General features: G+C 31.9%; 4 protein-coding genes across 8 annotated transcripts in view; 1 reads left to right on the forward strand and 3 right to left on the reverse strand.

Annotated features, from left to right (window-relative positions):
- Positions 1 to 30,695: 30,695 nt before the first annotated feature.
- On the forward strand, positions 30,696 to 32,972 carry LOC124829982 (uncharacterized). The gene is made up of 5 exons (XM_088111865.1): positions 30,696 to 30,798; positions 32,115 to 32,331; positions 32,430 to 32,471; positions 32,562 to 32,672; positions 32,748 to 32,972. The coding sequence occupies exons 1-5, from the start codon at positions 30,761 to 30,763 to the stop codon at positions 32,799 to 32,801; spliced, it is 462 nt and encodes a 153-aa protein (XP_087967991.1). The 5' UTR covers positions 30,696 to 30,760; the 3' UTR covers positions 32,802 to 32,972.
- A 7,996-nt stretch (positions 32,973 to 40,968) lies between these two features.
- Positions 40,969 to 45,622, reverse strand: LOC124835279 (internal alternative NAD(P)H-ubiquinone oxidoreductase A2, mitochondrial-like). The gene is made up of 9 exons (XM_047310176.2): positions 45,484 to 45,622; positions 43,975 to 44,607; positions 43,621 to 43,834; positions 43,140 to 43,300; positions 42,976 to 43,041; positions 42,706 to 42,869; positions 42,503 to 42,617; positions 41,808 to 41,987; positions 40,969 to 41,676 (listed from the first exon to the last, which is right to left on the reverse strand). Exons 2-9 carry the CDS (start codon positions 44,569 to 44,571, stop codon positions 41,521 to 41,523), a joined length of 1,653 nt encoding a protein of 550 aa, XP_047166132.1. The 5' UTR covers positions 44,572 to 44,607; positions 45,484 to 45,622; the 3' UTR covers positions 40,969 to 41,520.
- A 12,228-nt stretch (positions 45,623 to 57,850) lies between these two features.
- On the reverse strand, positions 57,851 to 60,028 carry LOC124835281 (GDSL-like Lipase/Acylhydrolase superfamily protein). Its single transcript, XM_047310179.2, has 5 exons — positions 59,586 to 60,028; positions 59,218 to 59,427; positions 58,936 to 59,108; positions 58,475 to 58,748; positions 57,851 to 58,320 (listed from the first exon to the last, which is right to left on the reverse strand). The coding sequence occupies exons 1-5, from the start codon at positions 59,827 to 59,829 to the stop codon at positions 58,046 to 58,048; spliced, it is 1,176 nt and encodes a 391-aa protein (XP_047166135.2). The 5' UTR covers positions 59,830 to 60,028; the 3' UTR covers positions 57,851 to 58,045.
- An 8,319-nt stretch (positions 60,029 to 68,347) lies between these two features.
- The window catches only part of LOC124835283 (endonuclease 4-like), a 3,709-nt gene continuing 3,450 nt past the window's right edge, over positions 68,348 to 68,606 (reverse strand). For all 5 annotated transcript variants that reach the window (XM_088103744.1, XM_088103745.1, XM_047310183.2 and 2 more), the window contains one exon: positions 68,348 to 68,606. This exon is cut by the window's right edge and continues 95 nt beyond it. In XM_088103744.1, the coding sequence (XP_087959870.1) occupies positions 68,583 to 68,606 (24 nt within the window). In that variant the 3' untranslated portion in view covers positions 68,348 to 68,582.

Genomic DNA, 68,606 nt, shown 5'->3' on the forward strand with positions numbered 1-68,606 from the left:
CAATAATTCACTCTTGGAAGTAGTTACGCGTGTGGAGGCTGTTAGACCAAATTTTAGTGAGGAAATATATATACTTGTGTTGTGTTTAGTGGAAGTATTAACCTGAAGAAAAAGAAAAGGGAAGAAAACGTATTTTTGATAGAAGTGGTTACTGGTTTATGTGGATAAGGAGGTGTAGTAGAGAGTAAGGAGCTCTGTAAAAAAAAAATGGATTAAGAAAGAGAGAGTGGAAAGGGTCTCGGGTTAGAGAAAATAGGAAGAAAAATGGGTTCCTTTCTCCTAAGTAGAGGTTACGTAAATTTAGGTGAGAAGATTGGGTGGTACAATTGTAGAGTGAAGTTGAACCAGAGGAAGAAAAATCGGGTCACTGTGTTACGGTAGAAGAAAAGGAGAATGAAGTCTTAAGAAGAAGGGGATGAAAAAATGGGGTTTCTGGGTTTTCTGAAAGTCTGATGCGATTCTGCATAATTCTGCAGAATTCTGCAGAATGAGCGTTCGTCCTTTTGCTAGACCAAATTAGCGTTCGGCCAAAATGTCTTGAGCGTTCGGTCTTGTGCCCTGCGAGTAAGCGTCAGCGTTCGTCCTTGGGTGTGCGTCAGGGATCAGTTAGTGTTCGTCCTTTGGAAGGTGTTGGTCATGATTTATCGTTCGTCCTCGAGCCTGTGTTAGTGATCGGTTAGCGTTCGTCCTTGGCATGCGTTAGCGATAATTTAGCGTTCGCCCTTGAGCAGATGTCAGTGGTCAATTAGTGTTCGTCCGTGAGCATGGGTTAGTAACGATGACGTTCGTCCTCAGGTACTCTTCATAGTTAGCGTTCGGTCACGATTGGGCTTGATATTTGAGCGTTCGTCCAAAGAGTACGCGATCCCTAATGATGTTCGGTTTTGGCGTTCGTCCTAGCATGGTTGATCTCACAGAGTTCGTGCAAGTAGTGTTCGGTTCCAGGTTCCTTGCTCTTGGGTTGAGTTAAATGCGTAACATGTTTGGAATGCATACTTTAATTTGATTTATGTGACAGTATGTGAGTGCATGAGATATGTTTAAATTGTTGTGATAATATGCTTGTGAATGTAAATGTTGAATTTGAGTGTGAGTTGGACATCTCGGGGAGAGATGGATGAAAGTGATATGTGGGGTGTTGTTGATGTTCTGTATAACTGTATGGAGCTTTGAACTGGTATGTCTATCCCTACACTCGAAGCATTGTTCATACTCAGATAGAGGAGAGCAGTGTAAGTGGTGAGAGTAGAGGGAGGTCCTCGTCTATAGTCTTAGAGTTTAGACATAGACAGATTGGGGGATTTACCTTGCATAGTGTTGGGGAGTGCCAACTGAACTACGCAAGTGCAAAGACGACCAATAGTTCGACAGTTATACTAATCCGGATTGAGTCGTGTAAGTGTTGGAGTCATGGTTTACAGTGTTATGTATTAACTGTTTTATATGTACTAAGCATGATGATTACTAAGTGATTCAATAGTATGATTATTGCTTGTTTATTTAGCTCACCCTTGCTTCTGTGTTGTGTGTTGCTTGTGTATGTTTTCTTTGCGATGATCATCCGCTTGGATGGGAGCAGATGTTGTTGAGGAGATACCTTTGGAGCAAGAGCTAGAGGAGAATGATGCTGCTGCACAGTCTACTTAGGATTTAGATATTTAGACCGTTGGATATTAAATACTCTAAATTGTTTAAGTTTAACTATGTATTATGTTTTAGATGACTGTAATTTTCGTGTTCAAATTGCAAGTCATATTCTAACTGTTCTCTTTATTGGGGATGTTGACTCCTAAATTATATGATGTGGTTGTTATATTTTGGGGTGTCACACCAATAATTACTCTAACTTCAATTTCCTCAAAAAATAATTTTCTTTACCAAATTAATCAAATGTTCTTTATTCAAATAATCTAGAATTATTTATTCTCCTTGTTTCAGCAAATTTCTTTTTATTGATAACACATAATTGATAAAAAAGATTGCAACAAAAAAAAAAATACCGTAAAAAGAAGCTTGCTAACGTGATAGTTGAAGTGAAAGCTAAAGTTTAATCACAAATATAAATTAGTATCTTTAGCTACAATAACCTTATCATTCTCGTTTTGATTGAGCACTTGAAGCACTGTATCTTTGTAGAATAATTAATATGTCGCTTTTAATGAGGTGAGAATACTCAGTAGATTTTTCTTTTTTCTTTTTAGTTTTCCACTAAATAAACATAATTAAAATAAATAAAAATGTAATAATGTTAAGAAAAAAAACTATTAAATGGGGATAAATGGTATTGTTTGAGGTTAAATTTACTATATTTAACACTTATCTCAACTCAACAACAAACTATGAATTATTTAACAACGATTTACTAGGAAAAAAAAAGTCAACAACAACTGTGTCCTCTTTCATACATTATTTTAAGTTATAAGAGAATTAAAGAATATATTCTTTTAAGAAAAATCTTAAAATAAGTAAATAAATCCCAAATAAGATTCATTGTCAAAATCATAAAAAAGTCCAAAGAGAAAAAAATAAAATGTAAAATCTATTTTGTAATTAATGATACGACCTTGAATCTTTAGTATCCTTATCCTGAACACTTCAAAAAAGATACTCCAAAATTCATCAACAATGGGCCCATAATTCTGAAATGTGTGAGACGTAATAACCATGAAAGTAATGATGGTTATTTCAAGCTGCAACTTTTTCACAAAAATAAAATAAAAATAAATTATGTACTCTATTATTGGATTAAGAAATCATCACTTAATTAACCATTTTACTTTTTCAAAATTTGGTCACTTGAATTTATTTTTTTTCAATCAAAGTGCTTCTTTAAGAGATAATTTTATTTTAATTTTAATGAAGTCTTGATTTAAGTTGCAATTATTTTATTTTAAACCTTTTATTTATGTTATTAATTAAAAGGACTGCTTATACATTTTAATTATAATAGCATTTTTTTAAAAGATCAGATATTTAATTTTTCTAAAATGTCATTAGTTATAAAAAGATTTCATTTTTATAAAAAGAAAATAATTTAGTCTTATAACATTCCAATTTTAATAATTTACCTAATAAAATGAAATGTTATAAACAAACAAATATAAATTATTAATACAGCTATCAAGTTAAATAATTGTAATGACAAAATATATTTAAAATTATTATGAAAAACTATTAGATTTCCACAAAGGAAAACTCTATTGCATCATCGTTTTGATTCAAAGACACTTTAACACTTATCTCTCATTTGTTTATGTTAATAAGATGATTATCACAAAAAAAAACACAAAAAATACAAGAAAACACTAAAAAGAAAATGACAGAATAAGCTAATGTACAAAAAGATTTTCTAAAACAATTAAACCATATCAAATATAAGTTAAACATTTATAAAAATACAATAACTCATATCAACACACAAAAATATTGCCACGAGACTCAATTATTCATATTCATACTTTTGACAAGTATTCAATGTAAATGTGTACTCGTAGTAGTATTTATATTTTATAGAGTCCTAAACACAAGGGTTATCACCCTACTACTCACGAGGTTAATCTCTTCATGCCTAAACCAAAGTCTAGAGAAACGACTTCTTGTTATTCTCTCTCCCACCTGATTCATCTCTGAGTTGAATGACAGGTAGAATATTAAGATACCACTTTTAGAACGCTCATATGTCAAAGCATACACAAACAAAACTACAATCAATTCCTCCTTGGATCGATTCTAACAATTCTCAAATGAACATAACAAACTAATTATTACATTAGCATTAACAGAATCACACACATTAAACACATCATAAGAAACATATGAAAATTTAGTTAAAATCTTGATATTTTCACTCAGTCATAAGATATGCTCGCTTAACTAGTAGTTTTTGACAACATACTTGCTCAACCACCAAATTTGTTCACTCAACAAGTAGTGTTTGGTGTCAACACCCAATTTTGTTCGGATAAATAAAATTCATCACAAAAATAAATAAATAAAAGAACAAATGAATAAAAAAAATTATTTGTTTTACTATTTGCACCCCTAAATTAAATTGTTATTCCTTAATTCAGTGGCCCAAAATAATCTCACACTTTTTTACTTTCTCACCACCCCTTTTCTCTTATCACACCCCACTCTCCACATCACCATCCACATCACCATCCACATCACTCTCCATATCGCATTCCACATCATCTACCTTTTTCATTTACTTTTTCCACCTTATTTCCATATTAATTTTTATATACCAACTTTTCTAATTATTCCACTTACATTTTTTAATTATATCTTCTCATCAACATTTTTTATTATTTCCTTTATTCATTTTTCTCCATCTACTTTTTCGCCAACATTTATATTATTTTTTTCACTTATTTTCCACATTAATTTTTACTATTTACTATATTTTATTTCACCTACCTTTCCACAAACTTTTTATATTATTTCTTTCATTTATTTTCCACGTTAACTTTTACTATTTACTATATTTTATTTCACCTACTTTTTCCACCCACTTTTTATATTATTTCTTTCACTTATTTTCCACATTAACTTTGACTATTTCCTATATTTTATTTCTCCTACTTTCTCCACCAACTTTTTATATTATTTCTTTCACTTATTTTCCACATTAACTTTTACTATTTACTATATTTTATTTCACCTACTTTCTCCACCCACTTTTTATATTATTTCTTTCACTTATTTTTCACATTAACTTTTACTATTCACTATATTTTATTTCATATATTTTCTTCACCCACTTTTTATATTATTTCTTTAACTTAATTTTCACATTAATTTTTACTATTTACTATATTTTATTTCACCTAATTTCTCCACCAACTTTTTATATTATTTCTTTTACTTATTTTCCACCTTAACTTTTTTTTATTTTTCCACTCATTTTTAAAAAAAATTATATTTTATTTAACACTTTTTTCGTCCTTAACTCTATAAATATCCACATTCTCTTCATTCCATTTTACACACAAACAATTACACAATATTCATCTCTTCTCTCTCACACCAAACCTCTTCATTTCCATCCCAAAACTCTACTTCATTTTTCTCTTACACAATACATATCTTCTCCATACTCAACCATTATCCAACACTTCAACACAACATCTTCTCCTCCTTATCATCATTTTCATCTCATAAAGTTTCCATTCTCACCTACATCTCAATTGAACTATTTTTATTCTCTCATCCAGGTTCTTGTCCCTTCACATCTTCTTTTTATTTTTAATTATCTTGTTAAATTTTGTTTTATTGTTCCATAATTATTTTTGTTGTTTTCTTTTATTATAAGTTTTCATTTATAAACCATTTTGTTTTTTTATCTCTAATAAAAAAATCACAAAAATATCAATTATCATGTCAAGTCTCGGACTTTCTTGATAATTCAATTTTTCATAATAATAATTATTGTCATGTCAAGTCTCGGACTTGCTTGATAATTACATTTTTCATAATCACTTTGATTGTCATGTCAAGTCTCGGATTTGCTTGATAATTAAAGTTAAAAAATAGTTTTCTTTGAATTAAATATAAACATTCACATGATTGGTTTCTTTTTGTTATCTTAAATTTTCATAATCAAGTCAAAAATCATAAAAAGTATATAACTTCTCAAAATCGCAAAAATAATTTTATCTTTTCTCATTGTTTCTTATCTAGTTCATTGTCCATGTCATGACACTTTTCTAATAATACAAAAATAAAAAAAAATCATAAAATCTTCAAATAAAAATTATCAATCTCTTTCAAATCATCCTTATTAGTCTCATTCTCCAAAAAAACTCCAAAATTACCATGATCATTCTCAAACAGATTTCCAAACCATTTTTCAAATAATTTCTCAACTTTCTAAACCAAATTTTCAAAAAGAACTACGTACCCTTGATTTCTCACATAAGAATACGTAGGAGTAAGGTTAATCCTTGTCGGGCTTCCTAAAAATTAAAAAATAATATTTTTCTTTTATTTGTGTTGTCTTGCATTGTTATTTTCGGGAAAAAAAATGACATTTTGAAAACCACATCATCTTTGCACATTTAATTAAAGGTACTGCTTTTGGGCAAGTGCTGTAGGGTGCTAATACCTTCCTTACGCGTAACCGACTCCCGAATCCATAATCTCTTGTTTCGTAGGCCATGTCTTTATTTTACGGTTTTTCCGTAGCTTTTCAGAATAAACTATGGTGGCGACTCAAAACTCTGATTTTCAAATAACCTTTAATTATTTTTTAAAGAGTCTCGCCGGTCACCTCGTCGCGATCCTGGTTGCGACATTTGGAAATACACTCGGTCAACCACTAGATATTCTCGCTCAACCACCAGATCTGCTTACTCAGTGAGTAGTGCCTAACTGCACACTCGCTCAACCACCAGATTTGCTTGCTCAGTGAATAGTGTTTAACAACATAGTCATTCAATGATCAAATAGCTCGCCAAGAGAGAATACCACTGGAACTTATAGATTTAAAGTCTCCTAAAAGTTGCCTAGCGAGTATATTCTCGTCTAGTGATTGTCAAGTCAATGAACTTTCTGATTTTGACCTCACCTAGCGACTATCAAGCCAGTAACTCTCTGACTTTGACTTCGCCTAGCGAGTATATACTCGCCTAGCGAATTATGCCACTAGCACTGCAAAATTAATATAACACTAACCCTATATACCAAATCAACCAACTATTAAATTATACACAATTCAAGGACTTAATTCACCTCAAATACAATCTCAAACACACAAAATATCAACATTTCAACATATAATCACTAAAGACGATTCAAAACCCCTAACTCAACTCAACAAATCATATCTCATCAGATTACTCAATTATATAAACTAATTATCATACAAACATACAATCAACTATTATAAATTGTCTATTAGTTAAAATCAATGTAATTAGTTTCTCCTGATAGATGACCAAAGGCATAGGAAGTCCTATATGCTACTACTAAAAATAAAAACATGATTAGGGAATACCATTAAGACCACTAATCAACAAAGAGTTTTATATAAGACTCAAACGCCACATGTAACCCCATATAACTCGCATGCAAAGAAAGACAAAACAGACCAAAAAGAAAAGTAGAAAACCAACTTACTTTATTTGAGAAACTGATCGGTCTAAATTGAAGAACTCACTGCTACGATCAGTCCTACGGTCTGGTTCTTCAACTAGACGAATAAATGATAAGAAATCCTAGAGAATAGTCTAGAAAACTCTTGAAAAGTGGTTTCTAGAGATGATGTGTTTTAAAATAATAAAAATCGTTCATAACAAAACTATTTATATTAAAAAAGTTTAATATTAAATTAGTTGAGTCTCACTATTTTTAAATCACTGTCACTTCTAAAATATCATTTATAGGTCTTTATAAGTCTTAAATTGATTATGTGATTGAAGTAAATATTGTCATATAATTTAAAGAGTAAAATAAATTTGAAATAAAATTATTGTAATATTTTAAATTAAGTAGAAATATTATTAAGTATATAAGTAATATTTTTAATGAAACAGTAAATACATTTTGTTTTGTAAATTAATTTCTATTTTAGTGTCTAGATATTTATGATTATTATCTAAAATGCTGATATAGGTGATTTTATAGTTTACATGGCGAAACAGTAAATATATATATACATTTCAATCAATTTTAAATAAATAACTAAGTTAATAAATTTTAGTTAATTACATGAACAATTTTAATCTCACTAATTATCATATACGTTATTTTTTAAAATTAGAATATGTTTTAAAATAAGCTCATACTTTTAAAAATATATATTTTAAAATATTTGTCATAATTGATTTCAATTTTCTCTGTCTATTAAATTAAATGATAAAAATTCACCTTATTCACGTAATCAATTTATCATCTTCAAAAAACTAATTACATCTTAAGAAAATTAGACGCCTAAATATTCTTTTAACCAGCACTACTATAATTAAAAAATATAAATTTCAAGATTTTAATTAATTATAATTTATATGTATGTATATATATATATATATATATATATATATATATATATATATATATATATATATATATATAATAATTACTCTAATATGTATATACCATTGTGTTGTGTAAGATTTGAGTCATAATGAGGTCATAGTATAAAATAAACATATATTCCCAATCTACTTTTATAATTCGTAACTTCAATCATAACTCCGTCTTATTAATCAACCTATCTTTAGCCGCAACCAGAAGCATGACTAATCAGTGAGCCCATTGGGTCAATATTTGTGGCCCATGGCCCATCACAAATTGACAAAAGATAGAAGCTTTATAAAGGCTTCTCTATCTAAAATCAATATTTATGTTTACTTATAAAGCCTAATTAAGCTTTTGTTTTAATTAATTAATCCTAAAACAAACAATGATCAGTACTAAATATGTTTGTCCTAGGTTTTGATTTAACAGCATTGTCATTCGTTATTGCGTGCAGGAATAAGAGTCTGATGCAGCCATGCATAAGCATAATGACATTATGAGTCTGAACACAGAAAAAAGGTGAAAAAAATAACCCAAAAAGACGCATAACTCGAAGATTAGGAAGTGGTGGTCCTCGGGGCTTATAGTAACGTTGATGTGAAAAGCTTCTTATTTTTCATGACGTTAAGCATATGGAAGGATGATATAATATTATTATCATCGAATCCAGATGGAATATCTTTTCATGCAAGTTCTTCTTCCTTTTTGCCTTGCAAAAGTACTTTTTCTTTTCTAAAGAAGTTATCGTAAAGGTACATACGGGGTATGTAACACTTAAAAATAACTTCCATTCATTAGGTTTTGGAAAAATATATCTAGAAAAAGATGTATTTCTATTTATGGAATCGTGGTTAAGATTGATTTCTAAGTTTAGTTCAATGTTTTATTTTTAATATTTTCTTCACTGTTTGGTTGAACTGGATCCTACATACAAAAGGTATTCTGATATTAAAGTTAGTGTTTGTCCAAAAGTATTAGCAATAAATGCACAGTAAAAAGTAACCAACGTTTGAATATCAAACATGTATTTATAAATTTTTCGATGAACTTTTGATTAGTGATGGCCTAATTCCGACCCAGAATTGATGTAATTATTTTTAGCGCTATCTTTGTTTATAATCCAACCTACCAGTTCATGGGCGATCGAAAGACTTGTTGACAGAATATTAGTCCCAAGTATATTTATATTTTATTTGCTTATGCTCTTTGATTAATTTGATTTCTTAATTTTTTTTTAAATAAGCTTATTTCTTTAAGCTTTTAAAATAGTTTAAAATGATCTTTTGTCGATTGATGATCAACTAACTTTTTTCCAGAAGTTTTCTAAAATACAACTTGATCAAATAATTAAAAAAATAAAATGAATAAAATATGAAAACTAATATATATATATATATATATATATATATATATATATATATATATATATATATATATATATATAAATGAGGAATAAGAAACAATACACGTATATTCAATCTTAAATTTATTTGTTATAATTAAGTACAAATAGGGGTAGCAAAAGGTCGGGTCGGACACGAAGGTGTAGAAACATAATATAAGTGTAAGATAGAAACCAAAGACTGAATGTCATCAACCAGGAAGTATGCTAGTATAGCTAGATATTCTGGTGTTATAGTTACATAATATTTTCATGAACTTTTGCAACCACTTTCCACTATGATAGTTAAGTGTGGTTGATAATATATTAGTATGAAATTTCATAAGTATGTATGGAAGAGCTTGTCTATAAAATGAGAAAGGAATTGGAGTGACTTTGATATTATTATGGTAAAAGAATTTTTTGGATTTGTGCGATTGGATGTTTTTAGTGTGGTGTAATAATTTTCTTTACAAGCCTTAAAGTAATTGAACACTTTAGTTTAAAGAGAATAAAAACATGTGAATTTGGATTATTGTTGCATAAGTTGTGAGTATGTTTGACTGGATGTTTGTATTACAATAATGTAGTATTAAATGTGGCATGGTATTTATATGATTAAATTTGTGGTATGCCTATATAATTGTTATAAAGTGTGAATTAGAAGTAATTTATAGCGTTGCTAAATAGTTTCTTTGTATGTTACTTAAGATAATTATGATTGTATGAATTTATGTTTCCTAATGTATGTATATATATGTAAAGTTTTAATGTGTGGTGGTCAAATTAGTATTTTTACAAGAAAATGCCAATTTAGGTTGAGCCCAAGTGTATCGAAGGGGACTTTAAGGGTAGTTTATATGTTTTTAGTTGTTTTAGCCTTTAGGCTAGAAGTTGTTTAATTCATTGTCTAGAAATATATGGGTTGATACCTAATATTTGATTTGATGAATATGAATTGTATGTGTTTTTGGACAGTTCATGTACTGAAATTTTATTGTTAAATTAGTTATTAAGCTAAAGTAATGGATTGGTTTAAATGATAAAAGGAGAATGACTAAGTTAAAGATTGAGTTCCATCATAATTTTATTTTTATAATCTTTATTATAAGTTATTATTGCTTTTTTTATATTAAGCTTCTTCTATAAATGCATTAGGTGAGTTTTTTTCTTTTCTTTTTTTTAATGTTGGCTTTTAAAGATAATGTTCATTGAGTGGATAATTAAGTTGTGGTATATGGAGAAATGAGACAAGAACTTATTTTTTTCTCTCAAATATATTTTCATATTCTTCATATTAATTTTGATGGGTTAATATTGTTAGTATTTTATTTCTCATCATTTTTTTTAAATGCATTAGCTTATCTTTGTGTCTTTTTAATTTTATTCTATTTCAAAGTTTTAGTTCGACGACTCTCTTTTTTTTATATAAAATATGATCTCTTTTTAATTGTGTTTATTCTTTTGAAAAATTTGTTTCTTTTCTTATGCAATAATCATATATATTTTATATGACCAACAAAGATTGAAGCTGGTAGTGATATTAGCACGGGAACTAGAACAAGAAACTAAAGTATTAGATTAGGAATATCTTAGAAAATTTGTTTAACTTTTTTTAAAAATTATATTAAGTTCCTATTTTATGTTTTAGTACTTATGATTTATTTTGAATGTATTTTGAAGCATAATGTTGTCTAGCTTTAAGAACTGGAAGATTAATCAGATTATCTCCAATTATTATCACAAAGACCTTACGATTATTCTGTATTTAATGAATGCAAATATTAGAAGAAATTTCGGTTGTTACAACTTCCAACATAAATTACCATCAATAATAAAAGTAGAAAAATATTTCTTTCTAGAATTATATACTAAAACAAGTCCCCAAACATAATATGAAATGAGTCAAATTGAAGATTACAAGACATGATGCACGATGACACTTTGAGATTTGACAAACAACACATTGAAAATATTCAATGAACTCTTTAGTAAAAAAAAAGTGAAAGAACAAATATTTAATAAGGTTGAATGAGTGATATTAAAGTCTTACGATGAACGTCATATTTTAAAAATTTTACATGTTTATAATGCTACTTGTTCATGAAAAAAAAATCATAATAAAAAAGATCAACATCTTTATTCCCGATAAGTACCGTACTTATAAGTACAGTACTTGTTGCTCCCTCCACCTCCACAGCTTTCTCCCTCCACCTCTCCAATTATCTTTAATTCCAATTATATCCTTAAAGTTAAAATTTTTTATTTTTATTATTTTATTATTTTAATATTTTAATATTTAAATATAAACTAATATAAATATACATTATTAAAATACATTAAAAAAATATTCAAAAATAATAAATCAAAATATTAAAATATCTAATAAAATAATAACAGAAACATAAAATTAAAACAAAGCTTAAACGGATGACATCCTTCAACGGATGTCAACATCCGTTTAAGGCGAAACGGATGTCGACATCCGTTTTGCCTTAAACGGATGTTGACATCCGTTGAAGGATGTCATCCGTTTAGGTTTCATTTTCATTTTACGTTTTAGGGTTAAAGGATTATTGGAAAGATTATTGGAAGGATTATTGGAAAGATTATTGGAAGGATTATTGGAAAGATTATTGGAAGGATTATTGGAAAGATTATTGGAAGGATTATTGGAAGGGTTTAGGGTTTAGGGTTTAGGATTATTGGAAGGATTATGACTACGTACCTGGAGAGGAACCACGACAAGCACATTACACCACAAACGCACTGCACCACGTACTGCACCGAAAGCAAGAGGAAGATTGCTTGATAATTCTTTTCACGATCACTGAGCTTTGCAGAAAAATATTTTACTCATACAAGGAACTACGTAGGTTATCAGTGAAATATGTTATAAATGAGTAAAATTAAAAAACAATAATTCTAAAAATAAAATTTTACTGAGGGGCAAAATAGTAAAGGGGAGGTGGAGGGAGAAGGCTGTGGTGGTGGAGGGAGCAACACCCAAAGTAAGATTAACACAAAAATCAAAACTTCACAGTCGAAAAAAATTACAATGATTATGTGTTAACAATCAAATAATAACAATATGTGAAAATATTTATAACACATAAACAATTTTCTTATACATATCCTTTAATTCCTAGTACACACTCTTCAAAATAAGAATTTAACTCTATCTTGTCTTTAACTTTTCATGTCTTTTGACTCCAAATATACACTCTTCCAGAATAAGAACATACTCTTCAAAACAAGAATTTAATCAAAACATCACAATATTCTATTATAAAAATATAAGAAAAGTTAGATAAAAATCTTTAATAAATAATTATCACAAATAATAACAATAACATAAATTAAGAATTTTATACCAACATAAATTATGTGTAAGTAAATACAAATTATTTTATTAATAATAGTTATACGAATTACATTCTTATCACCTCCGTATTATTCATCAAAGTATTATGAAACAGAAATATATGTTTTATCTTAAAAATCTATTATTCACAGAATTTTTTATTCTTTTCTGTCATTAAATTTATTGGAACTACAAAATATTAAAATAGTACGTATAAGAATTTAAAGGAATGATTTCTACGTCTAAAATTTCAGGATAAAGTTTGTAGAATTACAAAAGTTAAATGAGATATTAGATCTCATATATTGATCCTCAAATCTCATAATGGACAGTATTGGTGTCAAATTGGTAAAGATAATTTTAATAAAATTGATTTTAAAAATTAAGCGTAAACAGAGTATTATCAAATTAATCTCAATACATTACAACATAGAAAGAATTGAATTTTGGTCTAAAGCAAAAGGTTATTTTCTTTTATCCAAAACTCTGCAATCACATAAAACTATTGGAAGATGAGATTATTCTTTTCTACGTAATAATGAATTTATAATTCCAGTAAAAATATTCTGAGAAAGAACAACACAAGTAGTTATCTTTTTTTGTTGAAGAATAGAATAACGGGATTTGCGTATTTTTATTTCATGAGAGTTACTTACTCCACCGTCCCAACGGCTCCATGTATCTTTCCAAATCTTTTTTTATTTCAAAAATATTTAAATTAAATTTTTTAACTTTTATCATTTAATTTTATTTTTTTTAAAACCCTAATTTTGTAACCTCCACCACTTCACTTTTCTCTTTATCTAATTACACACAAATCTCAGCCCCTCACTTTTTCTCTTCCTTTCTTCTTCACATAAAGAGAGTCTCACTCCCACCTTTTTTCTCTTCGTTTATTTTTTTTTTATACATTTTTGTGGTTAAAGTTTCCTTTTTTTTCTTTTTGTATACGAGCTGTGTAAGAGAAAGAAAAAGAGAAACACGAAAGCTTGAATGGATGTGAGAAATCTATTCCGCCTTCAACGGATCTTAAGATCCATCTACGGATGTCGAGATCCGTTGAAGGGTGAACGGATTTTCCACATCCCTTCAAGCCTTCACATTTCAACTCTTTTAATTTTTATTTTTGTTTTTATTTTATTAATTTTTTTTTTGATTTTAATTTCTGAACATTTTAAATGTTTATTTGTGTAAATTTTACATAATTTAATCATTTTTGTAATATTTTATATGTATAAAGAAAATTGTTAAAAGGTAAAACAAATCGTTGAAAGAGAAAAGTGAAGGGATGGATGCTGCAGAATTAAGATTTTAAAAAAGTGAGAGGTGGGAGATACGTTATTCAACGGATCTTGATTTAAGTCAATTCTCGTAAGAAAAACTTTGAATTACAGGATAAAATAGGAATAGAGAGGTGCAGGGAGCAACCCGGGACAGTGGAGTGAGTAACCCTCTTATTTCATTTATAGCAAACCCAAAAGTTAAACAGAACTGACAAAGCCCGCTACAATTTGGGCCTTCATCTACATGATCATGTTAATATGAACAACGGGCCGTTTCTCTCTGCACATTTTTTTTCTGGACCTCATAAAACTCATAAAGCCCCAAATTATAATAAAAAGATAAAAAATCATCTCTACACCTTCATATTTTTTTAATGTATTCCGGATTGTAGAATCTAAAAAGTATTTCTAAACTTAAATATACTTTTTAGATTGTATAATCTACAATATATTCAAAATATACATTTTAAAATATACAATTTGAAAGATATTTTCAAATTTCAAATTATATATTAAAAAAATACATTTTGAAATAGGTATTATGAAAGATATTTCAAAATTTAAAAATTTCTTTTAAAATGTATAATTCAAAATACATTCCGAATTTGAAAACCATTTCTAAATTTGAAAATACCTTTCAAATTATATAATTTAGAATATATTTTAATTCTGAAAGTACTTTGAAAACTATATATTTTATAATATATTTTTTAAAAATATATTTTAGATTGTATATATAAATACTTTCCATTTGATGATTGAAAAAAAAAAATTTGGGATTGGTGAATTGGAAACTTTGTTTTCTTTGATAATTTTCTTAATCCAAAAGTGTTTTATAATCCGGATTATTGGTCATGGAGGCTTCTCATTCATCACTCAGTGAATATGTGAGGTAGATTTTATTAAAAGGAAATGAAGGAAGTGTTGAGGGTTAATGAGTGGAGATGAAAGTGAAAGAGGCGCAGATATATTTTTACTTTTTTTTTGGATAATTTATGGTTTATGGATATTACATGATGGAGGAAGAAAAACAAAAATGGAGATGCTAGAAGAAATAGCCTTAACAAAGTTACAACAATTATTATTAAATAAAATTAGGTTTATTACGAAGAAAATTCCCCTGAAAATTATAGTCAATTTTTAATTGATGAAATGAAGTTACAAAAATTTTCACAAAGTTTTACATGCATTCCATGTTTAAATTTTTATACTTGAAGGGTATTCATAATTTTTTTGATTAAATATATAATGTAGTTTCTATACGTATCCCTGTCAAAATATATATACTTTGTGTTAGAAAACTTTTACCTAATCTTAGTCAACCATCGAGTCCAAAATTATTTAAAAATTAAATTTTATACTAATTTCAATCAACCCAGAAAGTATTTTCATTCTATATTCATCCATTTCATTGATTATATAACTCCAAACCAATTTAGAAATTCAGAAATAATAAAAAGGATATTATTAAACACAAACTAATATTATTTTAAAGTTATTAAACATATAAGCATACAATTTTCTTTGAAAAATATAAAATAAAAGAGTAAATGAAAAACAAAATCATCCAATAAGATGACTGTGTATGGCTGCAAAAGAAACATGTCTATATGCAATGTTTTCGTAAAAGCATGTAAGACAATGTATTAATTAATCGAGGCAGTTTTCGCATTTATTCAGGTAGTTCCTTAGCCTAACAAAAGGGTCATAGGTATTTTTTTATAAAGTTTTCTAAGACATAAAAATATGAAAAATAAAATAAAATAAAATATTCCAAAAAATAAAACTTCAAGAAATATAAAGAGAATTTTTACAAGAAAAGTTAATTTTGACTTTTATTTATTTTTCTATTTTTTCACATGTCCTTATAAAAAAAGCTTGTTGAAAGAAAAATTGAATGTAGAGCACTGAACTTGTAGCCTTTGGGTCGCTATCTTTGGTTGTCACATCAAAGAGAAGGCTTTCAGAAGAAAAAGAAAGCATGAATTAGCAATTAATTGAGATAAGAATAAGACAGTGGAAATAAGCACTAAAAATGAGATTCTGCACGTGAATAATATGCACCAACTTAGTATATAAAACAATAAGAGTGTTGGATTTTCTATGAAAAATATTTAAAATGTTATAAGTTATGATGCATTATGATAGATTTTATGACTACCAAACTTGTTCCCCAAGATCTTTATCCTGAAGTGGTGAGCTGTATTATATTTTACTTTCATCACTGTCATCACTCCCACATTACTTTTTCCCTGTCATCAGTTTACTCCTTCACACCTTTTTCTAACTTAGCTTTTTGCCTGAAATGTTGAATTTTTGGCCAAATGTATTGCACTCTGTCTATTACTGTACAAAACACTGTTTTCCTCGGTGAAATATGATGAAGTGACTATTACCAATCCTTGAAGCCATATCAATTCTTTGCTAGCTTTTGTTATTGTTAGATACTCATCCTTTGTAGTAGATAGAGCAATGATCTTTTGTATCCGTGACATCCAACTATTAGTTGTAGTTCCGACCATAAATATGTAACACTTCTTCGATGATTAATTTCTCTTGCAAAATTTACATCTACATAGCCTTGTACTTTTAATTAACCTTTACTAAAGCACAAACACTTCTCCTTAGTGCCTCGTAGATATCTCAAAATTCATTTCACAACTTTACAATGAGCTTTATCTAGATTTGACATAAACCTGCTAACAATTCTCACTACATGGCCAATGTTTGGCATTATGCATACCATCACAGACATCAAACTACCAATGGCCGAAACATACAAAATCTTAGCCATTAATCTCTTTTGCCTCAGTCTTAGGGGATTGGTCCATTGATAGGCTAAAATGACTAGCCAAAAGTGTGCTAACTGGTTTGACATTGTTCATGTTGAATATTGAAAAACACAGTTGATGTACACCACCTAAGATAACTACAAAGTTTCCTTTTGCTTATCTCTCATGATTTGCATTTCAAGGATCTTCTTCGCTGGTCCCAAATCTTTCATGTCAAATTCTTTTGACAACTGCTCCTTCAAGTTTCTGATCTTGATCATATATGAATTTGTAAGTAGCATATCATTGACATAAAGTGGCAAAATTACATAATTGGAGTTGTGCCCCTTGAAGAAACAATAGTAGTCAACATTGCACTTCTTAAAACCTTCCTTGTGCATGAAGCTCTCAAACTTCATATACCACTGTCGTGGAACTTGTTTCAAGCCACACAAGCTCTTTTGTAATCTGCACACCATATTTTCCTTCCCTTTCTCTAAGAAACCTTGAGGTTGATGCATGTAGATTTCTTCATCCAAATCTCCGTGAAGAAATGTGGTCTTCACATCCAATTGCTCTAGGTAGAGCATTTAACTAGCAACAATACTTAACACAGACTTGATAGTATTGAGCTTCACAACTAAAGCAAATATCTCGGTGTAATCAACTTCATCCTTTTGTTAAAATCCTTTTACAACTAGTTAGGATTTATATCTCTTAGAGCCATTATGTTCGTCCTTGATACACCCATTTGTTGTGAAGTTCCTTCTTCCTCATAGGTAACTTTGTTAGCTCTCATGTTTGATTGGAGATCAAAGACTTCATTTGGTCTTACATGGCAAGTTCCCAATTGTTCACATATGTAGTTTAACATGCTTCTGAATTGTCTTCAGGATCTCCTCCATCTGTTAACAACTTGAGTCTCTCCTTCTTTGGGGTTCTTCCATTTTTCTAAAAGTTGACTCTCTTCTGCTTTCCAAATATATAGTCTTCACACATGTCAATTTCTACTAACTGAAGACCTGGAAGTTTGCCCTTTGAGTTCATAAACTTCATCCCCTTCTCACTCATATGACCAAGTCTTTGGTGTCATAGATTGGGAGTTTCATTTACTGCAACTATAATAAAATTATATGATCCTTCTGTCTTGTAAAGAGTACCACTTTTTTTGTCGCGAGTTATCATCATTACACCCTTCGAAACTTTCCACTGATCTCCATGAAAGATTGTTGTGTAGCTAAACACATCCATTCAATTTGATCTTCACTACACATTTCCCACAATCTCACAAGACTGTTCATTTCCAAGGTAAACTTTATCGAGATTTTCAAAGACATAATTTTCGAAGAGTTCTTTTTGTGAGGTTGTATGAAAGGATGCTCCAGAATCTAACACCCAAGACTTTTCCTTGTTTTCCAAAGAATGTATCAACGCATCTCCTCCACTTGAGGTCAAAGAAATGTTTGCCTCATCTCTCACCTTATGTTTCTTCAGGGAACTCCCACAATTTTAACATTCAATAGTCTTCGATTTGTTAGAACTATAACAATTTCTAGATTTGGAAAATTTCTCCTTTGATTTACTGTGTCCGCTTCCTCTAGTTGAACTCCTACCTCTTGACTTTGTATGCAACATTGAAGAGGTTGATGATTAACCCATCTCTCTTCGGTGGAGTTCTTCACTAAGGACCAAGTCACAAACATCATCAAATTTTAACTTGTTGCTTCCTGATGAACTACTCACAATTGTGAGAGTAGCATTCCAACTTTCTAGTATGAAAGAAAGAAATATCAAAGCTAGTACTTCTTCATCGGAATTGATTCCAACTAAATTCAACTGGATTGTAACTGTGTTGAGTTCATTTAGATGTTGCGTTGTTGATGCACCTTTTTGTCATTCGTAAGTTGAACAATCGCCTCATCAAATGAACTTTGTGAGACAAATGGCTTTTCATACATAATGGAAAGAGTCATCATAAGACTATCTGTAGTATTTTCTTTTGCAATGTTGAAAGCAACATTACGAGATAACGTCAATGAGATGACTCCAAGATCACTTTTGAAGAAAGCTCCCACTGCTTCTCTAAAGTGAGATTCCCAAGAACAAAAGAAAAAAAAATCTTATTTGATGTGGAAGATCAGACACAGTTGCAACCACAGAGCATACTAAGAAATTGACTCTGACCAAATATTTTTTTTTATGTGGAAGATCACATACAAATGCAACCACAAAGCATAGTAAGAAATTGACTCTTGATACCAACTGTTAGGAATAAAACAATAAAGGAGAGGAAGAAAAGAAATAAACAACACAAGCGTTTAAAGTGGTTTGACTACAATGTGTATTCCTACGTCCACACTACACAAGAAAGTATGTTTATTTGGTGCATTTGTAAACTTTACATAAGGTTGCTTATATAGAAAAATGAAGAGTTCCATCTCACAATACTAAGCAATGTGGGACTAAATCAAAACACTAACATCACTGGCTTGCAAATTGTTTAAAGTGAATAGCATAAAGTATCACAAATTCATCTGCTAAAATAATAATTCATTGGATGTGAAGAGAGTCTAACACTTTTCACTTAAATCATGGGTTGAGTGACAAAAGATTTTTCAAATGATAAAATAAAGGGTTAAATATGTTTTTAGTCCCTAAACTATTGGCCGTTTCTGGTTTTCGTCCCTCTTTCAAAGTAAGGTACAATTTAGTCCTCATTCTTTTTGAAACGTTCGTTTTAGTCTTCGGAATTTTGGTTTTAGTCCTCATTTGTTGCTAAATGAGGACCAAATTTTTAAACAGTGTTTAGTTTTCGAGGACTAAAACGAACGTTTCGAAAAGAATGAGGACCAAATTGTACCTTACTTTGAAAGAGGGACGAAAACCAGAAACGACCAATAGTTTAAGGACTAAAAACATATTTAACCATAAAATAAATGAGTATATATATCATAAGTATTAGCATGGTGTACCGTTTAAACAATGTTCATGTCCCTTAAATTATGTGTTATATCAGTCCAATAAATTACTTGTATTTCAAATGAAGATGAAAGTGGATAAAGTCTTTTTAGTTCCTAAAAAATTAATACAATGCTTAAGCTATCTGAAATATTATTCAAGAGATTACATTGTATGATACTCTCCTATTTTATATGATAGAGATTGATCAAGTTCTACATGTAACCAAATTAATGAAGTTGATGTATATTTTTATTCACTTAGTTGTATTATTATAATTTTTTTTACAATTTCTTGATTAATATACTTGATCTTGTATAAGAATAATTATCTGAAAATGTGTTTAATTATTGTATACTATAATTATTGAATTATTTGAGATTACATATTGTTTTCACTGTTTAATAATATAAACTTATTGCTAAAAGGAGATATCCTTATTTCACCGATAATATACATCATATAGATTAAAATATCAAGTGATAAGAAATTCAATAAAAGTTCTTTTATAAAAAAAAAAAAATACATTTTTGGGTATACGATTATTTGTGCAATGAACTATAAATAGTTTATGAAAATGAGAAAAGGTGAGTGGGACAAGGCATCATTGCAAGAACATATAAAAAAAAGAGCATGGTATTAAAATAAGTTATTTAAAAATAGCTTTAAATGAGAAATATGTTATTTATAATCCATGAATGAAGTAAAGAAAGGAAATGGTAGAAAAGATAGTGAGTGGATGAAGCAAATGCAATTGAAAATGATGTATTGAATGAGGGCAAACGTGCTTTTAATGCCCTCATTTCCCAATCTGTTTTTGGAGAGTGGAAGAATTGATTTGAAGATTTATGTTGGAGCAGCCTTTGGAATGTCCAGAAGCAATGTATCTAATCCGTGGGACCCATCGATCCTTATCTAAGGGACACCGTGGGCTCCCCAAACACTCTCTTGCTTCTCATGGCATCAACATCGCATCTATCTTCTACTGTATCTATAAAACTAAATTAAGTACTATCAAATTTCCCATTTTCAGACTTATCCTTTTTACACTTATATTATAATTATTATTCTTATTATTTTTATTGCCATTAGAATTAGAATTAACATTATTGCTATTAGTATTATTACTATTACTATTAGCATTATTTATAATTAGTGTTATTATTTATATTAATAATAGTATTAGTATTAGTAATATTAGTATAAGCATATGTATTTATTGTTATTATAATGATTATTGGTATTATTATTATTAGTATTATTAGTATTAGTATTAGTATGATTGTTTTTTAGTAATGTTAGTGTTAGTATTTTTAGCATTAGTATTATTGTTGGTGTTAACTTAGTATCAGTGTTAGTATCATTATTTGAATTAATATTAGTATTATTAATATTGGTATTCGGTTGTATGAGTATTAGATTTTTTATTATTATTTATTATTATTTATTATTATTTAGTATTATTTTATTATTAGTACAATTATTGTTATAGGTGTTATTATTATTAGGGTTAAATATGTTTTTGGTCCCTTAACTTTCAGCGAAAATTGGAATTAGTCCCTCTTCAAAACTTTGGACTAATTTAGTCCCCAAACTTTAAAAATGTGTGAATTTAGTCCTTTTAACCAAATTTTGTTAACTTTTTTTGATGTTTCAAACGCATTTCTCAGTGAACATTGAAGCAAAAATGTGTCAAACGGTGTAAACAACTCAAATGCTATCATGAAACGCACTTGAAACATCAAATAAACTTAACAAAATTTAGTTAAAAGGACTAAATTCACACATTTCTAAAGTTTGGGGACTAAATTAGGCCAAAGTTTTGAAGAGGGACTAATTCCAATTTTCGCTGAAAGTTAAGGGACCAAAAACATATTTAACCCTTATTATTATTATTATTATTATTATTATTATTATTATTATTATTATTATTATTATTATTATTAGTAGTAATTGTCATTGTTGTAGTATTGTGTTATTATTATTAGGTTCAAACCCTTGGTTAGTCCTCAATTTTGTATGGTAATCTCAGTTGGGTCTTTATTTTTGCAACTGTCTCAATTGGGTCATATTTTTTTGTAAAAATGAGCCAATTTTACCCTAACCGTTAAGTACTCTCAAACGGCGTTAAATTTAGCTTAGCTGTATTTTATGTTTTGATGATGTGGCATTGTGCATTAAATTGAACGGGTGATGTGTTTTATAATCATCAAATCCGCGTGGCGATGGTGCTTCTTCTTCCCTCCAACCACTGATCACCTTTCACCTCTTCCGCTCCTCCGTCCAAACTGCTTCCTTCCAACTTCCACCCTCAAACCCTCACTCTACATACACACACCCTTTCTCCCTCAACCGAGGGTAAAATTCTTCATATTAAAATATTTTTACTGAAATAAGATTAGAGAAAGAGAATTAGGGATTTGGTCAATGGGAGAAGAGGAATTGGAATCCTAGAGAAGACGAAGACAATCAACTGCATTCTACCAATTCGAAACCCATTAGGGTTTTTCGCCTCTCCCACCAGACCAATTGGTGTCTGCATCCTCCACTTGAAACCAAAAGGGAACTAGAGGAACCCCATAAGCGCTCATCTCCTTCGCTCATGCGCGTCCGCCTCAACCTCCACCCAATCGGCCGTCGCGAGTCGTGGTCCAAGGCATCGCCAGCACCGTTGTTGACCATCGGAGGCATCGTCGGCCATGGCGTCAGGTCCTCCCTTCTCCTTCTTCTCTTTGCGCATGAGAGAGAAGCTCTCTCATTCCTCTGTCAATCCCCTCTTGTGCGAGCTCGGCCGCCGCGAGGCATGAGCCAAGGTGCCACCAGCGCCACCGGTCACCACCAAGCTCACCGCCGGTCACCGCGTCAACGTCACCAACGCTGACTCCTCCTACTCACTCGCAAACAGGGAAACCCTTTCCCTCTTCTTCGAGTTCGAGACTACCGTCACCAACGATTACGAGTTTGACACTTGGGTGATGCACAATTTGTTGATATGGAAAAGCCCTAATAGAGAAAGCGTTTGGCGTGGACAACAGAACTGTATCATTTTGTAGCAGTCTGAGAAGAGGTTCGAAAGGAGAGACAGAGCGAGATTTTTGGGATTTTCCTTTCCTTTTTTTATTTATGCCACCTCTAATGGTGTCTCAAATTAAAAGCAATTTGCTCTAAAGTACAGGATTGGCCTATGACTTCCATGGGAGATGTTTTTTTCTCAATGCAATTAGTCATGTTTGATGTGGTGCCCGCGAAACCGAAAGAGATACTGTCATTCTTCTGATATGTCTACGATGAATGATATACCACTAACATTTGTTAGTTTGATCTTGTCTTACTTTCTGACATACTATTGCATCTGCTATATTTGAATTTGGATTTTGGAAATCTTCAAAATAACTCATTGACTCCTTTCTTTTACAATTTCCGTGACAGTATTTTGGTTTGAGAATTATGTTTTACTCCAATATTTTAACTTGGTCAGTGATTGAAAGGTCAATTAATGACATTTTAAATACTAACAGAACAAAACTGCCTCTGAAATAATCTGCTCAACTTTAGACATGAAAGTATATCATTGATGTTATTTCGAATGAATTCCTTGGTTCATTAAAATCTGAAGTTAAGATTATTTGACTATGGCAAATTCTATTTGGTTTTAATGGATTATATATTATCATTTGACTGGTGATGATGATTTTGGTGATGTGTGAGGTGTGGGAACAGCGGTAGGGCATACCCATCACTCAGAACACCAACAACGATGGGAGATACCCAATTCCAACAGAGAGCGAAAGAGAGAATCTGAACTTCAGAGAGAGACAGAGAGACAGAGAAAGATTGCCGCTGGTGAAGCTCCAACAGTGACTGGCGGCCGGCAGGGAGGCACATGGCTTAACTTGATGAAGAACGCTCGGTGGTTATAATCCAGATCCCTAATTCCCTTTTCAATTCACTCTTTCCTTTTCTGACCCTTTCAATCCCTAACATATTATTTTAACATAAACCAATTCAATTTTGCCACCTCATAATTTTTTAATTTAAATAAATATTCTATCTAATCAAACAATGCACATAAGCATAAACACATCAGCTAAATTTAACACCGTTTGAGAGCACTTAACTTTTAGGTTTAAATTGGCTTATTTTTACAAAAAAATATGACCCAATTGAGACAGTTGCAAAATGAGGACTCAACTGAGATTACCATACAAAAGTGAGGACCAACCAAAGGTTTAAACCTTATTATTATTATTATAATTATTAGGGTTAAATATGTTTTTGGTCCCTTAACTTTCATTGAAAATTGGAATTAGTCCATCTTTGAAACTTTGGACCAATTTAGTCCCCAAACTTTAGAAATGTGTGAATTTAGTTCTTTTAACTAAATTTTGTTAACTTTATTTGATGTTTTAAACGCATTTCTTAGTTAACATTGAAATAAAAATGCGTCAAACGATGTAAACAACTTAAATACTATCATGAAACGCACTTAGAAACATCAAATAAACCTAACAAAATTTAGTTAAAAAAACTAAATTCACACATTTCTAAAATTTGGAGACTAAATTAGGTCAAAGTTTTGAAGAAAGACTAATTCTAATTTTCACTGAAAGTTAAGAGACAAAAAAATATTTAACCCTTATTATTATTAATATTAAGGATAATATTATTAATATTAGTATTAATAGTATTAGTATTAATATTATTATTATTATTATTTTTACTACTATTATTTATATTATTATAATTATCATTGTTGGTGTAGTATTAGTATTAGTTTCATAATTAGCATAATTATTATTATTGGTGATATTATTATTTTACTATTATCATTTATATTGTTATAATTATTATTTGTATTATTACTATTACTATTAGTATTAATATGATTGTTAGTATCATTAGTAATATTATAGTGTTATTATTATTAGCATCAGTATTATTTCTGGTGTTAGTATTAGTATTATTATTTGAATGTATTAGTAGTATTAATAGTATTGGTATTAGTAGTATGAGTATTAGAAGTTTTGTTATTATTATTATTTAGTATTATTTTTATTGTTATTAGTTTAATTATTTTTATAATTGTAATTATAAATATTAAATATAGTATTATTAATATTATTGGCTTATTTTTATTTGTATTGGTATTAATAGTATTAGTATTAGTATTTATATTATTATTGTTATTATTATTATTAATTTTTTTTACTATTGTTATTTATATGATTATATTTATCAATTGGCAGTATTAGTATTAATTTTAGTATTATTATTTGGATTAATATAAGTTTTAGCAGTATTAATATTTGTAGAATGAATATTACAAGTTTTTATTATTATACTGTATTATGTTTATTATTAGTATAATTATGATTATTGGTGATATTAGTTTTTTTTACTATTATTCTTTATATTATTATAATTATCATTGGTATTATTACTATTAGTATTAGTATTAATAGGATTGTTAGTATTATTAATTAGAAATATTAGTGTTAATATTATTAGCATTGATATTATTGTTGGTGTTAGTATTAGTATTAGTTTTAGTATTATTATTTGAATTAATATTGGTATTAGTAACAATAGTATTGGTATTAGTAGTATCAGAAGTCTTATTATTATTATTTGGTATTATTTTGATTATTATTAGTATAATTAGTATTATAAAGACATAATACACTACAAAAATATTGAATTTTAGAAGGGGTTATTTTCCGGCGGTTTTGAAAACCCAGGAAATTTTCGGCGGTTTAGAATAAAAACCGCCCCTAAATTGTTTTTTTTTTATTTTTTAAATAATTTTTCAAAAATATCTACCTGACTCCCTTTTCCTAAAATACTTCGTGACACATTTATGCTTCTAATTTTCCCTGGACCCTAATTCTCTCTCTCAATTCATTTCTGCCTTCGTACATTTTCCTCCAAAAAGTTCACCATAATCATTTTCCTCCAAGCCCCGCACCATCTTCTTGTTGGTCTTCCCTTGCGTTGTGTTCGTCGTCGAGGCGTCGAGACGTTGTGATTGCGTAGGTTGTGTTCGCTCTCGGAATTCCTCGCAGCTGCGTAGGTTACTTTATTTTTAGTTCATTCATTGATTCGTTTTTCTTTCTGTTCATTTTCACTCTGCGTTTGAACTTATGATTACTTTCGGAATTGAAACAGTAGAAAAGCACGTTTTAGGTTTATGATTAGTCTTGTGTTTTCTATATTAATGTATGAGAAGGGTGTGAAGTATGAGGAGGTGAGAGGCGAGGCAAGGCAAGGGGTGAGAATGATGAATCTCTTGAGCTCTGTTCCAACACAGACAGCGAGGAAGCCTTTTGGAACCATGTCTGCACTGTTGGAAGCAGAGGAAGATTTTCTTCACGGATCTTGTTACACTTCAGAAATTTTAAGAAAACCCAATTAATTTGTTTTGGTTCTAAGGGATTTTCTCATTTTGCTTTATTTTGTTTTGTTTTTTGTTTTTCTTTATACCACCCTGTTTTGGTTTGAACATGACCGTAATGTGTGACACAGGAGTGTCTCCATTAACGTCAGGGAGACTGTCTCACAGCAGTGAACCTTTGAACGGTGGTGCTTCTTTAACTGGAACGGACAGTCCACCAATCTCTCCTTCTGACGAGTTTGACGATGTTTTCAAGGTATCTCTATGTTCCTTTCCACTTTCTTTTCTGCCTAGGTGGAACCCTCACCTACCCCATTGCTTACTTTCTCATAAGTACAATAATATTTTTGTAACTATTCTCTCACTTTTGTTCTTGTTCCTCTTCCCAATCTCACTTTTGAATGTTGTTGTATCTTGCTTCCTAGAACTAATGCTACGTGTGTAATAGTATATTTCAGCAGTTAATTTTGAAATGCTGGATGTGCTTTAAATTAGCCTTAAACATGTTGAATTGATTTCGATAATATTCATGTTAAATTAGCCTTAAACTATGCTACGTCTGTAATGCTTTTTTCTTTGTCATATAATCATGAAAAACTTAATTGAATCAAATATAATGACTTTTAACTTTTACTACAGATCAAAATAGGTCAAGACGCAAAACAGATTCAGTAATCAACAACTAAATGGTTCAAGGAGAAAGAAAATGCACATAGATTTGTGGTTTTGAAAGTGACTTCTAATTTGATAAACAATTAGCCAATTCTGACCATAACAGGGCCTTAAGTAGGAAAATTAAACTTTGTTAGGCTCACTGAAGTGACAAAACTAAAAGGATAGAACAATTTTTGGAATATTCATACTCAAACCAGTAAAAGTGTAGAAAACTAACCACAACTAAACTACTAATTTTGTGAAAGCAAGATTAAAGGAGCAAAACAGTATTGCAATTGACTCTAGAATATGTTAACAAAGTGAACTCAACATTGATTTAAGGCTGAGCATGAGTGGCTCTCAAATTTGAATTTCAAAACACATTCGGTCTCGGTGAAAAACTAATTTTAAAGAGATTTTCCTACTGTGTATAATCCCATCTTCTCAACCACAATTCAATAGTATAACTTATCTCTAGATGGTCATGTGTATAATTGAAGCTGCTTTCTATTTGAATTAGTTTTGCACTTTATGTCTTTCTTCAAAGTATAAGTGAGTGGTGGATTTAAATAATGGTGGCTAGCACAAACAATGCTGAGTTATAGCCAAAAACATCCTTCATTAGCCTGGAATCTAGGCTAGCATTAAGATGTTGCTATAATTTGTAGAATACATTATATTTTCTAAGGCACCTTTGTAAGATCCTTGAAAATATTTGTATGTTAAAATGTAAGATCCATGAAAAAAAAAATATTTATAATAGTAAATTTTAACATTTTATTAGTAATAATAATTTTAATGGATAGAAAAATGTAAATTTTTGGATATAAAGTTATAGTAATTTTGGAGGGAGAGCTTCAAATTTTTGATAACTTATTTAGGATTTTTTTAGAAATGTGAATAGTGAATAGTGAATAGTAAATAGTAAATAGTGAATAGTGAATAGTGAATAGTTAAAAAAAAAATATTAAAATAAATTATGGAAGAGAACACTCCACGTAGAATTAATCATTCAGAGATAAGAATGGTGAATAAAAAATAATTTTTGAATAGTAAAAATGAATAGTAAAAGTGAATAGTAAAAATGAATAGTAAAAATGAATAGTAAAATTTTTGGCTATAAATAGCCAAGGGGGGGAGGCTGAAGATTTACACCAAAATTCTAGAGAAATTGTGAGAGAAGAGAGTTAGAGGAAATTCTAGTTAAAGAGGGGAAATTCTGGAAGTTTCCGGAGAACGGTTTGAGAAGAGGAAACTAAGTCTGGAATAGAGGTAAGGGAAGCTAACTTTGAGTATTTCTTTTTGTATTATCTTGAGTCTTGAATATGCTATATTTTTCTTTTGTCTGATTTTAAATCTTAAATATGGAGTATTTTGTTTCTGTATGATTTTGAATTTTAAATGAGAATATGTTTTTTTTGTGTGTTAATATCCAAGTGTGATAATTGTAAAATGTGATACTGATTATGTTATGTCAATTGTATGTTATTAGTGGTTTATATTTTTATTTTGGAAGGATTAGAAATTGTCTAACCGGCTCTGCCAGATTCAATTTCTTGTTTTCCCAAACATTTTATTGTTTTCCTTATTTATTTTTATTGTATTTTGGAAGGATTAGAAATTGTCTAACCGGCTCTGCCAGATTCAATTTCTTGATTCCCCAAACTTTTTTTTATTTCCTTCCGTATTTATTTTATTACATTTTTGGAAGGATTAGAAGTTGTCTAACCGGCTCTGCCAGATTCAACTTCTTGTTTCCCCAAACTATTTATTTCTTTACTTATTTATTTTATTGCATTTTTGGAAGGATTAGAAGTTGTCTAACCGGCTCTGCCAGATTCAACTTCTTATTTCCCCAGACATGTATTGTTCTTGTTATTTAATTATATTGTATTGATGGATGGATTAGAAGTTGTCTAACCGGCTCTGCCAGATTCAACTTCTTGTTTCCCCATGAATTTTTATATTAAGATTATTTTTATGATTGTCAAATATTGTATTCTTCTATGACCATTTATAGTAATGTTTTATTATTGTTAATTGTTTATAATTATCTTGTATGAATTCTATTATGGATGTTTATTGTGATGATTTTATTGAATGAGTTTGTTGGCTGAAATTAATCTTGTTGGAAGGTTTGGAATAAGGGTTCTATAATAGCTTGTATATGGGTATTAAATATATATACAGTGTTTGAGGTTGTTGTGAGAGGAAGTAAAAATAGGCATTTTAAGATTTAGAGCATAAGAAAACAAGGTAGATAAATTAAATAAATAAATTGTTAATTATTGAAGGCCTCCCTTTGTTGGTAGGATAGAGGAACCTTAAAAACCTGAGTTGGCACATCCCTGATCATAGAGCAGCCCTGGCCTGGTCCAGTCAGTTGTGACTAGTCATATGTGCTGGCGTCGAAGGTGAGTTTGATGCGTTCAGACATCTGGGTCCTCTCCGGTGACCAATTGGGGTAAAGAAAAATCTCTACTAGGATGAAAATAAAATAAAACAAGTTGATTGTAGATGCATAATATTATCATGGTAAAAATTTCATATATATTTTATTTATCATTACATTGAGCCCAGACTTTAATATGTAGTTCCTAAGATATGTTGATGTATTTTGGCTGATCCATGATCTTTGTTTGGTGAAAATATGTTGAGTTATACTCGTTATGGGCAAAATGAGTTTATAATATGAAGCATGATATCTGTCAATGTGTTTAATTTATCGATACCAAAACGGGTTATTATGAATTCATGATTAAAGAATGAACATGATTGAGTTAGGTGGATAAGAGGGTATGAATTGTTGGTTTTTATGAAATGTTGGAGTGGATATGAGAAATCATTACTTATGAAATGATGTTTACTACCGGGAGTAGTATGTTCGAGTTATACCATGAGAGTTTGGTATGAGCAAAGTAACACCTGAGATTTATGGAAGCAGGCAGAGAGGGGTCTGACCATAAGGCTTCAGAAAGTAAGACATAGTATGTAAGTGAGGCTTAAGGAAGCAGGCAGAGAGCGGTCTGACCATAAGGCTTCATGAGTAAGCATGGTACACTTGTAAGATTTATGGAAATGAGAAAGATGATTTTGATAATGATGAATTAATGACATCGGAATAATGATATTTTATCAATTGCAGAAATACCTGATTTTAATATTTTTGTTACAAGTTTAATGATTTTATGATATGGTTGGCTTACCCTTATTTGTTTGTACTATGATCATATAACTCATGTTATATGTGATTAGATAATGTTGCAGATGCGGTTGAAAAAGCTTAGAGATGAGAGAGATGCGGGGAAAAACTTTCAGGGATTTTTGTAAAAAGAATAAATTTGTATTGGGAAGATTATGTTGTGTAAAATTTATAAGTTGAAATTTCAATGGTGAAGACTATATTGTTTAAAGTTTGTAAGTTTGGTATTGTACTTTGGAGTAATTGAAATAAAGTTTGATTGTTTATATGAGATATCAAATTAATTTAGTCTCTACTATCAGTAATACCCTTTAAAATATTCGGGTGTTACAACCTTCTCATCTCATAAGAAACTTAAACAGTCTAATAAGGAGAAGGAGAGTCCAGGGGCACGTCCATAATAATGGCAACACATTAAATGATTTCAGAACCACGATGGAAACAATAAGAAAGGAACATATCCATGAATATAAGTATAACCTGTAATCAAGTATAGAGTCTATAAGACAGCAAACTTTGGAGGTCAAAAGCCCCATCTCCAAGTCGAATTTAATATTGTCACCAATAGACCACTTAGCATCTGAGTAAGAAAAGAACATTGTTATTTATCTTCAATTTTCTATTTCTCATAATATTTATAACATACCTAATAAGCATTTGTTATTTTTCATAGGAAAAAGAGTGTGGGCACAAAGTTAGCAGAGGAGAAGTTTGGATAGCTACTCATAAGACGACCAATGGAGCTTTTGTCAGTGATGAGGCAAGGGAAATTGGTGTAAGTTCCAATCTTTTTAGTATTTCCTATAATTGTTGTATTTCGGCATATTGTTTCATAAGGTGACTTTGTGATGAACACACCTCTTGCAAAAATTGGTGTTATTTTAGTTGTTGTTATTTTAGTGCTTACTATTTTAGTACTTCTAATCTTTCGACTTCAGCTCCTTCGACTTCTACAACAATATAACAACTATATATGTCAACAACCAAAAAAAATGAAACCCTCTTGATTGTGATGTGATGTGATGTGTACCTATTAAAATGAAGAAGAAGAAGAGAAGGAGCAGAGTGGTCACTGATGGAATTTGCTTCGCCATTGATGATATGTTGGCTGCCACGGACATGGCAAAGTATAAATGTTTACTCTGCAAAGATAACACCATAAATATATATAGTTGCATACATTCATATGGATTGCAGATTTATGAGATACTAACTTGAATCAGATTAATTAGGTGCCACCTCTATACTTTTGGTGCAAAAAGTGATTTGAGGCCTAGCTAGCTAGTCAATGTAATTTTACCCACAACTTACCATTTTTTGAAAAAGAAAGGAGTGGCAGATGAGGGAAAATTTATTGATCACTCTGAATACAAGTGCTTTTATACAAAATGTCAAATATCAAAGAACCCTTGCACCCTCAATCTTACTAAAAAAATTAGGTTTTACTATAGTTCAAATGGTTGTTGAAACAAACTGGTCGGCCACCAGTACTCAACAATCTCAATCCACCATGTGCAGTAGCACTGGACAAGACCAAAGCTTCATGGACTAATGACTAACTGGTTTTGTATGTTCATCAACAACTGCTAATTTGTCAAGAACAGTGGGGATTCTTGGATCTTCAAAAGAGTAGTTTGGAGATGAAAAATAGATGTGCAACAATTTTTTAGGGGCGAATAAAAATAGATGCCATTTGGGATCTTCTTTATATTTAATTTTTGTTAATACTATTTGGGAATTTTTATTGTTGCTAACACCTTGTAACCCCTAGAAATATTTTTAAAATTAAAAATAAAGCTATAACTCTTTCATTGTTTATTCTTAAAACAATACTTTATTACAATCCACCAACGTACATTATTGGTATAGCTTTTTATGTACTTAAAAGACAATTGGAAGAAAAAATAATTACATCAATCATACGTTATGAGTTGTTTGATCTGATTTAGTGATATGATTGGCAATTCTTGCTACTGTTTTTGCAAACATCTTAAGTTTAAATATAAGTATATTGTTGCCAACTCAATAGTTTGTCTCTTTATACAAATGCAATGTTTTTAATGTTGGCATCATTGATTACGTTGTATGTAGGAAAAAAATTCAAACGTATGAATCTACAACATCGTCTCAATCAAAAGAAATATCAAGTTTAGATTCATTGGCTCATGTTTTAGGAAGCCAAGAGCATTGTGGACGTGTTCGCGGTCTAGGTTTGGGTCCTTGCCCATCTAAAGTCTTTGGAGTCCATGCTCGTTCTCATATTGGATCATCTTCATCTACTCCTTCTAATGTTGAATTACAATCTCAGGTTAATGAATATTTAAATATTTATTTGGTTTGTTCCTTTTAAAATTAACATGTTAGGTATCATATTTCTCACTTTTTAAATAAATTTTTCTGTTATAGGTATCTTCATTGACTTCTTCTAATGTTAAATTAGAATCTCAGGTTAATGAATACTTACTTGGTTTGTTTCTATTAAGATTAACATGTTAGGTATCATATTTCTAACTTTTTAAATAAATTTTTCTGTTATAGGTATCTTCATTGACATCACAAGTCAATGAAATGAAGGCAATCATGACACTTTTGTTGCAAAATCATCAAGGTCCATTGCCTTCACAATTTGCAGTATTTCAAAGATCATCGGTAATAATTGTTAAATTTATTTGTATGATTTTTTTATTAAATATATTATCGACTAACTATTATGTTATATTGTAGGTATCTGATCAAGGGAGTGGGCCAAACAATGGATGTAATGAAGAAAAAAATTAGATATTGTTATTGAATACTTTTATGAGTCATACTTTTAGTATTGAACATCTATATTGAACATATGTAATGAACCTCTTTCTTTTTAATTTTTATGTATGAACAGTTAGTTGTATGAATGATATTAGGTTGAACAATGTAGTTTATTTTATACAATATTATTAAATTTTAGTTCATATTAATTTATTGTTTGTTTTGTCAATAAAACAATTTTTATTATAATCTAATTTTATTATAATAAAAAAAAATGAACTATACAAATTCCCAGCGGTTTTAAAACCCCGGTAAACTAAACCATCAAAAGTAGGGGCGGTTTTGAGATAACCCCGGCTAGTTCCGGCGGTTTTTGAGTAGCCCCGCTATTCCCGGCGGTTTCGACAAAACCCCTGAAATTCCGGCGGTTTCTACAAAACCCCTGGAAATTCCGGCGGTTTCTACAAAACCCCTGGAAATTCCGGCAGTTTCTGGGAACCCCCGCTAATACCGGCGGTTTTTTTCAGAACCGCCGGTACTTGCTTGGCGACGGACATTTTCCCACCGTTTTTTCCAACCACGGGAAATATGATTTGCGGGGGTTAAAACCGCCGATAATATTTTAAAATCCCCCGGTAAAAATACAGATTTTTGTAGTGATAATTTTCGTGTTATTACTATTATTATAATAAAATATTAGAAGTCTGTGTAAGGAACAACACCAATAAAAAAGCAAGCTAAAACATTTGATTTAATATGTCTAATTTGAAATTTTAGTCCTATCATTACATGTATTAATCAATTATTATATTAATTTTATAATTGGGCACAAATAAATTCACATCAAATGTTAATTTTTAATCTTAATATTTATGATAAATAAACAACAAAATATCTATTATTTCACATGCTAATATATTTTAATATTTGCACGTGTTTCTATTTACAAATTTTAATAATAACTTTGTGTTGTATTTGTTTTATTAGAAGGATCATATTTCATAATATATCTACATTTTACTTTAACAATTACCTTTACATACACATATCATTTTAATATAATATATAACTAAAAACTTTGATTATAAATTTTAATCATAAAACCATATTATTTTATTACACATCACTAACCAATTATTATATTAATTTTATAATTTAACACAATCAAATCCGTATTCAAATATTGTTTTTTAATATTATTATTATTAGTATAATAATAATAATAATAATTTATTTATTATTATTAACAGTGTTATCTTTTTATTATTATAATTATTAACATTCTAGATATTATCAATATTATTGTCATTATGATTAACATTAGCATTTAAATTAACTTATTAGCATTACTATTATTATTATTATTATTATTATTATTATTATTATTATTATTATTATTAATAACAAATCATTCCTATACCATAAATTTAGGAACAACGCTGAAAGATAAGTTAAAATATTTAATTTAATATATTATTTAATTAAAAAATATAATTCAAAATTTTTGTCATATCATTATGTCACTAATAATTTATTATATCAATTTAGCACCAAAAGATTCACATCTATATTTTTAATCTTAATATTAACAATTAAAAAAGTAACCATATCTATAATTCCACGTGTTAATATATTTCAATATATATTTGTATGACTTTTTATTTTCAAATTTTAACATGAAAATACGATTATACTCTAAAGTATAATTACTCATAAATTTTGAATTATTTAAGGTAAAAGAATATTATTATTTGTAGTTGTTGCTTTATTTAACTATCGGTTGAAGTTGTGTTTGATTAATTTGTTTGTGTTGTAGCTTTTAGTTAGTTTTTAGGTATATATCTTTAAATCTTTTCTAGAAGGAAATGATGTTTTAGTTTCTTATAATCGTTTTACTTTATATATTTTTTTTCTTAATACCATTTTGGTCTTTAGTTTCATCAGTTTTGTTTGATGTCAGATTTATTTTTTTCGAAGGTTCAATGTAGTCTCTTATATCATAATTTATGTTCAATTTTGTCCTTTTGACTAACAATGTTTAAATCGTTAACGACACATCACCAATCAGTGAATTACATGGTAGTTATGGGCTAACGTGGCTAGGACCAGAGTTGATTGGTCGCGCTAATGAGGGCTTGACATGTGGCAACCCTTTTCTTCACCCAAAACTTAGGGTTTTAGATTTGCATCTGCAAATTGGGGAAAAGTTTGCTCTAGTGTCGTCACGCGAGAAGACGTAGTGAGAAGCTTGCGGAGAGGCACTGAGGCGATAATTAAAGATGATTGTGTGATTCGGTTTTGCGTTTCTACGATTTGGGTTTTGGTTGCGAGAGGTTGGTGATGATGTTGGTGGCTCTTCATCATTGTGGCGTGAATAACGCTTTTGGTTTGAAGGAGATTTCTGGTTTTGTGGGTTTTGATCTTCTGTGTTTTAGGTTGATGGTGGTTGATGGAGAATGAAGAAGCTTCATGACAATGTTACTCAAAGGCGCGAGAAACTCGCGATTCGGTTTTGCGATGCTTGTGGCAGAGCGTTTGGAACAGCGACGCGGGTATTGCCTGATATGTTCATGAAAGTTTTCTGGTTAGGGTTTCGAAATGTCTGATGATGGAGGTGCGAAGATGGTGGTTAGCCTTGAGCGTGGCGGTAGCGGTTAAGGTTAGGTGATGGTTAGGGTTTCTGCATAAGGGGAAATTAATGTTTATGGAGGTAAGAGATGATGATGACGTGTCAAGGGTGATGTGTCACTGATTGTTGCTGTTGACATTTTGCCATTAACGATTTAAACATTGTTAGTCAAAAGGACAAAATTGAACATAAATTACGATATAAGGGACTACATTAAACATTAGAAAAAAATGAGTCTCACATCGAACAAAGTTGACGAAAATAGGGACCAAAAGTGGTATTAAGTGTTTTTTGTTTACTTAAATGTAACATTCCACTTTAGTAGTATAAAACTACTAAAATAAAAACATTTTATAACAATGATAACTTGCAAGAAACTATAAACTACTACCGATGAAGAAGATTTTACACTTGGAGAAAAAAAACTCTATCTATGTTGTTGTTGCACCCTCAATTCATGTTGAAACGACTGAAAAGACATCCTCCCTAAGCTCACGCCATTTTAAGGTGATCATCGCAAAAGAAAAAATGCAGACAGATAAACAAAGAAAAAAGAAAGGGCAAGTTAGATACAAGACAAGTTAAATAACGTTTATAAATGTCGAGCTAATGTAACTTCGGTCATTCATACAAACAATACTTGAAATCACCACCAAGAAGTTCCTCCTTGGAACTCATTTTTACAACTTTAAAACCATTGATATCACTTCACCTTTACATTGAATCCATTTGAAATCATATACATATATCCCTTAACTTTCACATTGCATCATATACCAATCACACCTTAAAGTATCAAGGTAATTATCCTTCATTAAGAAAATAAGAGAAGAGAACACAAAATTCATCATCATCATATATCATACATGATCTTATACATAATATTGTTTCTAATTCATATTATAAATCAAGGCATACTTCACAATAAGTATTATAAACCAATCATTCAAACAATCACATACACTGAATACACCTTAAGAAGTATATAAAAACTTAGTTGAAAATATAATATTTTCACTCAGCCACCAAGTCTGCTCGCTCATCTAAAAGTGTATGCTAGCTCACTTGCTCTGGGAATACAGAAATGATGTCTTCTGCTCGCTCAGCGACTACACTCATTCAGCTAGAAGTGTTATGCTCACTCAGCGGATACACTCGCTCAGCTAGACTGCATAATTCTACAGCACCAAAATTGTAGAATTTGCACCTTCAACCACTCATGACCTATCTTATGCATCTTTCTCAACTTCTAATACTCCTAGATTGTATTATAAACTAAAATCGACCTAAAAAAATGTGTATCATCCAACTTAAACTAGCTCTTAACATATCAAACATCTAATTTCATCATATCAAACATAGATCATACAATACAATAACATACACATCTAATTGAATTAACATATCATAATTACTCAAATTAATACTCAATCCAGTTAATAAGTAAACAATCATTAAACTTGCAAGACAATTATAGTTAATTATAAGACATCTAGTTTCCCTTACCTTATACTAGAGCAACATAGCTCTATAAACATCGAACCCTTTCTTAGAGTTCAAGGAACTCTAGAAACACCTATAAAAACACCAAACATATATCAGAGAGAGTTCTTAGGACCTCTGATCAACAAAAAATTAGGAACAAACATTACAACTCACATGCAACAAGAGATCATCAAGAATGATCTCAATTAAGAACGTAAAGAGAAAAATGATCTGAAATTTACTTGTTCTATTAAAGAGACTAATCGTGTAGAAATGTAGACATCGTTGTCATGATCGTTTAAATACTTCCTAATCGTCAAATAAATGACTCAAGAGTTAAAACTCTGAGGTAAAGAACCTTAAAAATGTATTTTAAAATAATGAAACTTGTTTATAACAAAAACATTTATAAATAAATCATTTAATATTAAAATAATCGAATTTTGTTATTTTTAAACTACCACTATCTCAAAAATATTATTTTATGGGATTTTACATTAAACATATAACAATGAGATTAAATGTGAATTGTTGTTGTATTAAAAAAACTCATTACATAGAATTCTTCTATGTGGACACTCGTTATCTTTATTAAATTAATCATAATTATGTATGCACTTAAAAGAAATTCGGATTTAACTTCATATAGAATTTTACTTTTAAAACCTAGAGGAATCCATGCCCTTCAAGAGTTTCTTTTTTACTAATTCCTTTAAAAAGAAATAAAAAATGTATAATTACAAGATAAATAATTTTTTATATATAATTTAACTTCGTAAAGCTAATTTTATTTTCTTCACATTTAAAAATATTATTCGTATATTTTATTTATTTTTCCTTAAAGAAACATGGTTGGACTGTGCACGGATCACTGTTTTTGTGTCGTGTCCATCCCTTGGGCAGCAAGAAAAGACCGCACCAAGACAGGGTCAAAACGGTCAAAATCAGTGGTACTCCTGTAAATCTTTTCCAAAACAAGGATCATTTTCACAACATAGTACTATATAATCCAATCCTTCGTCAGAAACTCACACAACACAAACCAAACCACAAGCACATTTTGTCTTGGGATCTAGGAGTTTCTCTGCTCTCACTTCTCACTCTTCTCTTCTTCACCAAACAGAGAAAACAGAAATGGCAGGTGCAAGAGCTGGTAGCATGATCAATGGAAGAAGCATCCCCAGAAGGTTCTCTGGGCGTCCAATTCCAAAGCGTGGACAAGTCAAGGTTGGAATTGTTCTGGGCCTCGCAAGCTCTGTTGCTTCAATCTTCTCTCGCAACAGAATCAGAGCCTCTGCTACACTTTCTCACCTCGCACACTAGGATTCAACCCTTTCACACCAATCGATGAGCTACCAAAATTTTGATCCTTTTTTATGTACAAATTGGGGTCTTTTTATTCCCTTCTACCATATGTTCATATGTAAATCTCTTGTTTTCTTTCATGCTAATGAAATCAACCCATCGTTTCTTGCTTATCTCCTGCTCAGTATAATTCTCTTCTTGGATCTGCAACAATGGATGAATCTTAGATTCTCGAAAGCAAGCAAAAGGAATTTACTTTATAAACACCCAGATTAATTTATTGATCACTACTACAAAAATAATAATTAATAGTTTAGAATACATTAACTTCAATCACCATGCTCTGGTCTCTGAGACGAGAGTTTATTTTTCTGAGAAATAAAATCTAAAACTGGAAGAATAACTTAAAAGAAGAAGATAAAAATAGAAATACAAGTACTGCGTCATACAGAATGGTATCTAAATAAATTATTTAATTTTCTTACAAATAGTTGAGGAAATCTGAATTATCAAAGTACAACAAGCTGTACTGCATAGGGTTGGTTTCTGAACTGTAGGCAATGGAACTCTTAATCTTAGATAATTATATGCATGATTACCACAAATTACAGAGTGATTTGAAAATCAGCAGACGAAAAACAGGGTACTGTAATATTGACTCATCCGCACGTGCCCTCCAATTTTTTTGTCTTCTGAACTAATTTTCATCCATTATTTAGTAAATGTGCACTTTTCAGATTTTCTAGAGGTAGGAGAAAGGTCATGTCAAAACGTGGTCATGTTGAAGATGAAGTGTTCTGATTTCAGTGAAAATTAAGGGTATGTATGACTAGGCAGAGCAAAGCGACAAAGCACAAGTGGTGTTAACTATGCTATCAGTCAATAATTGCGATTAACGATGGATTAACAACTGTCATTTATACTGTTATATCTTACTACTAGTAGTATTTTTTTATTCTACGAATCTATTGTTCCCTCAACACAATCCAACACGATCTAAAACCTACCTATTTGAATATTAATGCTTTCAGTGCATTGTATCAAGGGCTTTCGCTTTGCAAGATTCAGAGCACCGAAATTAACCTCTGAATACAAATCAATAAATCCACGCATCCTTTTTAAGTCCACTTAGTACCCACCTTCTCTTTCATTCTCATTTTTTTAATACCTTTCGTTCACTAACTTTCAGACACTAAAAAAAATCATCGTATAATGTCTTTTTGAGTTTAATTATGAGTGACGAGAGTTGAAATTAGTGAGGTGGGTTGCATATGGAGCATTATGTTTGGTTTGGATGAGGAAGTGATGAAAATAATGGTAGCTAAGCGACAAAGTGACACCTAAAAGTGTTTGGATTCTGCAATATCATTATCGTTTTTCTTTCTTTTCTAATTGAAGGGATCGGGCACGTGATTTTAATGCGTGGAAAAAAGCTTCATGTTTTTTTTTAATACATAGGTTTATTATTAATGCTTATCTTATTCTTAACCTTCTCAGATTAAATTACATTTTTTATACCGCAGCATGGAGTGGGCTTTTAAAATATAGCCGGCGCGTGGGACCATCTTTATCTTGTCGTCTTCCCTAAACCATATCTTCTCCTCCAAGTTTTTTCTTAATCAGATTCTTTGAACAATGACAACGTTATTTTTTGTCAAATTTCTTGTCACGCACGGTCATAGTAAACGGTACAGAATTAAAACCAAATAATTAGCAAAATTATTATAACAAAAATGTTAATTTCTTCCAACTATTCTTCATTTAAATCACGACAAATCTAGTGCACTTTTTTTTTATGTGAAACTGTGTATCTGTTTAAGCTTCAATCTAAAAGATAGTTTTTTTTTTTTCTTTCAGTGATTTACTAATTGAAGAAACACTTTTTAAATCTTACATGAAGTGAAGAATTTTGTTTACTTGGTGATGAGTACATATTAGCATTTTGACTATTTGCCGATTTCCCTTTTCTATGTTGGCTTTTATAAAACATTCAAAGTCCAGAGGCATTTGCTCCTGGTAACTACTGTTGACCATTCACTTTCTTTGTTACTTTGTTCTCTTGTATACGATTCAAAGCTTTGGTAATGATGATATTTGACTGTTGACCCTGTTATAATATGAACAAGCAAACTCAATTTATTTTATTACATTCATCACTTACACACAGTTTTATACGTATTATTTTTATGTATTTCCAGTATGAGAGGACAAATAGTACTAGTGTTCTTGTACTTCTTCTGCAATCCTTATAAATAACACGTTATAGATATTAAATATTGCTTAAGAAAATATCAAATGTTGTTTGATTCATTTTAGTTTTTTAATTGATGCATTATATGGAGAGGAATAATGAAAGTTACAAACTTTATCAGCAAAAATTAACAATTGAAATGAACGTTAAAGTCTAAAAATAAGGCGAAGAAGGAGATGTTGAATAACACAAAACGACAAGGAGTGGTTTGACTAACACGTTCATGGGTCAAAATCAAACAAAGGAAAAGAGGTGCTCTACGACCCCACGTAATGAAGAAAAGGAAGGTCAAAATTGTCAATAAATGATCGATTATTTTATACCCACAAGAGTATAGAGAGAGGGAGTATCACGAATTGAAATCAAACAACCCAAAAGAAATATATGGAAAAAAAGTGGTAGTTTAGTAGAAAAGAAGGGGCTTTTTTGTAACTAAACTTCACTTCATCCTCTATATAAGTGGAAACTCTTAGAATCACTTGTACAACTGTGCTACTAAGCTTTGTGTTGTGTTGTGTTGTGTTGAGTGTTTATTGTTGTGGGCAAAGAGGCTAAACAAGAAAGAAAAAGAAAGTGATGGGTGTGCAAGTGGTGGTGATTAAGAGAAGGGATTTGATGAACAAGAATTATTTGTCCAAGAGCAATATTTCTGGCCGTTTGATTCCCAAGAGGGGCCAAGTGAAGTTGGGAATTATGGTGGGCTTGTTTCATACTGTTTCTTCTGTCTTCTCCGCCATTACTACACGATGTGTTGTTCATTTAACTTGAGTTTTTCCTTCAATGATTTTTTGACCATTTTGAGGAACTGTTAAAAGAGAGGATTGTGATCAAGGATTGCTTCTATTTTGTGAAAAAATCAATTGTACAAAGCTCATAATTACTTAATTCTATAGAGATAGATTGGTGTTTTTTTTCAATACCATCCAATCATTTCATTGTTGCTGTATTTTTTTTTTAATTTGTCAATAATGATAATTTTGTGAAGAAATTGTAATTTTCCCAAAAAGCAATGCATGGACCAAAGACTAAGCCAAAATAACGAGGAAAAAATAACATCTGGTTTTGCTGACAATGAATTTTCAACCTATCCTACTATTGTCTCTGCCAAAGACTAATGTGGTGGCCCAGTTTACTGCCACGTAAAGCCTGTTCCTCCAGCTAAGGACACGTGTAAGATATGCAGAGCGCCATATCATCCAGCTAACAAAACCAGCAAGTGACAACCCCTTTGCATCCTACACAACATATATATGCAGAACAAAATCAGAAACTAGTTTTTGACTTTTTTCTTCTTTGCATATATAACTACACTCTTGAAGTTGGTAAGATTTAAGATAGAATTAGAAAAAAAAATCCTATATTATACCTTTGTCTGCCGTAGATCAACCAGTGCTTTATAGCCACCTACAGATGCCATGCTCCCAATATGCTTATACACAAAAGGCTCTCCCAGTGGCGTCCCTTTTGCAGAGAAAGCCTTGCCTCCATTCTGCTTCCCAATTTTGTTGAACAGCTCCACAAGAAACTTCCCTTCCCTTTCAGCAACCTATAATTAGCCATTGGTAAGTGCATAGTACATAAACCCCTCTTGATGCTTGCTTTTCCAGCATCTAATGGAATATACTTTTATGGAGTGTATTACAAGAAACCCTTGTTGATTGTAACTACTATTTTCATGTGCACAGTGACATTACTGATTCATGAGCCTTGTTATCTGCAATGCAGGGAATGACTAAGCCTAGCTTATTCATAGAAAAATTATGTTCTATTTCAGTAATGTGAACAATTACAGTTCGATCTCCACACATAGATAGTGCATATCAATAGATGTTCTTCATTGTGCCTCCTTAGAAGCTGCCGTAAGGGTCATCAGGAAGTGAATTTGTAAAATTCCATGCTTAAACATAATAAAAGTCAACTTCAAATGCAAAATACGCTCTTTGAGATTTTTCTCATTGGATAGAAGGACATCATACATCAGCATAAGTTTAACTTCGTTTGGCTGTTTACTTGGTCACTTTATCCATATCATTTGGCAAATCGAAATGGATAAAGGCTAACCTGAGCTAGAGCTGGAAGCACAGGCCTTCCAGTTTGTTGAAGAAAACCAGCACAATCTCCAAGGGCAAAGACATCTTCCACAGAAGGAACACGCAACCATTCATCTACACCTATTCTGTATCAATCAAAGAGAACAATTAAATGGAGATCACATATTGTGAACGAGTAACACTATTCTTATTCTCCTTTTGGGCTGTACATACCTTCCGCCTGGAGATTTAGGAAGATTTAAGGCTTTCACAAACTTTGAAGGACCAACTCCTGTGGACCAGACCAAGAGGCCATAAGGAACTTTTGTTCCATCACTCAGAATTATCTCTTTGCTATGCACTTCCTTCACTACACCACGCTTAAGACGGACACCAGACTGATAGAACATTGAATGTCTCAGGCTTAAATTTGAATGTTGAAACCATGAACTAGTGGCTAATCTAGACAGATTAAAGTATATGATAAAAACTAAAAAGGTTCACCTTTGTTAAGTGCTTTGTTGCATATTGCCGTAGGCTAACATCAAAGGATGACAGTATCTCATTTGCCTAATCATAAAAAAGTCAGTATGATGGTTAGGTACACTAAATATTAATCTCACTCACAAAATAGGCTAAAATGAATGGAAGTAAATTCATCCAGTTACCTCAATCAGTGTAACGTGAATGTAATCTTTGACATGAGTATAACGCTCATGAACATCCCTGGTGATGAAATCACTCAATTCACCACTAAACTCCACTCCTGTAGGGCCACCTCCAATAACTACACAGTGTAGAAGGCGTTTCTTTTCTTGTTCCGATATGCCTGTTACACGAATATGTTCTTTGCTCTTTGGTACAAATTGACGAGTGCATAATTATTAAAGCAAAGTGAATAAATTAAAATATAAGGTTGTATAACAAATTTAACTGGCTCTTGCTAAAGAACAATACTAGAAAATAAAGCCCACGCTCTTTTTCAGGTGAAGTGATAAAGGTGAGTTGAAGTGGAAAGAAAAATAACTCAGGACAGAACATGCGACTGACACAGAGTAGTGTTGCATTGCCAAGGTTTGTTTTCCGTTAAAATGACAAAACTATACTGGAATACTCCAAAATAAACTACGATGGAAATGAAATACCCACCTGGATTTTCCGAAAGCATCAGATTAAGGAGAAGTCTCTTCCTTATTTCTTGAGCATGGTTAACATCACGAAGAAAAAAGGCATTTTCCTCTACTCCCTTGATACCAAAAGTCAAAGCCTCGGCCCCGGCTGCAATGACAAGCTTGTCATACGCAACTTTAAATTCGTAAGGCTCTCGGGGCAATTCCCCATTGTTGACTGCCTCACAATAGACCTGTTTGCATGATGTAAAAAATGAGTAGGCATTTTATACTAGTGTTTTTTTTTTTCAAACAACTTTTTATATCTCACATTTGAGCAGAAAACGTAAAAATATATACACAGAGGGCAAAGGTTGAATATCATTCTACTCACTTCATGTTTTCCAGTGTCGATGCCCGTGCAAGAAGCTAGAAAGAAGAAGGAGTTGGGGTCTTTCGCTAATGCATCTTGTATTCTGGTGACAGGCTCGGCAACAGTTCTGAATTCCAGGGTTCCAACACATGTTGAAGCAAGCAAAGGAGTAAAAACCATGTGATTTCTTGGTGATATGCACACAACATCATAGATTTTGGTGTCAAGCTCTTTGAGGAAGCGACACGAAGCCCAACCCGTACCAAGAACAACCACCCTAGGCTTTTCACCTGGCTTTGTTGCCTCTAGTCCTGCATATCTACGCTGATCATTCTCCAACTCTGACTCTGACTCCTCAACAACCGTCTGTGCGTTAGCAGAAGGAAACTGATGGTATGGAGTTCCTGATATTCCCCTCATTGCAAAGTTCACGCAGTTATGTTCCTTATTTGTTGGAACATATGAAAACTTCTCATCTGAATTGAAATTTACATGGGAAGTTGTGTCCCGTATGCTTGTGTATCCTCCCACTTTGAATAAATCCTTCTCACTCGCATAACTACCATAAGCACCTCTTGATTTTCTGAAGTTGGCCCTAGCAATCCTTGCCAATGCCATTGTAAGAGAACAAACCTTTTACACTTTATAAGCTTTCTGAAAAGATCAAAGCTCAGAGGTTTAAGCGCTTTCAACTTTGAACTGAAGAATGAAATGTTCTACAAGATATATGTATACAAGGTACGCAGATCAGGTGCTTCAGAGTACGAAGCAGAGACAAATGAGAGTTCGAGGGTTGCAAAGAAATCACAGCAATTAGTTCCAAGAAAATAGGACCACAACAAAACAAAAGTTAATATAGCTTTGCTCATCAGTCTTTAGTAGTTGCGGAGAACCCCATAAAACTAGAAATTCCAATTTTACAGTTTTACAATAACGTAAAGTAAGTGACCATTGAATATGACAAAATATGGAATATGATGGACACTAAAATCAAGTGTTCCTTTTTCGCTTGATCCATCAAACATATTGTGTGCAAAAAATTATCTGTTATCAAAATGCTGTGAAGATGGTGGGAGTCGAAAGAATTCATCGAAGCTCTTTCATGCGAGATTATAAATCAGCTAATGACGTTGCATTGAAAATAAAGAACATAAAATTGAGAGGAATAGAAATTTCATGGAAGAAAGTATGACTGATCATTGAAAATCGAATACCTGCTTATAATCAGAAGTAAAAGAATAGAAAAAATATCATTTACTGGATTTGTCAATGTGAGAATCCCCTAAAAAGCTTATAACAAACACATAAAGTCACAGGAAAAGCATGCCCAAACAAATATATCATACATTAGAAGACAGATAGATCACATTATTTAATAATCAGCCACTCCGCAATTAACCTTGTGAACAAAGAAATGTAAATACTTTTACTATACAAATCTTGAAGAAACTCAACAAATATACATGAGCAAATGGAAATAAAAAAAAAAACAAATAACGTTAATGATCCATCATGTGAAAGAAAGGTAACCTTCGGTTGGGTTATGAAGCTTTTGGGGACAAAGATTCAAGAACCTTTTCACCCTCAGTTGCCAAATTCTCGTACTGAAGTTGTAACGCTAATGCCACTGTTATACATCATTCCCACACATCTAAGTGGACTTGTCACCGACAAGAGTTCAATTTATTTTTGAATTCTCCCATGTTTGTTCACTCACCAAATATAATATTTATTATCAAAATAAGACTGTTAGATAGTTATTTAAGAAAAAAATTGCTTGTAAAAGAAGGTTTTCTTTCTTTAATAACATTTGATATGGAAAATTTAAAATGGCGGTGAAGTGCCCAGGTTCTTGGAGGGCAAGAAGCACGTGTTTATTGTATATCAATTTAAACGTGTTTCTTTCATATTCTTGAGACAAAGACGATTGTATCCCTGTAAAATGGCGTTTGTATGCAGAAAGTGGAAGACAGATAAAACGTTGTGCCATTCCATCTTTGACCGTACATAGAAAGTTCCGTCCCAAGGTATGGAAGGGACGCAGTGTTGAACTTTGATCAACGGTTGAAAATGATGGTCATTGAGGTTCCGTGTCAAATGAAATGTGTTTCTGCACCGCTCAATAAGCTCCGCTTATGGCGGAAGATCTTTTTTAGATGCGCATTGGGCTTTTAAGCCCAAGGAAATTGGACCGATCCATAGTTTAATGGGCATTCTAACGAAGAGAGTTACTCCCTCCGCCACCACTTTTGTCCTTCAATAATATTAAAACAGATGTAAATATGTGTTGATTCTTAAACGGATATAACATTCATCGACGGATATCAACATTAATTGAAAGGTAAACGGATGTCGATATCCGATTACGGATGTTAACGTCCGCCCAAGAATCTAGAGTGCAAGGGAAAATTAGGAAAATTAGGAGGAGATGGAGAAAAGAGTGAAGGTTCATCCAAAGGGTGCAGCTCCAAATTTTCTTGGAATGTGTCCCATGCAGCGATGGTGGCAAAATTACCTGCCGCAACTTCAAGTCTCTGTTTTTCCCCGCTTCCCAGACTAAAGTCGAGTCTTTTTTTATAGTGACGAATTTAATTTGAATGTGACCAGTCCCTTTAAATTCCAAGTGACACACTCATCCATTTTCGATCCAGTTCAAGGGAACATTCTTGTTCCATGATCCTAATTCTTTGGCGGATCATCGGATAACTACGTGATCGCTAAATTAAACTTTGTGATCTAATCGACCTTGTAGACGAACTTTGCAGTCCATGGAGACGGAAGAAGGATTGTTGTTTCCTTCTTCTTGTTCTTGGTCCCTGACATTGACGGAAGTAATCACTCGGAAGGAGTAAGCAATAAATATGAAGCATTAGAGAGAGAGAGAGAGAGAGAGAGAGAGAGAGAATGACCTAGTTTGGGTTTGAGGGGAGGAGAGAGCGGAGAGGGGCGAAGGCAACCGGTGATGTAAAGGGTGCAGCGAAGGGAGCGAGGGAAGAATGAATCTGAGATGGGTTTTGTAGGAAGAAGTGGAACTGGAGGGATGAGCACACACTTTATTAAAATTTCCTAAATATCCTTCCCTTCCACACCTCAAAGACATCTCTTTATCATCAACACTACAAGTAGTGTCCCGAGAAGACAACAGGTGATGGGATGGAAGCTATATTTATTCTAAATCTTCATTATAAATAGGGAAATGATATTTGAACAACAAATTTTGACAACATTTTGACACGGGACAAGTGTCAAAATGCTAGTGGTCCACATGGAAAATTGAATTGAAAATTTTAAATGACGTGGAAAGGAAGTGCAGAAGGAGTTTCACGTTTGGCGGTTCAAATTTCACTTTTCAAATTTTCAATTTGAGACATTCGTAGAGAGAGAAGAGAAGCTTGAGAGAGAGAGTCGAACCTAGAGAGAGAGTTCGAGAGAGAGAGCTCCGACGGAGTGCCCGCCGAAGTGCCGTCGGACAACGTTGAATGCCATCGTCTTTCTTCCACCCCTCCAGCCAGTTCCGATTTAGGGCCGCCGCAGCTCAGGCATTGGCCGACGAAACGAAGACGACATCGTCTTCCCTCCGACCCAGCCAACTAAGGGCGCGTTCTGAGTCTCGATTCCTCCCACCCAGCCAACTAAGGGAACAATTACTTAAGATTTTATTAACAAATTCGTGCCACAAAAACCACAATTTGTAAGACTCATGGTACAGGAACAGATCTGGTACCAAAGGCAAAATAAGTGAGTACTTGGGTTGAAGTTTTTGCACAGCAAGGTCAACTACGTCCACCACACTCATTTTGGGGTGTCTTATTTTTTTTCCCTGATTTGTTCTAATTCTAAGTAATTTTGGAACAATTACTTAAGATTTTATTAACAAATTTGTGCCACAAAAACCACAATTTGTAAGACTCATGGTGCAGGAACAGATCTGGTACCAAAGGCAAAATAAGTGGGTACTTGGGTTGAAGTTTTTGCACAACAAGGCCAACTATGTCCACCACACTCATTTTGGGGTGCCTTATTTTTTTTCCCTGATTTGTTCTAATTCTAAGTAATTTTGGAACAATTACTTAAGATTTTATTAACAAATTTGTGCCACAAAAACCACAATTTGTAAGACTCATGGTGCAGGAACAGATCTGGTACCAAAGGCAAAATAAGTGGGTACTTTGGTTGAAGTTTTTGCACAGCAAGGCCAACTACGTCCACCACACTCATTTTAGGGTGCTTATTTTTTTCCCCTGATTTGTTCTAATTGTAAGTAACTTTGGAACAATTACTTAAGATTTTATTAACAAATTCGTGCCACGAAAACCACAATTTGTAAGACTCATGGTGCAGGAACAAATTTGGTACCAAAGACAAAATAAGTGGGTACTTGGGTTGAATTTTTTGCACAGCAAGGCCAACTACGTCCACCACACTCATTTTGGGGTGCCTTATTTATTTTTCCTCATTTGTTCTACTTCTAAGTAATTTTGGAACAATTATTTAAGATTTTATTAACAAATTCGTGCCACAAAAACCACAATTTGTAAGACTCATGGTGCAGGAACAGATCTGGTACCAAAGGCAAAATAAGTGGGTACGTGGGTTGAAGTTTTTGCACAGCAAGGTCAACTACGTCCACCACACTCATTTTGGGGTGCCTTAGTTATTTTCCCTCATTTGTTCTACTTCTAAGTAATTTTGGAACAATTATTTAAGATTTTATTAACAAATTCTTGCAACAAAAACCACAATTTGTAAGACTCATGGTGCAGTAACAGATCTGGTACCAAAGGCAAAATAAGTGGGTACTTTGGTTGAAGTTTTTGCACAACAAGACCAACTACGTCCACCACACTCATTTTGGGGTGCCTTATTTATTTTCCCTCATTTGTTCTACTTCAAAGTAATTTTGGAACAATTATTTAAGAATTTATTAAAAAAAATTACAAACAAACCATATTTAGTAACAGTCATGGTGCAGACACATAAATTCCAAGGGCAATATAAGTGGATACTTAAGTTAAAATTTTAGCACATATATAAGTGGGTACTTAAGTCAATTAAGTACTACAAACTGAATTTGAACTGCCAAATATATTTGTCAACAATTTCTGAAATAAAAAGTGATGTGCAACCAATAGAAAAATTTGAAATGTAAGAACAATTGTTCTTTCATCAATATTCCCCAACATTCTACAAAATGCCTAAATCTTGCAACACTTGATTCCTCCGCACATTGTCGACATCCAAAATCCATTGACAAACATATTGCTCCCTAACTTGTTGTAGTTCTTCCTAGAAAGACAATAATGCACAACATATGAATCAAATGCAACATTTGTATGAAAGATCCACAACATATAAATTTTTACAACTTATAGTTGTGTAAGTGAGCATTGTGTTTCTTTCGTATTTCTCAATGTCATCCCACAAAAAAATAAGGTACCCCAAAATGAGTGTGGTGGACGTAGTTGACCTTGCTGTGCAAAAACTTCAACCCAAGTACTCACTTATTTTGCCTTTGGTACCAGATCTATTCCTACACCATGAGTCTTACAAATTGTGGTTTTTGTGGCACGAATTTGTTAATAAAATCTTAAGTAATTGTTCCCTTAGTTGGCTGGGTGCGAGGAATCGAGACTCAGAACACGCCCTTAGTTGGCTGGGTCGGAGGGAAGACGATGTCGTCTTCGTTTCGTCGGCCAACGCCGGAGCTGCGGCGGCCCTGAATCGGAACTGGCTGGAGGGGTGGAAGAAAGACGACGGCGTTCAACGTTGTCCGACGGCACTCCGGCGAGCACTCCGTCGGAGCTCTCTCGAACTCTCTCTCTAAGTTCGACTCTCTCTCTCTCAAGCTTCTCTTCTCTCTCTACGAATGTCCCAAATTGAAAATCTGAAAAGTGAAATTTGAACCGCCAAACTTGAAACCCCTTCTGCACTCCCTTTCCACGTCATTTAAAATTTTCAATTCAATTTTTCATGTGGACCACTAGCATTTTGACACCTGTCCCGTGTCAAAATGTTGTCAAAATTTGTTGTTCAAATATCATTTCCCTTATAAATATTCCTACCACATAAATATATGTTTCTAATATTAAATATTCCTCCCAACAGTCATCTTCGTCTTTTTGGTGGTGCAATTAAATGCAATCAGGGAGAAGATAAAAGTGAAGGGGGTGTAAAGAGATTTAGGATTTTTAAAAAAGATAAATAAAGTTTAATTAACATAGGTATTTTTGGAATAAAAAACTAATGAAAAAGTGTAGGGAGGATTGAAGTGATGGAGGGAGCAACTCTCTCTAATGAAACTACAGTATTTCTTCGAGCATTTCTTTACATTTCTCTCTCCACTTCCTCATTTCAAAAATAAAATTTTAAAATTCATTAAGATGTTTGAAAAAAATTTCAACGAATTTTAAAATCTATTAAAAAAATTCTTTAACAAATTTCAAAATCCGTTAAAAGTTTTAACGAATTTCAAAATTTCTTGACAACTTAAAATTTGTTTTAACAAATTTCAAAATCTGTTTTGATATTTTAAAATCAATTAAAGAAAAAAAAGTGAGATTTAGAATTTTTTAAAATGTAGAGAATAGTTTTTTGAATTTTTAAAAAATATGGAATGCAGGAAAAAAATGTGGAGTGATATAAGGAAAATAAAAAAAAAATTATTTTCGTTAATTCGATCTAGAAAAAATTAAAAAATTAATGATTATATTCGAACCATTCAATTTCTTTTATATTTTAACCTAAATTTTAAAAAGGAAGAGAAAATAATCCAATTTCAAAAGAGGAAGAGTTTGAGAAACGTAGAGACCTTGTGGGCATTAAATGATGTTAACTAAAATTAGACATTGAATAGAGACTCTGGAGTCATTACAAATAAAACAATAATTAAATGAAAATACTAGAGATCAGTTCCATTAAATTAGTTAAAACTCGACCAATAACAATTATTTCATTTATATTTGATTCTGAAGAGAAACTTTTTTTTCTTTTAATTTGAATTATATAATATGCCGTGACTATGCTATGTGTTAACTGTTTGAATTGACCCAATCTTTTCTCTTATGTTATTGGGTCATGGTCAAGATATTCATAAAATATAAACTTTTAAAAATTTCAAACAGAATAAGCATTTTATTAAATTCATGCTACTAACACTCGTAAACCATAAAATGATGATGTATTGATTATATTGGTTAGGCTTAAATAAATTTTGAATGGACTAGTTTATTTCCAAAGATAAAAGTAGTAGAGTAATTTGAACAAAAGAGTTTGTTTCCAAAGTTAACGTAATTTTGGTTGGCTTTCAATGTTGAGTCCCAATTTTATCAAAAACAAAAAATGTTTTTAAATTTTATAATTATTTTATTGCATGATTATATGATCAATCACAAGTCGGACTACCAACCATTAAGCTAGTAAAAAATTGCAAGTCTGGATGATCAACCAAATATCACAATTACAAGTCGTTAAGTCTAGACAGATATATCGTGGTTCATAAAACCAAATGGTCTTAGCAAGATGAAAAAAAGCCTGGATGATTGGTTATCTGACAAACCAAGCAACAGTTCATTAGACCAAATGATCTAAACAACATCAAAATAGATCAATCATAAAAGTGATTAACTCAAGATTAAAGTATAATTATTTAGGTTTATATAATAACTAGGCCAAATTAAATTAAAAATTTATTATAAAATATATAAATAAAAGTTTGAGATAAGAAAATAAATTATATATTAATTACAACATTAATTACTATTTGTCTAAATTAATTTGGTATAGAAGTAACTTCTAAGCACCTGAGATTCCTTTCCGAATAAAATTTTAACTTTGAATGACACATAAAAAATTGGATAAAACCTTAACCCACACCTGAAACAATTATAGTTTTACTTCTTTAGTAATTTTCATGTTTTATAAACTTCGATGACAAGAAAATGGAAGTATTTAATTTAACATCAGCTGTTATTTTCCGAAAATTAATACTAATTGGATGTCAAAATATAGTCAACAAAAAACTATTTAATTTTATCAATTTTAAATAAATGGTAATTATTTTAATATTTATTGGGATAGCTATTATTACTATAGAGCATTATTAATAGTATGCTGATGTAGAAGACCTTACCTGTGAACTTTCAATCCATATTGATTTAAGAGAGGGATAAAATTGTATTTCTAACCACTATACAGTTAGAAAACCGAATTAATTCAAGTTGAAAAAAGATTATTGTAATTTTCAAGTCAATCATAATATTTATGTTGATGGAATCTTATTTATGCATCTAAATTTGGGACCCTAGGACAGAATTACATACAGGTTCTGTTTAAATTTGTGCTCATTTTACATCATATTGTTTTGTGGATTTCATCAGAACATGGCCAGAAGAAACATAATGATTATTGAGCTCTTTCTTGAAGACCCTCCAAGAACAGAAGAGAAGAAGAACTCGAGAACAATGAGAACTTCTTTGTTAAATATAGAAACATTACTGTTTTTTGTTTCAACCAATTTCTTCTCTGTATGAAGAAAGTAGACAAATCATCACTAACAAGAGCCCCAAGGTCTAAAAACAAAGGCAGAAATATGAACTACTGAGCAGTCCAAGACATGGTGGATGAATCAGACAGGTAATAAGTGTTATAAACTTGTATTGCAAATTGCTTCCGAGAGCAACGCCCGAACGTTGCGTGATGAACATTCTGCTATGCACGTTCGAATTTCCTTTTTCCCAAGTTTCGGGATAAAGATCTCGTGAACAACTTTGACCACGAGGTGAGGTGCGAGCTCCAAGGGCAGTTTCTACCAAATCTGGTCCGTGAGCTTTTTCCCATCTTTTTTTTTTTCTATAAACAGAGTCTTTCATCCATTATGAAAATCATCATCACAACATTTTCTTTATTTCTCTCTTCTATTAATTTCATTCTTTCTTCTTTTCCTAAAAATATTCTGGGTTTAATTTATTCTCTTTTTAAGAGATCCTTGCTAGTTCTGAGATACTCAGAAATTATGAGAAGTTCATGTTCTATCTTGAGGCCTTGCGCAATACACCGCGAATAAGTCCTTAAGGACAATGATTTACACACCTCAGAAAATTCTTGTTCGTGATCTTTATTCTTTATTATCAGCTTTTACAACAATCTTAAGGACTTATGGCTGACAACAACAACTCAATCCCGGAGAATCGGAATATTGTTTCCGGAACTCAAACGGTCTTCGCGAAACCTTTCCCAGATGTATCAAAAATTGAAGTCTTCTCCGGTCAGAATTTCCGACGCTGGCAAGAACGCGTGTCAACCCTCTTAGACATGTACGGAGTCGCTTATGCTCTTTCATCTTCAAAACTCGACTCCAGTCTCCCTCCAAATTCAAAACAAGTTGAAGACTGGGTTCATGCAAACAAGGTATGTCGTCATACTTTACTTAGTGCACTCTCTAACGATTTGTTCGATGTGTACGCTTCCTACAAGGAAGCGAAAGACATTTGGGATTCGTTGATTCTCAAATACACTGCTGAAGATATAGTCAGACAAAGATTCATCATTGGGCATTACTATCGCTGGGAAATCCTTGAAGACAAGGACATAAAGTCGCAAATTAATGAGTACCACAAGCTGCTCGAAGATATCAAAGCGGAGAACGTTCTTCTACCAGATGATTTTTTTCAGAGCTTCTGATCGAGAAACTGCCGCCTTCTTGGACTGATTACAAGCAACAACTAAAACACAGGCACAAGCAAATGTCACTTTCAGAGCTGATCACTCACATAATTATTAAAGTTACCAACAGGAAAGAATGTGTTGTTGTGAGGGCCAAAGCATTGTCTGCAAAAGCAAACATGGTAGAAGACAAACATGCTCCAAAAAGGTACGAACACAAACCTGATCACAATAAGAAAATAATTTTCGAAAATATCCCCCCAACGCATCTAACCCCACCTTTAAGAAGAAAGGAAATTGCTTCGTATGTGGGAAGTCGGGCCATCATGCACCACAGTGTAGGCGCAGAGCAAGAAACGACAATCCTCCTAAGGCCAATATAGTCGAAGGAGATGACATTATTGTTGCAGTCGTTTCTCAAGTAAATCTGATGACAAATGTGAGCAAGTGGGTGGTAGACTCTGGTGCTACAAGGCATATCTGTGCAAACAGAAGTGCCTTTACCTCTTACATTAATGTAGGGGATGGAGAAGAACACGTCTACCTCGGTGATTCCAGGACCACTCCTGTTCTGGGAAAAGGGAAAGTTCTTCTCATACTCACATCTAGAAAGACTCTGGCCTTGAGTGATGTGCTACATGTGCCATCAATCAGAGTTAATTTAATCTCTGTAGCTCTACTCGGAAAAGTGGGGGTTAAAGTGTCATTCGAGTCTGACAAGATTATAATGACAAAAATAATGTTTTGTGGGGAAGGGATATTGTGATCAGGGTCTCTTTGTACTTAACATTTATGAAAATATTAATGAATCATCTTCTTCTGCTTATATTGTTGACTCATATGATATACGGCATGCTAGATTAGGACATCTGAATTCTTCCTATGTTATGAAATTAAAACAACTAGGATTAATTAATATGCATGATAAACAAAGTAGTAAATGTGATATATGTGTAGAATCTAAAATAACAAAGAAAACTTGTTTTTCTGTAGAACGTCAAACTGAACTGTTAGGTTAATTCATACTAATCTAGCTGATATGAAACAAACCATGTCTAGAGGAGGTAAAAATTATTTTGTGACCTTTATAGATAATTATTCTAGATACACCAAAGTATACTTAATCAAACATAAAGATGAAGCCTTTGATGTGTTTTTAACCTATAAAGCAGAAGTAGAAAATCAATTAAATAAGAAAATTAAAAGAATTAGATCAGATAAAGGTGGTGAATATGTTTTGTTTAATGACTTTTGTGTTAAAGAAGGTATCATCCATGAGGTAACTCCACCATATTCACCTGAGTCTAATGGAGTAGCTGAGAGAAAGAATAGAACTCTTAAGGAGATGATGAATGCTATGCTTATTAGTTCTAGTGCACCTGATAACCTTTGGGGAGAAGCCTTGCTTACTGCGTGTTTTTTACAAAATAGAATACCTTATAAGAAAACTGGTAAAACTCCCTATAAGTTGTGGAGAGGTTATCAACCTAACCTTAAATATTTAAGAGTGTGGGGGTCTCTAGCTAAGGTGATGTTACCCGATCCTAAGAAAAGGAAAATAGGCTCTAAAACCTATGAATGTATGTTCTTAGGCTATGCTGAACATAGTGCTGCCTATAGGTTTCTAGTTCTTAAAAGTGATACACTTGAAAGAAATTCTATAATGGAGACGAAAAATGCTGAGTTTTTTGAACATGTGTTTCCTTTAAAGGTTAGTGAGACGTCTCAACCTATAGAAAATAATAATAATAGTGATGCCTTGTGTGAGGAATTAAGAAGAAGTAAAAGACAAAGGAAGGAAACTTCATTTGGTAATGATTTCTATACCTATCTAGTTGATAATGATCCAAGTAACTTTGTAGAAGCCATTAGTGCTCCTGATGCAGTGGGATAAAGCCATTAAGAGTGAAATTGAATCAATTGAGAAAAATAATACTTGGACCTTAATAGATTTGTCTAAAGGAGCAAAACCCATTGGTTGTAAGTGGATCTTTAAGAAAAAGTATCATCTTGATGGATCTATAGATAAGTATAAGGCAAGATTAGTAGCAAAAGGTTTTACTCAAAAACCCAACATAGATTACTTTGATACTTTTGCCCCTGTGACTAGGATTTCCTCTATTCGAGTTTTGTTAGCCTTAGCAGCCATCCATAAGCTAGTGATACACCAAATGGATGTTAAAACTGCCTTTTTGAATGGTGATTTAGAGGAGGAAATTTATATGACTCAACCTGAAGGGTGTGTTGTACCATGTCAAGAGAATAAAGTTTGTAAACTTTTAAAATCTTTGTATGGGTTGAAACAAGCACCAAAACAGTGGCATGAAAAACTAGATAATGTATTGCAAATTGATTATAAAAACAAAGGCAAGTGTTATAAACTTATATTGCAAATTGCTTCCGAAAGCACCCACGAACGTTGCGTGATGAACATTCTGCTCTGCACGTTCAAATTTCCTTTTCCCCAAGTTTCGGGATAAAGATCTCGAGAACAACTTTGACCGCGAGGTGAGGTGCGAACTCCAGGGGCAATTTCCACCAAATCTGGTCCATGGGCTTTTTCCCATCTCCTTTCTTGCTCTATAAATAGAGCCTTTCATCCATTCTGAAAATCATCGTCAGAACCTCTTCTTTATTTCTCTCTTCTATTAATTTCATTCTTTCTTCTTTCCCTAAAAATATTCTGGGTTTAATTTATTCTCTTTTTAAGAGATCCTTGCTAGTTTTGAGATCCTCAGAAATTCCGAGAAGTTCCTGTTGTATCTTGGGAGCTTGCGCAATACCCCGCGCGGATAAGTCCTAGGACAGTGATTTACACGCCTTAGCAAATTCTTGTTCGTGATCTTTATTCTTTAATTGTCAGCTTTTACAACAATAAGGCTATGTTCGCTTGAACAGATTGTACTGTTCAAGCGAATTTGCGAGCGAAGAATGATTTCGAAATCGTGTTCTCATATGTTGATTTGAGACGATGGAAAAGCGATGATTTACGTAGATTTAGCGTGGATTGCACTGTTTACACCATCTCGCCAAAATGGAAGGATTTGCGCTGATTTATAAGTAAAAGACTTACATGCCCTGTACGATTGTTCAAAACTCCGACTCCATGTGCAACCCTTTATAATATTAAAAAAATCATAATATTAACGTTAATATTAAAGCAGAAGACATGTTGTTGTATCCGATTCCAGTAAACAGCATATCCGGATACACGTTTTTCATTTTTTTCGAAGGAAGCGTATCCGGATACAGGCTTCTTGTATCCCGTATCCACCACACGTATTTGCTTTCTTTGGATGGCCGATATGTCTTTTTTCCGGTTGCAGGGATGCCATACCTTGATTCCTTGCTCCGTCGCAACAAAAACGGGTTACCAGAACTGTCTTAACCTTAGTGCATGGGTGATGCGGTCATCATCTTCCTCGCCTCACTGTCAAACGTAGATCCCCCATGGAGGCAATGGTGGGTTCGGGTTGAGGAGAATGGCAGCATAGACACATGCAGTGGAGGAAGGAAGGAGGGACAGTAGGGAGATGTCTGTTATGAAGAAGTGAGTGGCAGAGTGGGGCGTAAGTGGCAGAGGCGGTGATGTGTGTGATCTTCCTAAGGCTCTTCAGATTAGAGAAGAGACCCTGGGTCTTGTAGCCTCTTTGGGCGAAATGGAGGGGATGTAACTTAACCCTAGGGTTTTCTGAATTGGAAGCAAAAGAAAATGTTTGGGCCTGGGTGAGGGGCCATTTTTGTTTTTTTATTTGTTTTTTTTTCTTGTTTTCTTTTTTTTTCTCTTTTTGATTACCTCTTGCAGCTCCTGTTTCATTTTCACACTCCCTATTTAAAAATAATTTCATTTTATCACATTATAATTTTTATAATATTTAAAAATTAATTTTAATAATTATTAATAGTTTTGGTCTCTTTATAAACTTTTTTACATTAAAAAATAACATTTTATATTAATATATAGCTAGGGACATTTTGGTAATCTTTCATTTCTACTAATTAAACTAATTTTTAAAATCTATCACTTCAATCAAATCCTACACTAATTCTCACAAACTTTACTTCTAAATCCATTCTCAATTAACCACAAATCCACTCAAAAAAATAACTAAAAAATTACCCTCAAATCCACTCAAATCCATTCAAATCATCTCCCCAAGTACACCCAAAAGAACACACCCTAAGTGATGAATTTATTTAATCAATGCATACTATAAATTTCCAGAACATGCACATATTAAGAAATAAAATGCTTTGAGAGAATTAAGGTCAAAAGTGCATTGTCAAATTCCAAATTGACGGTTGCAAACAATGTTTGAAAAACACTAATAGGCCAATGAATTTGCCTATCTCCAGAATGTTGTGTATTGGAACATTCAAGGAACACCAAGTATGTGGTTCTCAATTATCTAGTACAGGAATAAAGTCTGCTTCAGTTTTGTAACTTGTGATATAGCTTTCTTTGAGTGTAACATGCTTGGATGATAGGTGTTGGTGGGTCCGTGAAAGAGCCATTGAGGATACGGTTAGCAACCCAGTGGTTAGCAGCCTCAGCATAATGAACACTGTCCCAACTTATATACTGTGAAGGGTTTTCACAAGCAGTACCAAACACGTCTTTCCCATTTGCACTCCCCAAATTTCCACACCAAATATGTGTATCATTCACATGATAGCCACAACAAATCTTCATAGGATCCACAAATCCTGAAAATTAAGAACAGTTGATGTGCTGTTAAACAGCTTTGCCTAAAATGATTAGGAACTAGAAAAATCATTATCAAACATCTATCTTTGCGTTAGTTTTAGGTGAAAGGAACCAGGGGTTAACTGAATCTTGTAAAAATAGTATACAAGTTACCTTCAGTTTTGGTGTTACTGATCAGTGCATACTTTGCAGCATAGACATCTACATAAGTAATTGCAGCCAGTGGAAGCTCTGTCCTGAGTTTGATGATTCGGTCTTTGAGCTGCTTGTTGAATTCAGTAGCCATCTCATTTTGATCCTTCACACATCCATACTGATCAAGATAGCCGGCTGCTATATTGTGCTTGTAAAATAGTTGTACCGGCATGCACCCAAAGGGGCTAGTGTTGTGTATCCAGAATGACCTCCCTCCTTGTTCGTAAATATTCTGCAAACAGTTTATCAGTAAGATTTATTTTAGACCTTTTTTTTTCAGTAAGATTCTATTCGAATAAACTTTCTTAAAATTCAACTCATAAGTTGATTTTAACTTCAAAATTCATTTTACTTTATTGTTTTTGTTTCTGAAAAGAACATCAAATCCAACTTTTCAAGTGAACCAGGTGGCTACTTACTTTGACTGCATTGGCTAGTTGGTTGACAATATCTGGCATGGATTCACGTATTTGGTCAAAATTCATCTTTCTGAATCCAACTGAGAGATCATTTTGACCAATGTCGAAAGTGTAGAGAGCCTTAGAGAACTCCTCAGGCACCGGAAGCTTGCTCCTTTCAAGTGGGGTTTTGGCTAAATTTCCAGCAAGCAAATACCAACAAAAACACATGAACAACAAAGAACCAACATAACAACAAGGTTTGAGTTTGTTGAACTAAAACTTCTTTCTAGGCACAATTACCTTCTTCGTAGAGTTGTTTGGTGCGTGCTTTGAACTGGTTAAATTGCACAATCTGGATGTCAAGCGAGAAAGGACTTATCCCATATTGAAATATAGTTTCATTCTGCTTCCTAATGGTGGACCCCCCAGTGGCAAAATTTGCCCCATGCCGGTAATTGGTTCCAAGGGAATTCAGATAGGCACTTAAGTAAGGCAAATTTAGCTTCTCAGCTGCACAATAGAGTATAAATAGCAGATTTTGAGGCAAATTAAAACTAAAACTACTTTTCACTGACAACTAATGAACATTGCAGTGCCTAAGTTTTTAAAATGCAAAGTTGGAAACAGCATAACAGAAAGAGATAAGGGTATTTGAAAGTTCATTATACCTATGAAATCTATAATGAGACGGCCATCACAGTCCCTTCCTGAAGGTTTATGAAAAAAACCCTCGCCATAAGGTGCAGGAATTGGCACAAATGAAGCTGATATGCCTCCAGTGTCTGAATTGGAGTCCCCAAAGTTGTAGATTGCAGGAAATGTACAAGTGGGTGAGGGTTTTGGCTCCACACTCTTCACAGACACCACACAAGAAAGGAAGAAGAACCCAAGAAATAGTGCCCCTAACCCCATTTTTCACAACATGTGCCTTTTAAGCAAAGGTGGAGCACCCTTATATATAGATAACCAAAAGCACAAAATGTTGTGGGATACCCTAAGCCTGAAGGACATAAAAGCATAATCTTTCAGCAAATCGCGTGTAATGAAGCAGATATTTTTAGACCCTTGTGTTTTGCTTACAGTTGTCACTTAACTACGTATACTGTAATCTCTTCCAGCTGCCGACTCGTCAATAATTGTCACATGATACGGCTTCGCAATTTAGCAACTCTGCCATTTATGGTCACATGGAGGAAATTTTGTTTTCTTATAATTAAGATAAATGTTGTGTTATGTTTATAAAATAGTACGATAGATCTATTGAAAACTAATGTCTAAATTAAACTAAATTATATTGTATAAAAGCAAATGATAGATAAAAAGTTATTACGCTAACATTATACACATGAAATGATAAAATAACATTTAAAAGTAATTAGAAGATCGGTTAGTATTAGAATAGAATATGAAAATTATTCTCAATGTATTTTTGTTTTTTTTTTCTCTTTGTTACAACAGAATAATACTCTCTTTTGCCATATGTAATAGTCTCACTAGTAAAAAATCGTATTTTAACTCGCACATTACGTTTCAGTTTTTCTGAAACCGAAATGTATCAAAACGCAGTGATATTCTCGTAATTTTTAAAACATTATGTCTCGATTGTTAAGCAACCGATGTCTAAAGAGAATACTGTCTCGGTTGGCAGGATGAACCGAAGCATAAATCTCACAGGGCAGAGATACTGCCTCGGTTGGCAGGATGGACCGAGGCATATAAGCCTCTGATAAGTCTTGGACTTGGACCGCGGAACCTTCAAGTCAGCCTCTGGGTAGCAAAACCTTTTCCCCAAATGCCTCTTCTCCTCTCCTTTGCACACGAGTCTCCCTCATTCTCTCGCGCTTCACCCGCACCAGCCATAACTTCGTTGTCCTCAACTTCACAGATCCACCATCACAGAACCTTCACCGTAAGTCAGATCCACCATTTTACCTTTCCTTCATTCTTACCGATTAAAATTAGGTTCTAGCCATTTACACCAGTTAAATCTTTGTTTCTAGCCTTTTCCACCATTTAATCGGACCATTTCACTGATTAAACCACCATATAACCCCGATCTCTAACCTTCACCAAATAATCCTTCGGATCTAGGGTTTGCTCGTTCCTTTTCCTCTTCAACACCGAAACCTAGAGTTTATAGATCTGTGTGCTTCTTCCGTTGCCTCATCTTCTCCAACCACGCGTTCAACTCCAGTTCTCAGATTCTTATCTGATCTACTATGACCAGGGGGTCATCATCTCCTCTTCTCCTTCTTCTCGACGATGCTGCGATGGTGCAGCGAGAGAGCACTGACGGTGCTGCGATGGCGGTGAGAGCGCATCGACGATGCGACGAGGACGTAGCCGGTGGATCTACGTTTCTCTCCCTTGGGTTTTTGGTTCTGTTTCTCGGCAGGTGGATGGCAAAATGGATAGTGTTTGTAGTTTGGATTCGCCTCTTGAATTGGGGATTTTGCTTCTTAGTTTTCTTTGCGGCTTCTGATTGCTCGCTGGGAAAGGTCTTAAGGTGGATGATGATGATTGAGGTTGAAAATCTGGGTTGTTAGTGCAGGTTGGAGTTTACCTGGAAAGAAATTGTGGTTTGAGCGAAGGTTTCTGATCACGACTTTTGGAGCTTCTTGTGTTTGAGCGAAGGTTTGCTTCTAGAGAATGTATGGGTTAAAAGATTCTTTGCCACCATTGCCTGTAGATACATGGTTTGTTATGCAAAGTTGGGCTCCAAGTATAAACTAAGTTCATTTCGCAATTGATCTCTTTGTAACTTGTTTGAGAGTTAAATAAATAATGTAAACCACAATTTGTGCAGAATGTTTGTGGATGCAATGATGCACAGATGTGTGATTGCAATGGATGCAATGAAGTTAAATATTCAACAGGACACTGTCCTTTGAGTTTGTAAAAAGTAATTTTCTTCCTCAAAGGATCAAGTATTTTTGCCCCCATTTGTATAAAAACATGGATGAAATAAAATTGCAGGATAAGCTTGAGATTAAAAAATAGAGAGAGAAGTTTAAGGCACAAAGAGAAGGAGAAGAGAAAGTAAAAGAACATAGAAAAATAGAACAGAATGAGGAACCAACAAGTGATCTAGGTTGAGATTAAAAAAAATTAAAAACACGTTACTGTCTCGGTTGTCTGTGAATCGAGGCAGAATCCGAACCTTTTTGACTCGGTTCAGAACCGAGGCAAAAAGTTGATCCCTTTTTACTTCACCTGTATATGCCTTGGTTGCAAAACCGATGCCTATAAGTGAAAATAACCGTTGTCATTTCCCTTGACTGCAGTAGTGTCTGTTATTAGTCATAGACAACTTGTTTAACAAGGATAGTTACTATAAATGTTCCTTTTTGTCCTTTACTTTTGGTGTGTCGAATACAATGAAAACATTCATTATTATTTGAATCTAAGATGGTATTTAGAGTCTTATCTTCTAGTGGAGTTTTCTTTTACCTGTATAGCAATTCTCATTCATAAATTACCATAATAGACAAACCTTTTAAAAATTATGAGAATAGATAATTAGTATGAGACTACACAACTTCAAATGAAGAAATTGTGTATTTTCAATTAACTTTCGAATGGATAGAACTAGATAGTAAAACTTGTCAAGTCTCTCAACAATTTCAACATGTTGTAATTGATCTGAAGGTGTTGGGGACATGATGACTTTCAATTGTAAATTAAAAGTCGTCTTAGGATAAGACGACTTCCAATGGATAATACGCATTATAATCGATTATGAGTGAATTATAATTGATTACCAGGAAAATATATTTGTAAAATGACGAACTGTAATCGATTACACTTCCCTATAATCGATTAATAGAGTGTTTTGATTGTTATCGTAGAAGAAATCTTGTAATTGTTGAAAATCACAATTGATTAAATAATTTGTGGTGTATATTAATGATAATGTATTAAGAATAGAAGATACAAGAGTAAATTAATAATACAAATTAATGAACAATATAGATATGTAAAAGTTAATGATGAAATGGACATGTTCCTATGATGACTTTCATTGCGACACTAAAAATATGTTTTAGGTTAATCCAAAATTGGTTGATCCATTTTGTTATGGATTCCAATAGTAGTTGGTCTTTCTAATGCCTTATATCGAAATTGAAAATTTGGTATTATGGTGTCGATTGTACACAGGTTCGATTAGATTTTGTTAGTAATATATGATAATATGTACAAATAATTATGACATTTACTTGAAAGTGATGACAATCACACCACAATTTTTTTTATTCTGATGTTATATAAAATTGGTTGAGGACGATATTGGTGGGGGTTAATATTTCTTACATGTCAAATTCTGAATTTTCTCAATCATACCAATAAACATGATAAAATTTTGATTGTTGTTGATTTTCTTTAAGAACAATATTAATGTCTTTTAGATATTGATGGTCTACTCTTATATGGACTCAACTTTCTATCAACACTTAATTTCATTCGGATAAAATATAAAATGATTTCAAAAAAATAAATAAATAAAATAAGTATTTTAGGTATTAAAAGAATATAATAATAATAATAAATGAATCAAAAGAAAAAATAAAAAATTGAATAAAATATAAATTAAGTTAAAACATGTGTATAATAAAAATTATTATATAGCAAAATTTAGAATTAATAAAAATAACAAAGGGGAAAGGTAAGAAAGTAAAATAAAAAGAAAAAAAAAGACAATGACGATTCAATGCATGAATATGTTTTTATTAAGAAAAAAAGGGTTAAATATGTTTTTAGTCCCTAAACTATTAAGCGAATTTGTTTTTAGTCTCTCTTTCAAAGTGAGGTACATTTTAGTCCTCCTCCTTAAAAAAAAACCTTAATTTTTGGTCCTCCCGGGAGGATAAAAAATTAACCTTTTTTTTAAATAGAAGGAGTGTGGCCAAAAAAGAGGAGCCAGCCAAAGCTCACCCAACGAGCTTCTCTTAGTGCCTAACGACATGCCACTCAATGCCTAACACCCACTGATATGCGCCCAACGACATACATGAAGTTGTTGCTAATTTGTGCATTTATTTTCATATGTTTAATTAGCTTTTTAAAACGTGGCACTCCACATGGTTTGTGATATGTGACATGAGGAGTCTATTAAGCACCAAGAGGCAGTGTAGGAAGCGATTCTCGTCCCCATAAATGGAGTGTTTCTCCATCATGTAAATCACTTTTGAGAATATACTAAAAAAATGTTGTTGAGATCACTCCAACCCATTTTTCTACTTAAAATTCACCATTCAAAGACATTCATAGCCTCCTCTAGCCTTCTTTCCTAACTAGGTTAGTATATCTAGATTATTCTACCACCATATACACCATACCAAATTCATCAAGCCTTTCACAGTTATGACATGATGACAAGGGAGACGATTTTCTTGAAAGTGACCACAATCATACCACCATTCTTTTAATCTGACATTATATGAAATTGGTTAAGGGCGATATTGGTAGGAGTTGGTATCTTCTGCACATTGAATTTTGAATATTCTCGATCATACCGATGGACATAACAAAATGTCGATTGTTGTTGATTTTGAGACAGTGTTGCGGTGGTGACTAGGTTTAATGGAGTCATAGGTTGGTTCTTTGTCATCCTCTTTGTTGTGCTCAAGTGTAACCATCTACTCCGTTTTGGTGAGCAGCGATGTGTGGTTGTTATGGAGCAGTGTTTCTGACAAGGGAGGTTCCTTAGTCATGAACGCTTCTAATAGGCACAATAGCTTCGATGTGGGTGGTTCTCGGTGGCTTGAGTGGTGTGGTGGTGTGCGTCCTCTTTCCATATTTGTCACAATGATGGTGGCAAGTTCGCAAGGAAACTTTAGTGGCAAGCAAGGCACACTTCTTCCTTCCTTTTCTGACGACACCTCTAATGGTTGTTAGTAGAAAGGAAATAAAGATGAAAAGGCTTAGATGTAAGACCCATGAAAAATATTTACCTTAATAGTAATAATTTTATTACTAGTAGTAATAAATTTCTTTGTGAATGGAAAATATAATAAGTTTATAAAATGTGGAAAGATTAATAAGAAATTTTGGTAGCTTAATTTGTAAGATTCATGAAAAATATTTATAATAGTAAATTTTAGCATTTTATTAGTAATAATTATTTTAATGGATAGAAAAATGTAAATTTTAGATATAAAATTATAGTAATTCTAGAAGGAGAGGTTCAAATTTTTGATAACTTATTTAGGATTTTTTTTTTAGAAAATTGAATAGTAAAAAGTGAATAATGAATAGTAAAAAGTGAATAGTGAATAGTGAAAAAAAAAAAAGATAAGAATTCCTTAGCATGGAAGGAATTAGTATAAGAATTCCTTAGCATGGAAGGAATTAGGATCATATTTGATCAAGTGGATGATTAAAATATTATTTTTAAATAATATTAAAATAATAAATAATATTAAAAAATTAATGAATAGTAAAATTTTTTACCTATAAATAGCCATGTGAGGGAAGGGTATTCTGGACCAAGAGAAGAAGAATCAAGTGAGAGCTTGAGAAATAGAGAAGAAAGAATTAGGAAGAAATTTTTAGTTGCACAAAGAGTAGAGGTTCTGAAGAGTTTTCGGGGAACAACTTCTAATAGGAAAATAATTCTGGAGAAGAGGTAGGGGAGCTAACCCTTCTAAACTGTTATATTATGAGTTAATATTGCTTTATTAGTATTCATGTATTGAAATTCTGTGTGAATACTGTTAAAAACAATTTGGTAGAAATATAATCTTATCCACATTATCTCATTATTTTTACTTTAATTATTTTTCATTATTTTGTTTGACTCCTTTACCTTTTATAACCACTCTAAAAAAGAACCCTATACAGAACAAAACTTACAGTTTGGAGAGGGGGAGAGATGGACATCCTATGAAGATTAAATGGGATTTTACAAGTGATTTTGGAGGTTTTTTAACAAAGTCAATCTTGAAGTGAATTCTAATTTTATAAACCACTATTATTATCATTTTTAAGTTATCAGAATATCAGTTTTTTTTTTTTAATTTTGGTTTGATTGTGTTCAAGTCTTTCTTTCTTTTTTTAATATATTTTTAGCAGTAAAAGAATGTAATACAAAATCCGAGGTAGATTGGTTGTTATTTCTACCATTAAAATAAGCATAAGAGAAATTGATTTACCTGTTAATTATAAAGTTATAACTTAGAATTCTACTTATTATAGTTATAACTTGGAATTGAAAACTTAAAACTTAAAAAAGTGTAGAAAAGAGAAAATCTGAGTAAGCAATTTAGCTATATAGAGGAAGAAATTGATGTTATAACTACTTTATTTATAAGAGGGAATGAGCACCACATTGCCGACATTCTCTGTCAAATTAAATATAAAATATAAAATATTATTCCATAATACATGTAACTTCATCTATATTAGTTAAGAATAATTGAAAGTTTGGACGAACAATAAGAACCTTATCTTATAATTTTTTATTTAACCAATATTTTATTTTAAAATGACAAAAGTAGATCAAATAAGTTGATAATGGTTTTAATTTTCAAGTTATTAGAAAAATAGTATTTTTTTAAAATTTTAAAGATTAGAAAGTTCTCAACATCAGTATGGTTAGAGTCAAAACTACAATTAAAGTATTTTTCATTACTTCAAAAACTTATAGTGTAAAATTAAACTAAAACAATATTATTTTTTTCCTCTATCAAACTATTTTATTTTATTTTTAAAAACTAAATTTTATAAGTACTTAAACATCACTTAAATTGATTTTGTTTAAGAGTATACATATTTAAAAGATTTAATAATTTTCTTCTCTTTATTTTACTTAACTATAAAATAACGTTATTATAAGTTAAAAATATATTATTTACTCTTATTCTTTTCTTACATAGTTATTAATTTTCTTTTATATGTTTCAGTAGTTCATTTATATATATAATAACTTATCATGTTATCCTTATGTTTAAAGAAATCATATATTTGGACATATCTATAAAAAAACGCCTGTATGAATCTTAGGATAATTTTATGCATTATAAGATAGATATTTATTGTATAAAATAAATCCATAGCAAGAAAATAAGCATATTTAAAAATTAAAAAATTAAAGCCTCTAATGAATACTTCTACTGAGTTATTATTAATACAAGTAATAATATAAAAGCTACTTGATTAAAAATAATGAAAATAAATAAATCCTTAAAGAAAATAACCATATTTAAAAAATTAAAAAATTAAAGCCTCTAATGAATACTTCTACTGAGTTATTATTAATACAAGTAATAATATAAAAGCTACTTGATTAAAAATAATGAAAATAAATAAATCCATAGCAAGAAAATAACCATATTTAAAAAATTAAAAAATTAAAGCCTCTAATGAATACTTCTAATGAGTTATTATTAATACAAGTAATAATATAAAAGCTACTTGATTAAAAATAATGAAAATAACGAAACAAAACAAAAAATGTTAAATCATTGTGCTTGAAATGATTAAAACTACAGTGCATTTTGTCTGATGTAAAAATCAATTTTATTTTTAATAGATTCATTTCTAAATGGATTGAAGTTTGAAGTGGAAAAACCTGTAAAAATGTTAGTTGACAAGAAATTAGCTATCTATCTGGTCAAGAATCCAGTTTCTCATGGGAGAAACAAATGCATTAAGACTATAAACAAGTGAATAATGGTGAGCTTCAATTGGTTTATTGCTCAACAGAAGTTGATTTGACAGGCATCCTAAGACAATTAAGCCTGATAGATTTGTGAAACTTAAAAGAGTTAGGATTTGTTACTTGTGAGTGTTTGAATAAGGGGGAGTGTTGAAGTAAATCCAAATATAGTTTTTTATGGTTAGTTTGCTCAAATCATCATAAGCTATATAGAAAGAAAGAAAAACGATAAAAGTGTAGATTTGATAAGTAATCTGACTTGATAAGTAGAGAAAGATATAGAAAAGGTGAAGATTAAATTAGGTGTTTTTTTTATAGGTATTTATGCATATCATTACTTGAAAAAAAGGTGGAGCAAGATGCAACCAACCACCTTAGGTGAATTATTGATGACTTTCCAGACTAGCTTTTTAAGTTTTTCACTATGTTCATATTGCATTTTTTTCAGCCATTGAGAAAAAGTATGAGATGTTCCATGTTGAGGCAAATGACCCATGTTGACCCTTCTGCTGTATGGAAGTGAATATACAAAATAATACGGTGAAGCAAGATTTCTCACCTCATGATGCAATCACACCACCTCTATTAGGTACATGTAGCTTCTACAGTGGTCCAAAGTTAATTTCATTGATAAATGCAAAGTAAAGACCTCATAAGTAAGAATGATGGTGGTGTAAAACATATGTTTTTATCTTAGTAATATTCTCCATTATTAAGTTTTCTTGTATTATATTTTGAATGATAAGTATTTACATGTGTGATTAAGCACAAAAATCACAAACAACATAGAAACTCTTTATAATGTTTTAGGTAATGTGCTTATAGTCCAAATCAAGCAAATTGACCTTTAGCATCAGTGAACGGGCATATCAGCAAATCAAGAAGAACTGTGCTACTTTATATTAAAAGAGTTGGCAAGAGAAGAGTACTCAAGGTCTCTCCTTTTGGTAGTAGAGATACACAAGTGACAGCAATATTTATCATGGATGCTGAACTCCTGAAGATGTCTTCAAGCTTGAGCAGTTCTGGTCTT

The sequence above is a fragment of the Vigna umbellata genome, chromosome 1 (assembly GCF_029865625.1).
Source record: "Vigna umbellata cultivar VRB3 chromosome 1, Vumbellata_1.0, whole genome shotgun sequence".
Lineage (NCBI taxonomy): Eukaryota > Viridiplantae > Streptophyta > Magnoliopsida > Fabales > Fabaceae > Vigna > Vigna umbellata.

Coding starts and splice junctions, on each gene's coding strand:
- LOC124835279 (XM_047310176.2), bottom strand. CDS start 44,571: ATGGCATTGGCAAGGATTGCTAGGGCCAACTTCAGAAAATCAAGAGGT. Junction 42,618..42,705: donor CCTAAATCTCCAGGCGGAAG/GTATGTACAGCC, acceptor TGATTGATACAG/AATAGGTGTAGATGAATGGT. Junction 41,677..41,807: donor TTGATCTACGGCAGACAAAG/GTATAATATAGG, acceptor TATGTTGTGTAG/GATGCAAAGGGGTTGTCACT.
- LOC124835281 (XM_047310179.2), bottom strand. CDS start 59,829: ATGGGGTTAGGGGCACTATTTCTTGGGTTCTTCTTCCTTTCTTGTGTG. Junction 59,428..59,585: donor TCTCATTATAGATTTCATAG/GTATAATGAACT, acceptor TCTATTGTGCAG/CTGAGAAGCTAAATTTGCCT. Junction 58,749..58,935: donor AACTAGCCAATGCAGTCAAA/GTAAGTAGCCAC, acceptor AACTGTTTGCAG/AATATTTACGAACAAGGAGG.
- LOC124829982 (XM_088111865.1), top strand. CDS start 30,761: ATGGAGCTTTTGTCAGTGATGAGGCAAGGGAAATTGGT. Junction 30,799..32,114: donor ATGAGGCAAGGGAAATTGGT/GTAAGTTCCAAT, acceptor CGTTGTATGTAG/GAAAAAAATTCAAACGTATG. Junction 32,673..32,747: donor CAGTATTTCAAAGATCATCG/GTAATAATTGTT, acceptor GTTATATTGTAG/GTATCTGATCAAGGGAGTGG.